General features: G+C 30.6%; 1 protein-coding gene across 1 annotated transcript; it reads right to left on the bottom strand.

Moving 5' to 3' along the window:
- Positions 1-24,100: 24,100 nt before the first annotated feature.
- On the bottom strand, positions 24,101-60,459 carry LOC142324661 (protein Smaug homolog 1-like). Its single transcript, XM_075365532.1, has 10 exons — positions 60,244-60,459; positions 44,735-44,998; positions 43,205-43,425; positions 39,696-39,763; positions 36,077-36,191; positions 32,060-32,225; positions 29,853-30,070; positions 28,792-28,972; positions 27,475-27,634; positions 24,101-24,494 (listed from the first exon to the last, which is right to left on the bottom strand). The coding sequence occupies exons 2-10, from the start codon at positions 44,925-44,927 to the stop codon at positions 24,101-24,103; spliced, it is 1,716 nt and encodes a 571-aa protein (XP_075221647.1). The 5' UTR covers positions 44,928-44,998; positions 60,244-60,459.
- Between the last annotated feature and the right edge of the window lie 7,650 nt (positions 60,460-68,109).

A 68,109-nucleotide genomic window follows, 5' to 3' on the forward strand; every position in this document is an offset into this window, starting at 1 on the left:
CAGAAACGGCTAGCGCAGCAGCACGTCTTGCTGATGAACGTCGTGGAGACCGCGGTTAACAGCTAACCTTAAGGCGTTAATGTTTTCAGGCGTTCTCACTGCCCGTTTTCGTCCTGTCGGTTTCATTTTTAAAGCAGACGATGTGTTCCTAAAATTCTTCATCCGCAACAATATCGTATTCCTACTAGGAACAGACGCGTGTGGATTTAAATTGAAATGTCTGCGAAATAAACGCTGTTACAATAACCGAGTCGTTATTTTAAAAATAGGCTTCGATCACAAACACTCGTCGTTCACCCGACCACGACATACCGGCTACTGAAGTAGCACGAATAGACCTGTCGATGTACAACACTCCCGCCTTCTCGTTGACAGTGGTGCCAACATAACAATTACTACAAAATCGTCAGATTTATATGCCGGACCCATAAGGTTTCAAAAAATAAATTGAAAAATATTTAAACCGAAGGGAGATAGAGCAAAAGAACAAATATTTTAATTTTAAGAGGTGGGATTTTGAAAAAAATTGTTTGGGTTATTTATATATGTATTTTATAAATGAAATAGTTTTAATAAATTTTTTTCTAAAATGCCTCTGAAGAAAACTGAAATTTTTCCCTCTTACAGAATTATGAAAAAACTAATTATTACGATTATTGTCCCGTATATAGAAGAAATATTTGAGCCTAAGTTGAAGAAAATCGGTTCATTCAATCCTGAGATATAAGGACAAAAACAGTGTGAAACACATATATATGTTTTTTGGTCAAGATGAACTAGTTTAACCCTAAACTGTAAAGATTTGAAAAAGCCCGATACCCCATTTTTGACATGAATATCATTATTTCGCTTTTAATATATCTTTTCTTGATATATTCTCCAGGAAAGTAATGCATAAATATTTTTTTGAAAAGTTAAACACAATCTTCTCTTTTTGTTATACCAAGAGAAGGTGACAACAGTTTGTTTCTGATTTTTCATTTTTTGGGTTTTTTTTATTTTAAATTTTTTAGTCAAATAACCGGAGGCATATGTAGCAGGTTATATATACATTAACGATGACAGTGGCTGTGATGGTTGAGCCACAGCGCCGTACACCGTCGCACATTTAGAGATACTTTTCTCTACAACCGCAACAGATAACGAAAAAGACAAAGAAAGATTTTTTTGTAGAGAATTTAATTTCAAACGGTGCAACGCTTCTCCGAATTCGATTTGAACAACATTTTCAGTATAATAAAGTTGAATATCGGCAAAGAACATAATCGAGAGTTACCACAAGCTATTAAAACGACCACCATGATGGTAAAATATTTTGTAATGATAAATAGTCCTATGTTCTTTCCAGATATAAAACTGTGTTAATGCAGAATTTCAGCTGAATCGGTTGAGTAGTCTTTGCTTGAAAAACACACACACACATATATATATATATATATATATATATATATAACGGGTGTCCCGTATAAAACGCAACCCATCAATCACTCATCCATGAAATTTCAAAAGTATACTCCACTACTCCACTACTCGTTACTGAAATGGACTCGTACAACATCTGTACATCGCGGCGACGCAGTAGAACACTACCGATAGTAACAACAATGCAATCATAACGTTCAGTGTATTGCTAGAGACAAGATGGTGTTTTCGCTAGATGAACTTGTTTTCATTGTCGAGTCGTACTTCAGTACGAAATCAGCGGTTGCAGTACAAGATTTGTTTCGCCATAAGTACCCAGATAAACCGGCTCCTAACAAAACATCAGTATTAAGGTCAGTCGCAAAATTTAGAGAGACCGGTTCTGTTAATAACAAGGAACACAAAAGATCTGCGTCGGTGTTGAATACAGATACAGTCGCTGAAATCAAAGACCGATTACTCGCCTCGCCAAATAAATCGATCAGACGTTTGTCTGCTGAAATTAATTTGTCTTATCGACTTGTTTGTCTTATCGATTTGTTAATCGACCGTTCATCGGGCGACCAAACTATTACAATTACGACCTTATCGCATTCAAACGGTTCATCGACTTCTTGAGCCCGACAAAGAAAAACGGCTACAATATTGTCGACGGTTCCGTCGATTTCTGCGCGAGGGAATTAACGTTATGGATTCGTTATTTTTCACAGATGAAGCACGGTTTCATTCGGATGGCTACGTAAACCGCCAAAACAATAGAATTTGGAGCACTGAAAATCCCCACGTTTATCACGAAAAACAATTACACCCGCAGAAGTCGGGCGTGCGGTGCGCGATATCGCGGAAGAAAATAATCGGTCCTATTTTTTTCGAGTACACCATTAATGCAGAACGATATCAGGATATTTTATTTCAGTTTATCGCACTTTTGGAAGAGGAAGACAGACGCTGCTGGTTACAACATGACGGTGCGACATCGCACTACGCAGGTTCAACTTCTGATTTCGTCGAGGAATTCTTTGGTAATCGTGTTATCGGTCAAAGCTTGTGGCCACCAAGATCTCCAGATTTGACTGCGGCGGATTTTTTTCTACGGGGTTACCTCAAAGAAAAATCCTACAGCAACAAACCACGAACACTTGAACGATTGAAAGTCGATATTGAACAAGCTGTATTAAATATCCGGCCACAAACTTTGAAAAAAGTTACAAGAAAAGCTGTAAAAAGAATTGAAGCTTGTATTGAAGAAGGTGGCGGCCACTTCCAACATTTACTCTAAATGTAAGGTAATAATAAAAATTACATTTACATTTACACATGCCTTTTTATTATTTCAATACCTACCAACATAAGGTTGGGTTGCGTTTTATATGGGACACCCTTTATATGATTTTATACGTTTTGAACGAATTTTTTTAAAAATTCAAAGATGAAATTAATTGAAGGGAAATAAATTTTACAAAAGCTTTTCGTAAGTTTTTTGGGGAATTTCAACAAAATGTTCGTTTCAGATAAAAATAATACCCGTAAGATCATGACATAAGTTTCGTTTTTTACATTGTATATTTATTAAAATAAATATGTTTGTATATTCCGTACACTTCACCTCTGCTGATATCATTATTACTTTTATGTTATTTATAAAATTTTGATCTTGCGGTTGTTAATATCTTTGCATGCATATCCCGTTACTATGTAAAGCGGTTTTGCAAAGGTCATTTCTGTTATAATGTGGATTACTCAGTACATCCTTTATATCTGTGGTTGGATCAACGTTTGGTTTACTTTTTTTAGTCCTAAGTTAGAATGTTTATCTATGTATGCTTTGTTATCATATTGTGTGCGACCTTATTTATTTTATTTGTGGTTCTAAGTAAAAACAAAAGCATTGTTATTTAACAGTATTAACAATTTTCTATCCATCTTTATTAATATTATATCGTATTCATCAATTTGCATCTTCTTACGCTAAACTCGTTATACAGAAAAATTCTAAATCGCATGGAAATCTCTCAGGAAACGATTTACAACCAAAAATAAGAAAAACGTTCACGTTAACATAGATCAGAATACAGTTCGTTAACGAGTTTCAGAACGCGAAATATTTAGCCTTTCTGCTGCCTCTGTGAAATTCATGAGATACAAATCGAGAGGTAAATTTTGTGGTTAACTTAAGAAATGGAATAATTCCAGACTTCTATATCACCTAGATTTTAAGAATAACGGGGTAAAACGCAAAAATGTTTTGTCGAAAAATACACTTTTTACTTCCTCGAACGAAGTAAAAGAAGAGTTGTGATTGCGAAAAATTTCGTTTTTTACAGAATTCAATGGAAATATTAATTTTGACCATCCCTGAATCCATTTTGACTAGTTTCGGCATTACATCTGTTCGTACATAGTGAAGATCGTTGGATAGATTTATACAGGATCTAGAGGGGCCTCTCCTTCGTTTTTAAGGGCAACGGGAGCCCCGAGTATTCGGACCGTGTGGGAGTTCCTTGATGCGGTTGCTTCGTTCAACCGGCATCAGTAGTTTACATAAGAGAAAAGACTTCTACCGTGCTGCTGTAGGGGGAAGCTGAGAGGAATGGCTGGCTACCAGCCAAATTAAGACTCCAAGCGCTTTAATGGTGGACAGGTACTTGCTGGCATTCAGCGGTCTAGGCGTGGCAGTGAATTGCTGTCATCGACTGGATAAATTTAATTATTGATAGTCATATATGTTTTAATAGTCGATGGGGTGCGCCTGCCTGTTTTAGTGATATATAAAAAGTGGGCGGTGGGACACGCAATTGAATGGTGTATGGTATCGCGCTTATTCCGCTCACGCTTTTAGGTTAGCTCTAGAACACTGCTTATGTTAACTCTAGGACACTAGCTCTAGGCTAGTTATGACACTGGTTCGAGGCTCAGTAGCCATTTGTGGTACAGACATTCAGTCTTATTCTTTAGAGCGACGGAATGGGGTACTGGCGGGAGAAATGCCAAGCAAAGCAAAAATACGTTCGTACGTATGTATCTCGTATAACTCAAAAACAATTAGGCGTAGGATGTTGAAATTTTGGATTTAGGACTGCTGTAACATCTAGTTGCGCACCTCCCGTTTTGATTGCAATCAACTGAGCCAGAAGTATCCAAAAAAGCCCAAAATCCAAACTTTTTGAATTTTGGACTTTTTCTTAACTGTAATAATAAGCCCACATTGAGAGCTTTTCAACGATATATCATAAGTGGTACTTATTTTCATTGGTTCCAGAGTTATAGCCAAGTAAAATTTTAATTAGTGAAATATTTGGAGAAGGCACATCGGTTCGAATCAGAGATCATCTCCTTTTTTTAAACTTTTTATTTTTTTTTTAATATAAATATATTAATTTATTAATAATTATTAATTTCCGACTGTAAATAAAGTTTTACGATAAATAATTCAATAATAACAACAACAAAAAATATCACAAATTTTAAATGAAATAAAATGTTATGTACTTTTCATTTTAAAAAAAAAGTGAAACGTTAATAGGCGTACAAATAAGTCATGTGTTGTCCTCATGAGATATTTTTGGTTATATGATCTTCTCAATCATATGAATCAAAGAATTTGGATTATTTTAACATAATGTAATTTTATTTAAGAATTTCGTTCTAAACATTATCTTTTTTTATATTAAGACGTAGATAGAACATTAGTTATATATGACTGTATTTATGATACGTAAGATAAATTGCGAAAAAAATTGTTGGTTTTATTACTTTATTTACATAAAACATTATCTTCAGTTTTATGCTTGTTTTTCTTATCACATGTGCATTTATTACATTTTTTATGATAATTTTTTTTAAAGTAATAAATTTATGACAATTTTTTAATTAAATTTTTTTCATGAAATATAAATCGCATAACCGGTTTTATGTAAATTACATTCTACACTAAAATATATATATATATATGTATACACAAGGCAAATTGATACCTTACCAAAATAACCTGTTTCAAATAAATTAAAAAAAATATCTAAAATTATTAAAGATTTCCAAAGAAATAATTTTTTCAGACAATCTTTACAAAATTAATAAATGAAACTAGATTTTTAGGGAAACAGAGAGGCAAGGGAAAAAATAGAACGAAGCAAGGATATAAAAGGTAAAGTAAACGATGATGAAATCTTGGAAAAAAGGCAGGACAATGTATGCGTGTTCGTTACATAGGAGGTCCGATCGTTAAAAATTAACTGTAACAAACTACTGAAGTACCGATCATCGAAAGGTGAATGTAAAAGGTTACGAGGCTCGGCTGATAAATTTTGCACACTAGCGTGGCTACACGGAGACAATAGGTACTATCGAGTCGGGCGTGGCAGCTCATGACAGCTAAAATCCCCCTCTACAAACCTGCAATAATGCGTTGAAATCCGTTTACCGGTTTGTTTTCAGAATCGGTTAAAATGGAGTCGAGTACGGCCAATATGTCAACAAGGTTAAAACAGCGCGCAGTTATCGAACTTTTAACAGCAGAAAATGTGAATCCCATGAATATTTTTCATCGTTTAAAAGTGATTTGCGGTAGTGAAACTGTTGACAGAAGTACTGTGGGCGAATTACTATATCATCGGCAAATCGTAGCATCTTTATCTTTTCACCTTGTACTGTTACTCCGAATCTAAATTGTTCTTTAACATTATTAACTGCTAGTTCCATGTAAAGATTAAAAAGTAACGAACATCCTTGTCGGACTCCCTTTCTTATTACGGCTTCTTTCTTATGTTCTTCAATTATTACTGTTGCTGTTTGGTTCCTGTACATGTTAGCAATTGTTCTTCTATCTCTGTATTTGAACCCTAATTTTTTTAAAATGCTGAACATTTTATTCCAGTCTACGTAATCGAATGCCTTTTCTAGGTCTATAGACGCCAAGTATGTCGGTTTTGTTTTTCTTTAATCTTCCTTCTACTATTAATCTGAGGCCTAAAATTGCTTCTCTTGTTTCTATACTTTTCCTGAAACCAAATTGGTCTTCTCCTAACACTTCTTCCACTCTCCTCATTAATATCATTATGAAAAAATATCAGAAATTATTAATGAAATAAAATTTTATGTTTTTTTTTAATTTAAAAAAAAAATGTGTGTATATAATTTAATAGGCGTACAAGGAAGTCATGTGGTGTCCACATCAGATTTTTTTATGGCCTTTATTAAAAAAGGTGTTAGATTTAGAGGAAACTTTACAAGAAAATTTGTTAAGCTTAACTTATAAATATATTCCCCCACCTCTACATTTTTATTTTTTGGCTCTAACTCTTTCAATTTTCATTATTAACAATTTCTTTTTATCGCTTAAACGGTTATTACATTTTAAGTAGTTTTGACCCCTAATATTATATTCAAAACACAAAATAAGAAGCAATATTTTCATTACTATCATAAAAGTTATAAATTTTATAAGTTATAGAATGCCGGACTGGGTGAGAACGAAGGAGAAATTGTCATTTCTCCTAAGTATATTTTTTGTTTAGTTTTACAAATAGAATCTGAAAAAGTATAGCCAGCCCACCATTTTAGAAACATTCTGTATAATTAGGATTCGTTAATAAAATTCTGGAAATTTAACAATGTTTTTTCTTTTGACATTTAATTTTAAAATTTTTGTAAACAAATTAATTATTTATATTACACACATATATAAATTAAAATTAATCTGTTTTTACGTCTTATTTATATAACATTTATATATATTATTATTATTATTTAAAATACTTTATATACATAAAACACGTGATTGTTTTGTTGCATATTTTAATAAATATTTGTATTAAAAAAATGTATAATTTTTTATATTATCTATCACATAACTTGTCCAGTAGGCCTTCATTATATCAGGTTCAGTACAGTCTTGTTGAAATTAAACTGATTCTTAATGTCTTAAGGTCGTTTACGTATATATATTTAATAAATAAATATTAATTTTTAATATTGATTGTAGTAAATAAAACTTGATTATTATAAATACAAGGAAAAAACTTTGTCAAACGTTTTTTAGCTACTGAGAACTTTGGCCTCAAAAGACAATTATTAAAGAAGAAAAAAAAGTGGAACTCTAATACAAGTAAAAAGAATTATCTAAAAAATAAAATTATTAAACTTTAATTCAAAATTAAACTTTTGAGGTATGAAACCCGCATGTTATCCAACCCTTGACCAGTTGTATCCTAAATTTAACGTATTAAGTCACCGTTCCAAACTTTATAAAAATCCAATCAAAAGATATAAACCAAAACGATAAAATTTAGTTTTATTCTCTAACCCTGAACCCGTATGCTCGATATACCAAAGTAATGGTATCAACTAATTGATACAAAAATGTGACACGAGTCCGGAAATTATGAAAAAACCGGTTTTGTTTTGCTCTCAACCTTTTATAAGAGTTTTTAAGTGAAAACATCAAGAAAAAATATCTTAGATACTTAAATGCAATTAAATTATACGAAAATCTACCACTTGTGTAAAATTTTGAGACGGAATCGTAAATATTCCCTATAATCATGACATACTTCATCTTAATCAATCCATCCAATTTGTAAATATTAAGTAAAAAAACAAGTCTATATATACTTATATACATTCTTCAAGAGTTTTTTAATGCTAAAATTATGTTTTTTAAGTTACAGAGGGGTCATTGAAAATGAAAATGTGCCAAAATCCCGATGTATTAAATTTGTCCCAATTAGCTTCATAATTTTCTTTATATAGAATACTGTATATATATATAATTCTAATTGAAAAAAATTCAACTTAACAATTTAACGAAGTTTTCTTACGTTAAACGCAAAAACGTGATGTTTTGTTTTGTTAGAAATCTTCAAAACTAATGAATATACAGTTCTGGGACCCATTTTTTAAAATATTTTTGTTCAGAAACCATAAGAAACAATTAAATTTGCTTCTTAATTTACTTTCCCAGAATTTCAAGAAGTCTTCATTTCACTGGGGAAACTGAAATCTTTCGTTAACGAAGCGTTTTTCCTATGTTTATATGAAACTTTTTTCCCATTTTTACTACACAATCAGCTCCGAAGAGATTGCCGTATAGTTTTAAATATATATATATATATATATATATATATATATATATATATATGAATATTAATTTAAATGTAATTTATTTAGATTTATTTTCCTCTTAATTGGATAGAATTAAACATAATAACAAGACATATTATCTTTATTAATTTCTTGGGTAAACCAATCAACTATTCGAAGTTATAAATTAAATTCATTACATTTCACTTAGAATTTTCTAAGCTTCTCCCCGGCATACACCCAGGGGCCGGGAATGTAAGACTTCACCTGCGCCATAAGATGCGACATCTGCTTAGCGCTGTTGGGTGTCTGTGGAGCCAGACCCGACCAGGAGGGGTGGGAGGCTCCCACCATCAATGATTGGCCTCCTTCACAGGGCCTTCGGAGAGAGAATATAAGACCGTAGTCCCGGTGGGGGATCCCTTTTGGGATTCCTTATTAGAGGCAGGGCGTAAAGACCGGAGTCTCCAATGGGGTCCCTTCATTTAGAGGCATGGCCCCAAATAAATACGGCTTCCCGGCTACCTGGATGGAACTTTGTTTCTACCGAGGTAGCTTGAGGCGATTGCAACCCCCTTGGAGCTGAGTTTATGCTTGGTTGCGAGTCTGTTTCCGGTGGCGGTGAAAATACAGTTGTAAAAAAATAAAAATAAAAAAAGAGATGAAGTTATAAGAGATGGGGACAGTGGTGCCCCATCACAAACATCAGAGGAGAATGTTCAGCGTCACATGGCTTGCTCTGCCAAGACCGACTGTCCTCAATGTGCTACACAAGCGCCTTAAGTTTATGCATACAAACTGTAATCTTTACACCAAGTAACACACTTATATAAGGTTTTTTTTTATTTTTATTAATTCACCATTTACGAAAAAAGGGAAGTTACATCAGACTTCAAAAAGAGTGTTATAGTCACGATACCAAAGAAAGCAGGAGCAGATAAATGTGAAGAATACAGAACAATTAGCTTAACTAGCCACGCATCAAAAATCTTAACTAGAATTCTGTACAGTAGAATTGAGAGGAGAGTGGAAGAAGTGTTAGGAGAAGACTAATTTGGTTTCAGGAAAAGTATAGGGACAAGGGAAGCAATTTTAGGCCTCAGATTAATAGTAGAAGGAAGATTAAAGAAAAACAAACCAACATACTTGGCGTTTATAGACCTGGAAAAGGCATTCGATAACGTAGACTGGAATAAAGTGTTCAAGTACAAAGATAGAAGAACAACTACTAACATTTACAGGAACCAAACAGCAACAGTAATAATTGAAGTACATAAGAAAGAAGCCGTAATAAGAAAGGGAGTCCGACAAGGATGTTCCCTATCCCCGTTACTTTTTAATCTTTATATAGAACTAGCAGTTAATGATGTTAAAGAACAATTTAGATCCGGAGTAACAGTGCAAGGTGAAAAGATAAAGATGCTACGATTTTCTGATAATATAGTAATTCTAGCCGAGAGTAAATAAGATTTAGAAGAAACAATGAACGGCATGGATGAAGTCCTACGCAAGAATTACCGCGTGAAAATAAACAAGAACAAAACGAAAGTAATGAAATGTAGTAGAAATAATGTAAATGAACCACTGAATATAAAAATAGGAATAGAAAAGATTATGTAGGTAGAAAACTTTTATTTTTAGGAATTAGAATTACTAAAGATGGACAAAGCGATATATAATGCCGAATATTACAGGCGAAACGAGCCTTCAGTCAGAAATATAATTTGCTTACATCAAAAATTAATTTAAACGTAAGCAAAACATTTTTGAAAGTATATGTTTGGAGCTTCATATAGAAGTGAAACTTGGACGATCGGAGTACCTGAAAAGAAAAGATTAAACGTTTTTGAAATGCGGTGCTATAGGAGAATGTTAAAAATCAGACGGGTGGATAAAGTGACAAATGATGAGGTGTTGCGGTAAATAGATGAAGAAAGAAGCGTTTGGAAAAATATAGCTAAAAGAAGAGACAGACTTATAGGCCACATATTAAGGCATCCTGGAATAGTCGCTTTAATGTTGGAAGGACAGGTAGAAGGGAAAAATTGTGCAGGCAGGCAACGTTTGGAATATGTAAAACAAATTGTTAGAGATGTAGGATGTATAGGAGGAGGTATACTGAAATGAAATGACTAGCACTAGATAGGGAATCTTGGAGAACTGCATCAAACCAGTCAAATGAGTGAAGACTAAAAAAAAAAAAATTCATCTTATAAGCTCTAAGCTTATACATGGGAATATAAAATGTATATATTATAGCGAATGAAAAATGTCAAGCTTGATCGGGATTCGAACCCGGATGAAAGGCCGAGATGCTACCACTCCACCACGGAGATTAGCAATATTACAAAAAAAGAAAAAAACCCGCCAACTTAAAGGTTTTTGTTCAAAATATTGAAATTTGAGCGATCGTTACAGGTTTATTGGTTATTGTTACGAAAAGTGTTGAAATTAATATTTTTTAAAAGTCTTTTTAGGTTATTTATTAAAAAAAAAAAGGAATGGTCAACATAGTTAACTTATTGATAGTTGAAGTAAGACTACGTAGTCTAGTAGTTTTTGTAGGCTACCGTTTATTTTAAATATATATATATATATATATATATAGTAAGCCCCTTACACTATGAGTATTTGTAGGACATACACATTTGATAACGGACTTTTGTTTGGTGAGCTACATTACAAACCAGTTTTGACGATAAGTTGTTAGTCGTAGAAGAAATCCTCCTTTTTGTATTATTGAGGCCCAGTAAGCGGCAGCTTGATTAAAGAAAAAATTGTACGCGCATGTGTGTGTGTGTGTTTGTTTGTGTATATATATATATATATATATAATAATAATTTATATATATATATATATATATATATATATATATATAAATTAAATTTTTTCTTTATTATTTCAAAGTAAATATTTTACATTCCATACAGGTCTTTATATATTTATATACACATCTTTCTGAATCACTCCTTCCCTCGTTTCTGTGGATTACTTTTCAGTTATATTAAGAACTCTTCCGGTTTCCTTTTTTAGATTTTATATTATTCCACCGCTTTTATCCCTGATGTTTTATTAATAAATAATGTATTACTTAAATTAAAAAAAGACGACCACCTGAATTTTTCATTTCTTTTTAATATTTATTTTTGATATCCTATTTTTCTTTGAATTAAAAAATTGTGTATTTATACTTCTATAAACAGTTTGTCATATATATGATGAATTTTAGCAGAGTGTAAAAAATGTAAACCGTAATTGAGATTCGAACCCAGTATCTTCCAGATAAAATACAGCACTTTGAGTACATTTTAATAATAATAATAATAATAAAAAGATACAATGGTAAGAAAAAATAATATAAAAAAAATTGCATAACGGAAAAGTTATAAAAAAAATATCTGATGTGGACAACACATGACTTCCTTGTACGCCTATTAAATACACATTTTTTTAAAAATAAAAAGTACATAAAATTAGATTTCCTTAAAAACTTCTGATATTTTTTCTTTTTCTTTTTTTGTTATTGAACTATTATTCGTCGTAATTTTTTTTTACAACCGTAGGTTAGTAATTATTAATAAATCAATATATTTAAATTAAATTAAAAAAAAAAAAAGGAGATGAAGTCTGATTCGAACTTATGTGCTCTCCCCTTGTAAGAGTAAATATTTCATTAATTAAAATTTTATTTGGCTATAACTCTGGAACCGATGAAAATAAATACCACTTATGATATATCGTTGAAAAGCTCTCGATGAGAGCTTATTACGTCAGTTAACAAAGAGTCAAAATTGAAAATTTTTTTTTTAATTTGGGTTTTTTTGGACACTTTTGATCCAGTTAATTGCAATCAAAAGGGGAGGTACATAAATCGATGTTATAACAGTCCTAAATCCAAAATTTCATCATCCTTCCGGTTAATCGTTTTTGAGTTACGAGAGATACGTACCAACGTACAGCCGTCACGCTGAAACTAGTCAAAATAGATTCAGGGTTGGTAAAAATGGATATTTCCGTTGAAATTTGGAAATCGTACTTTTTCGCGATCGCAATACTTCCTTTACTGCGTACAAGGAAATAAAAATAAAATGGAACATTAAAATATACAAATGTGCAACTAAAGAATTATATAGAGAATTAAAGTATTATAAGAGTGGTATCGTCTCGGCCTTTCATCCGGAGGTAACGGGTTCGAATCCCGGTCAGGCATGACTTTTCCTCACACGCGAAATTTGTCATTTATCTCATCCTCTAAAGCAATAACTAACGGTGGTCCTGGATGTAAAAAAAAAATGAATTATATAAAAAATGTATTCTACTCTTTGAATAAAATTTTAAGATACAGGACCCATGCGATGTTTTATAGTCTTGGATATATAAGTGGTGATTTAAGTTTAATTCGCTTTTACTATTTGGTTTTTTTATTTATTTTAACTGTATTTTTTTTAATTTTAATACCTCACACCTCTTTGACCTGTTATATTAGAAATTAAATAGCATCAATGATGAATATTCAGAAATCAACGGACAAAATTTAAAAAAAAAAAAGCGTTTGATCAAAAAAAAGAAACGATTACTGACAAAAAAAACTGACCCGGCCTAGCCAAGAATTGTAATACACTCGTATATAATTATTTTTACGTATAATTATTAATTTCTTTTCTTTTCGTTCCGATTATTACTGACCATGTTTGCATAGTTTTGATTTCTTTTTCTTTTCCCAAAAGATTTTCATTCTTTTACTCGGTTGTTGTCGCCTTTCTTCCGTTCATTTATTCAGGTTTATACCCGTCGTTTTCTTCTCTCTGGAATTCTCGAATCACTTTTTTAAATTTATCTCTTTCTTTTCACAGATCCTTAGAAATGTTTAACGTTTTTAGATCTATTTCTACAGAGTGATTCAGAAGGATAGGGCAATACTTTGATAACTCATTGTAGAGGCTAAAAATAAGAAAAAAAGTTCATATAAACATAGGTCCGAAAACGCTTCGTTAGCGAGTTATACAGGGTGAAAGATTTCGCCCGAGTTTCAGTTCCTCCGGGTAAATAAAGGCTTTCTGAAATTCTGGGAAGGTCAATTAAGGGGAAAATTCAATTGTTTCTTATGGTTTTTGAGCTGGGAAATCGAAAAAAATAGGTCCCAGAACTGTATCTCTTTTAATTTCTTCATTAAAACGCCAAAAATATGGTCAAAAAACACATTTTTTTACGTTTGACGTACAATAACGTTGTTAAATTGGCAATAAATCATTCAATTTTTAAACATAAATTGTAAAGAATTTAACTATAAGAAGATAATGTAAATAATGTCAACAGAAAACAAATAAAATTTTAAACACGTCGACTTTTATTAACAACAAAACCCACGAAAACTTAGAAGAAAATGTTACAAAAAAAAACGGATTTGTCTAGGAGGTACAATAATTTTAGACCTACGGAAAACAAGTTGGCAGCACTGATTTTTTTTATCACAATTTGTTTAAATACTACTCACTGTTGTCAGTTAATTGCGGTAATGTGTTAAATAACCTTTCACTGATCAATCGTGTTTGCAGTATTACGTCGAATTCTTATCGTACAAATTTTTAAGTAATGAATTTATTATATTGCTGGAAAATATCCCCTTAGCAAAACGAATCGAAATGTATTACCAACTTAATGGAGCTCCTACATATTTCACTAATGAAGTAAGGCAATGACTTGATGAAAAGTTTGCTGGTAAATGGATAGAACGTGGAGGGCCGGTTAATCGGCCACCGAGATCTCCAGACCTCACTCCGTTGGATTATTGTTTGTGGGGACGGTTGAAAAATGAGGTTTACAAGCAAAAAGTAGACACACGCGATGAAGTGATCGCTCGCATTCTCAACGCAGCAGCTATAATCAAGGAACGCAAAGATACCGTTAAACTGGCCACACAAATCTAGTACAACGCGTTGAAAAGTACATTGAACACAACGGTGGCATTTTTGAAAGTTATTAAACCGCATGAAATACTACTTGTAAGCAGCATTTTATCATTATCATAAAAAACAGTAAGTATTCTTTCTTCCTCCAGTTATTTTCTACTGTACATTACGAAAACGTTTTTTCAATCTGTTAAAAATTAATCTGTTTTGTTGTTAATAAGAGTCGACGTGTTTAAAATTATATTTCTTTTCTGTTGACATTATTTACATCAATCTTCTTATAATTAAATTCTCTACAATTTACGTTTAAAAAATGTATGATTTATTGCCAATTTAACAACGCTATTGTACATCAAATGTAAAAAAATGTGTTTTTTACCCTATTTTTGTAGTTTTACATGAAATATCTTAGAAACTAAGCAAGATACAGTTCTGGGATCTATTTTTTTCGATTTCCTAGCTCAAAAACCATAAGAAACAATTGAATTTTCCCCCAATTTGAATTTTCATAAAACTGTAATCTTCTATTCCGGATTAAATCCCCTATACTTTCCCATTTACTTGTATAGCATTGTAATCGGTCCAATTTGGTCATCATATGTAGTTTTCACCGGATATCTAAGGAATCCAAAAAATCCAGATGGAAATTTTCCGGATGTTCACACTCTAAATCATTTTATATCTCCAGAAATACTGGACCGATTAAGACCAAATTTGATGGGGAATTGATGCCATTAAATTTTCAACTTGAAAAATCAAGGAGGTGAGGCTGTAAAGCAAGGTCACCCTCCGTATCACGATATTTCACCTAATTAAGGTCTTAGTTTTCTTAGGCACATTTGTCAACTATTAAAAAACAATATTTGCAAAATCGCACCTCTACCTCAAAAAAAAAACTAGTGGCTAAGTGGGTATACGACGTCAATAGTACCTTCTATCACCACAAGGAGGGCTAGTGTAGCATTGACGTGCTAAATTAAGTTGTATGTATATACGTGTTTAAGCCTCATGACGGGAACGACATACAGCCGTTTGTCAGCTTTTTTCTTTTATTAAGTATTCGTACATAGCTGAGAAAGTAAACGATTATGTAAATTTATTATTTTTTTAATTAATAATTAAATAATATATTTGATTAAATCATCAACACTTTTGAAAAAAATAAATGATTTAAAAAAATAAAAACGGCTTAAAAAATAATTCCTTAAAAGGTAAGATCTTCTGATTCTATTAAAATTTAAATAAAAGGAACAAATAATTAAGTAATGTAATTTAAGTATAGGGAATTTTTATTATAAAAAAAATAAGAAAACCGTATCAAAATAAATTTAAAAAAGTAAAGAAAAAACTTAGAATGTATATTTATATAAATTTATTTATAGATATATTAACCCGATTATAGATCGATCGACCTTCCATCATTCGTGTATATATATGTACAAGATATATAAGGAGAGATATTTCCATTTTATAATCGGTAAAACAAAGCGAATGAAATAAAATCTATAAATGGTACTAGTTCTATTTATATTTATATATATTCTCAGTATGAAATATAAAAAAATAAATAAATATTTAAACCGTTTTAAAATCCAATATAGTTAAAAATTTAGTTTTTATTAACAATTTGTATTTTCCTTAATTAAAATGAATTACCTTGCATTTTTTTATATTTATTTATTGATTTTTATTAATTTTATAATTAATTTTCTTACCAAAAAAAAAGTAATATTATATTTACTTTTATTATTATCAAAAAATACTCCCACAAGCAGAGAGGAATGGCCCTTACCTGGATTAGTTAAGGGAAACCACCTTTAATCCTTCATCAGAGCAAATTCGCGGAATACATAATTAATTATAAAATAAAAAAATACTGCCAAAAAAATTGTTATACTTTCCTGGCATTGATTATTTATTATTATACAGAAAAATAATGATACGTGAAAAAGTTACCAAATATTTCCTTTTTGGCGATGGGAAGGCTGAATTATAATGAAGTTTTACGGTAAAATTATCATTGCGTATTTAAATAAACCAAAAAATAATTTTTTAATTAAAAAAATACATTTGTATAAGGCGTACAAGGAAGTCATGACTTCCTTGTAGGACTATTTTTCTGTCACTCTGTAGTTAACTTTAATGTAGATAAAATGCCGACCTCGGTGGCACAAGTGGTAGCGTCTCGACCTTTCATCCGGAGGTCCCGGGTTCGAATCCGGGTCAGGCATGGCGCATTTTCACACACGCTACAGATCATTTATCTTATGCTCTGAAGCATGCCTAACGATGGACCCAGAGGTTAAATAAAACAACAAAAAAATGAAATTCCAGAATAATTAAATAAAGTTAAACAGAAATTAAATTAGAAAATCCAAAAATAATACGATTCTAAATTTATATTAAATAATCAGGTGTTTCACCTGATCTATTACATATACACATATGTAATAATATATGATCGGTTTAACATTGACAAATACAAAATCTAAAGTGAAGTTTCGTGGCGAATTTTCCGAACCTTTTTACATAAAATCCGGACTGAGACAAGGCGACGGACATTCGCCTTTATTATTTAATCGTGCTTTAGAATTTTTGATGCGCGACCGGTTTAAAATTAATCCAAAAAATATACACACAGGATACAAAAGAGATAACTTAAATTTAAATCGCCTAGGATTTGCCGACGACTTTGCTTTATTAGCTGATAGTATCGCAGAAGCCAGAATACAAACAACAAGTATAGAAGAACTTGCGAATAAAATTGGACTTAAAATTTCTTACGAAAAGACTAAAATGATGGCTATAGATCCTTTAGTTATTAATTCTGTGAATATTAATGGAAACAAAGTAGAACTTGTAGAAAGATTTCAATATCTTGGAGAGATCATTACTTGTAATCGTAACGAAAAACCAAACCGGACCGAAAGACTTAATAAATTATTTAAAGTGCTACAAGTAACCGAGATTACTTACAACAAAAAATCGCTCTCGATTAACACTAAAATAAGACATTAGAAAACTGTGGTTAAACCGGTAATTACTTACGCGAACGAAACTTTATTTAGATTAAATCAGAAAATACGACTGAACCTTTGCTTAAAGTTGAACGCAGGATTCTTAGAACCCGAATAAACGAAAAATATAAACACGAAAATCGGTAGAGATTATCGCCTAATAAATTTCTGTACGAAAACTTGGAATCCTTAATCGATACGATGAAAAAGAAGCGAATTTCTTTATGCGCACACTCGTTAAGATTACCGCAGGATAGGATTACTAAGAGAATTGTCGATCGATTTTGGTCTTTAAAAAATCCGCCGCTATGGATAAAAGACATGCGAGAATTAAATTTGACTTACGAAGATTTACTTAATAAATCCGAAAAATTAAAATTTGTTATTAAAGATCCGAATACCGACTTTAAAGTAAGAACTTTTAATTATACAAAAAGGGTTTATTCAGAAGAGGATCGTAAAGCAAGATCGTTAAGAATGACTAAATATTAGGAGAAAGTAAAAGCTAAGAACTTAAAGGCCAAAAGATCGGCAAAAAAGACGATTTATTCTGACTAAAGTGGTCCTTTGCGGCCTTAAAAGTAAAAAAAATTAATAAATACAGACCAAAATCCAAGGGTAATAATTATTAATAAATCAATATATTTATTTATTTTTTTAAATATAAAAAAATTCAGTTAAAAAAAAATAAGATAGTCAGATTTGAACCGATAATATGCCTTCCCCTGTAAGACCAAACATTTTATTAATTACAATTTTATTTGGCTATACTCCGGAACCGATGAAAATAAGTACCTCTTGTGATACATCTTTGAAAGGCTCACAATGAGGACTTATTACCACAGTTAACAAAAAGTTCAAAATCCATTTTTGTTTTGGATTTTGGGTGTTTTTTGGGCACTTTTGGTTCAGTTGAGTGCAACCAAAAGGGGAGATACATATCTAGATGTTACAACAGTCCTAAATCCAAACATCCTATGGCAAATCGTTTTTGAGTTATGCGAGATACGTAAATAAGTACGTACAGAAGTCACGCAGAAACTTGTCAAAATGGATCCAGGGATATTCAAAATGAATATTTCTGTTAAAATCTGAAAACTGAAATTTTTCACGATCAGAATACTTCCTTTACTTCGTACAAGGAAGGAAGAAATATGAAAAAATATCTGAAATTTTTAATGAAATAAAATTTTATGTACTTTTCATTTAAAAAAAAAATGTGTATATGTAATTTAATAGGCGTACAAGGAAGCCATGCGTTGTCCACATCAGATTTTTTTCTTTTTGTTTTAAAGAGGTCTATCTACATATATAATTAAAATTTTATCTGTAGTGTTAAAAAAATACCACTTATATTTACATTATCTTTGTATTCCATACCAGATAAAACCAAAACGACTTTATTTTAATTTCTACAATTATCTCAAAATTTATGTCTGTTTTTGCAAATATTATGAAATTATTCATAAACTACACATAACATGTTTTTTTTGTTTTTTGAGCTTTGCTAATTATAATTATTTCATACTCAAAAATTATGCTACAACTTTTTTAACTTTTAAATTAATTTTCTATTTAATTATATATTATTTATAATTATAGTTTATTTATAATTATTATTATTTATATATACATAAAAATGTTAAGTTCGTTTGTGTACGTCTTCAAAAACTCAAAATGTTCTGAACCGATTGAGCTCAAATTTTAGCACGATATATAACCTGCATCAAAGATTGTTTTTATCTATTTTTAATAAATCTATCTATCTATTTTTAATTTGGAAATGTAATCAAAGGAAAACCAATCAGATCAATGCAAGATGGCCGCTGTCAAACACAACGACCAAATTTCTTTAAATTATATTTAACAGCTAAAACATCTGTATTTTATTTTTTAAAAACACGATAAAAAAAAATTTTAGCACGATATATAACCCGCATCAAAGATTGTTTTCATCTATTTTTAATAAATCTATCTATCTATTTTTAATATGTACAGTTTTTTAATAAATAAGAGGCTAATAAATCAGATCAATGTAAGATGGCCGCTGTCAAACACAACGACCAATCACAAAGAGCCCGTATGGCCGTTGCCAATGTAAACAAAATCACAACTGATTAAGTAACAAATTTCGTTGAATAATATTTAACAGCTAAAACATCTCTATTTTATATAAAATAAAAAAAAACAAAAAGAAAAGCCACCAAGAAGGATGACTTATAGCCCAAATAGACTTAAGACTATGCAAACAAAAAAAGTCGAAATAACCAAATACACAGAAAATAATATCCCTACATAATGACCAAAAAATACTTTGTTAGGTTAAATATTCACTTTTGTCTGAATTAAATATTTACTTTAATCGAGGTACTTTTGTGTGATCGTGTCGTGATTGAGCTGCGCCTTTCACCAAGCTCTGAATTTATTAGAAAACTACCAACAGTGGGATAAATGTATTAATGACGCGTGCAACACTGCACATCTAAACCAAATTCGCGCATCTAAACCAAATTCGCGCATTATTCGCAATTATATTGACCGCTTGCTTCCCTTCATCTCCCAAAGAGTTTCGGGAAAGATATCGATCGCATATTACTGAGGATATTTTGCATAGAGTACGCCTAGAAAATGCCAATATGACCGTGGAATTTACAGAAGGCATTTACAACGAAGCATCGATAAATATTGAAGACAAGCGCTTAGCTAATTCAAATAAAGTTCTTAGTCGATCGGGAATGCCAGCACTCACCGGAGCTGAGATTGCTTCATTTGATGTGGATTTACGCCGTGAACAGAGTTACAACATCGGTGATCTTCAGTCATATGTCCGATCAAACATTCCCAAATTAACGCGTGGGCATTTATGATCGGATAGTGCAAATGATAAATGACGGAGTTGGGGAGGACCTTCTTCTTGGATGCGCCAGGAGGAACTGGGAAAACATTCCTCATTAGATCGATTCTAGCAACGGTTTGGCCATAGTGAAATGGAGTATCTGAAAAAACATAATCCGGTTGTTATCCAAGACTGCAAGCCATTAAAACGGTCAACATCTTGAAACGATGAAATATTTCGTAACGACAATATCACTATGTTCTTTCAAGGTATAAAAATTATACCTTGAAATAGTTGAATAGTTTATGCGTGAAAGAGTAATACTCTCGGAACAGAACGGAACGCAAGGATGTCGGAAGGTGTAATACCCTCCTACTTTTCGCAGTATACGGACTTGCGTCCTTTGCTACTGAGTGATTCTACTATACTGGCGGGTTATATAAATAGGAGATGGCATCGATTTGTTTTTTGTGAAATATGGACTGCGTTTCCGATCCAATGGAGGATTTAAACGGTAGGGGCCCGGCGGAACGATGTACTAATGAGCATATCTTCCGTGACGCCCTCCCTTTCAACCGAGAATGAACTAAAATCCTTTGTTTAAGGGATCGTCCCCTTAAGGAAAGGGAGCCGGAGGAGATTTTGTGGGCCTGTACTTGTTATAATTTAATTTTAATTAAAGAAAATGAGTTTGGGCGGGTAAGTTCTGGAACGTTGTGTCCCAGAGCTATCCCGGTCAGTGGGAAAGTAGGGTTGGGATGGTCGGTAAGGAATTTGGTGTTTGGTTGTCGTGTCTGTCACTCATACCTTCTTGATAACCTTATAAAAGATCTGTTAGTTCTGGAAAGAACTAGACGGGCGTGAGGCAGACTGTTTTCTTGTGATCTTTCTTCTTTTTTTTTCTTTCTTCCTTTCTTGTAAGGATGGAAGGGTGGCGAGGAGGTGTCTTGGGTTCATGGCACCAGCGGTTTTTTTGGCAAGGGTGTTATTATTGATATCGTAGTTATATGGTATAAGTGAGAACGTGTCGGATCTGCAACCGTGGACACTCTCGGAAACCACACGTTTATATATATATACAGAATGAATCGTGAAGTTCCTCCGGGACTTTAATAATCTATTATACTCGTGAAAATAAACGAAAAAGTTTATAAAAAGATATGTCTTAAAATGCTTCGTTTGTGAGTTAACGACTAGTAACTCCCAAGTGCCGTAGCAATGTCCTGCATATATCATAAAAGGAGAAGAATTCAATCAAATAAATACTAGAAGTATCTGTATAATATACAAAAAATAAAGAACGGACAAAACTAAAAATTATACAGAAGTTAAAGGGAAATGGGAAATATAAAAAATTTTAGTTTGGAAATAGAAATGAATGGAGGAGACATACGTGCTTCAAGGAACTTAACACATGGTGGATAACCTTATAGGATAATGTTAATATCAAAATTAATAGGTGATTTTCCAATAAAATTTAGCAAAAAATTAATATAATATAATTAACAATGTATGAAATTAGAAACGCTATACACTCATCTCACGCACTGCATAATAATCATTGACCGCTCACACACCGGAAGTCAATCTATTGAATTTTAAGCGGAGATAATCTTTAAGTACTACTAATTGAAAAAAGTAATTAAAGCGAATTTAAAAAAGGTAATAAAGTATAAATTATAATAATCTTATTATATCTTTACCGATTAGTTTTAATATTAATGAGGCGGTTTTTTATTGATTTTAAACCGTGAAAATTCTTTTATTTAAAATGAATGAGACGACCATGTAACTGGTTTAAAACTTTATTTACTTTCCCGGATTTAGCGTTATATGTTACTATGCAACTAAAGCTTTAAGGGATAAGTAATGTAGCTGTCAAAAAAAAAATTTTAAGTTTTGTACTTTAAAAATACATTTTTTTTAAAACGTTTTTGTAAATAATTTGCGAAAAAAATGTTCTTTCCAAGTTTATTTTTTTCAGACGGACGTTAGTACGAATTTAGGAATGTATGTTGTCCTGTACTTTAACTCTGAACCAGTGACCGATTTTCTTCAAACTTGGTAAACATATACCTTCAGGAGAAAAGAATGTATTAAATTTTTCCAAAAATTGGTGTAAATTTGTTTTGGTTTGGTTATTGGTGTTAAATTTGTTATAAGTTGAGGTGTTTTGACCAAAATAAAATTTCAAATCTTCACTAGGACACTGCAAAAAATATTTTTCTTTTACAAAAGTTGAAGTTTTTTTATCTAGAAATTAACAAAAGCTTTTATTTTAAAGTTCACCTGGTTCAAAAAAATTATTATATATTTTTATTTTACTTTCCCGTCAAGTGACTTTTCTTTTCTTTTCTCTAAGCGAATGAAATTATGTGCGCGCGCTTTAGTCAGAATCATTGAATTAAATAAACAAAAAATATTATGTATATAAATAAAAATGTAAATGTTCGTTTCTTCAAAATCTTAAATCTCCGAAAGTTCTTCACCGATTGCTTTGAAATTTTGACACAACGTTGCATTCGAATGCGCGCGTGTTTTTATATACCTCTATATATATATACCTAAGATGTCACACCTGTGACAGAAAAAACATGCTATTTTTTTTTTTTGAAAACAGCGCTATTTGTTGGACGTAAAAGCAACGCATGCTATACTAAATATTTTACGATTCCATTTCAATGTTTCCAATATGTATGTCCGCTATATATTAAAAACTACTGGACCGATTTACGCGCTGGGAAGAAGAGAAAAAGGGAAAAATCGTAAAAGGGAGAAAAGGAAAAATCGACAAATATAAAAGGGAAGAAGGGGAAAATGTAAAAAGAAAAAGGGGAAAACGGAAAAAAGAAATGGAAAGGAGAAAGAGGGAAAGGGAAATAAGGGAAATGAAGGGAAGAAAAGGGGGATAAAGGTAGAAGATTGTGGAAAAGAGAAAGAGGAAAATATGGGAAAAGGGAATGTGTTAAACTAATTGTTCTGTATTCTTCACATTTATCTGCCCCTGTTTTCTTTGGTATGATGACTATAACACTTTTTTTGAAGTTTGACGGAAATTCCCCTTTTTCATAAATATTACAAACCACTTTGTATAATCTGTCAATCGCTTCCACACCTGCACTGCGCAGTAATTCTACAGGTATTCTGTCTATTCCAGGAGCCTTTCTGCCATTCAAATCTTTTAATGTTCTCTTAAATTCAGATCTCAATATTGTTTCTCCCGTTTCATCCTCTTCAACTTCCTCTATAACACCATTCCAATCAGTATCGCTCATGTTTGTTAACGCACAACAAAAACTCATTTCAAGAAACATTTTGTTTATTATTAATACCTAATATAAATTACCAGTTCATATAACCAAATATTTACTAATAATTTTGCCATTTTAGCTTAGAAAAAAAAATAAGACTCATTACTTTATTTACAGACCTGGTACGTATAAATATTTTAATGAAATAAATCTGTTTTTAAGAACCACATTATTCCTCTCTACTGTTACATTATACATAGTTCTATTAAATAAATCACAAAGTACAAAATATTGAAATAACACATATCTATTCAGATTTATATATATATATAAAACAAGTTTATAAAACAATTATACAATTTTGTTGGCATAAACAACAACATTAACTACAAACTGACATATGCCAACTTATGCATTCACAGCTGAATACAAAAACAATCTTAGTTTGTCATGACAATTTTATTTAAATTACTTTTTTTAATTTGTAATTTTTATTAAAATTAAATTTAAATTCATTCTTTTTTAATCTAAATTAATATAAATTGTAAATAGAATCGTAATTGTATTAAAGAAAAAAATGTCTAAAATTAAAAAAATATTTGACTTACTTCAAGTAAATGGTGATCTTGAAGGCTAGGTCTCTTAGCATGAAATACAGAAGCAGCATTATTAGATGATATTCCACTACCGACAACACTACTGGAAACATTAGCCACCACAGGACCATGCTGTACATGATGTGTTGATATACCGCTAGCATTAGTTCCAGTGGAACCAGCCGTAATACTTATTCCAGAATTATTGCCGGTACTAGTGGTCAATGAGCTACTGGCATTTCTATGAAATTGTACTTGTCTTGGACAAGGACCAGTAGGTGACACGACACACTGCGGAAACCTTGAACCTGGTATCGTGGCTCTTATTGGAAGAGATGGTTGAAGAAATACATTTTGCGGAAGGTATCTTAATGGATCTGGCCTCCTAATATAAAAAGAAAATTACAGATAGTTCACTATAACGTTTTTAAAAATAACAATACGATATTAAAAAATAAACATTTAACAAACTCATTCAGGTTTAACAAGTAACAAATTTCCTTACAAAACATCAAGGTAGTTCACAAAGGAATGAAATCCAAAATACGAGTGTATATTCTACTGATGAAAATAAAAAAACGATTCATATAAAATAAATGCTTTTTTATTTACCCCAGCCAGCCAGAAGGTTTGCTCAGACTCCTGCTTCAATGACAAAATGAGGCTACAGTGAAATTCTTGGGACAAAAATTATGGATAAAATTAGGATTTACAGTAAAAAAAAAATTGAACCTAGAACTGTAACTCCATTAATATTTCCCCAAAAGAATTTTAAAAACCAAATTCTTTAAGTCAAAAAGACTACTTCAACAAAATTTTTAGAAATTTAATTTAAGAATGATTTAAGATAACGTCAAAACTGAAAATATTCAAGAAATTTGACTAATTTAAAATATAAATCTTCTCAGAAAATATTATAATTTTAAACCAAACCAAAAATCTTCCTGAAAAAAAACAGCTCAAAATTAAAAGAAAAAAAATTATTTACAACTGAAGAATGAACATTTGTAAATAACTTATAGAAGCGTACATAAATACAAAGATACTAATCACAATAAGCAGCATACTGCATAGAATTAACTGAATAATGTTTTGCTCACTAAATATTTCAACACTCCTAAATTGCAAAGAACTGACAGAACTCCTAAACTTCAACTCCAGCACCCCAATAACAACACCACTGGAAAGCACCAACCCTCCCACAGTAAATTAAGTTTACCAAGCACTGAATGAAGAATTACAAAGCAGTGGGAGAAGATCAAGCCTTTGTAGAGATCTGGAAACATGAAGGAAAACTAGAAAAAAAACACCCTTCATAAACAACTTAAGAAGAACTTCCAGAACACTGGTCGACAGCACTCATCCACCCGCTACACAAAAAAAGGGACAAAACAGATTCAACAACTAGGTATGATAGAAATCTCACACCTAGACACAACAACAAAATTCTTTCATGAATCATCCTTAAAAGGATTGGTTTACCTTTTTGAGAAAGAACTAGGAAAATACCAGGGAGGTTTCAGATCCTGGAGGAGCTTGTCCAGATCAGATCATAAGCCAACAGAAGGAAAAGCAGAGACATGGTAATAACGTTTGCGAACTTCAAGAAAGGATATGAGTGCATACTCTGAGAATTCCTATTTAAAATACCAAGATACCTCTGACTACATACCAAATTAATAAAAATTATAAAACTGACCCTCACAAATACTAAGTGTAAAGTGAAATTCAGAGGCAAACTCTTGGAACCATTTAAAATTAAAACAGGACTGCAGCAAGACGATGGACTCTTACCGCTTCTATTCAACTGCATTCTGGAAATGATGAGGAAATGGCTAAAAAAATTCCCCCAAAAATAAAAATAAATAAAGCCAAAAAATCAAAACTAACTGCTTTGGTTTCGCCGATGATTTGACACTGCTAGCAAACGACATGGATGAAGGTAAAACCCAAATATTAGAACTTCAAAATATTGCAAATAAAACTGGCCTCAAATTAAAGAAAGAGACTATGCCCCAAAAACCAACACAATTAGAAGAAGTAAACATAAACAGTAATAATGTAAAATAGTAATCCATTTTAAATACTTGAAAAAAATAATAACAACTAAATGAAAAAACCTAAGTCCAAACAAGAATAAACAAACCAAAAATAAAAATAAATTAAAGCACAAAAATTAGCCTGGTACACCTACAGTAAAAAATATTTACCCATAAATGGAAAAATAAGACACTAAAATACAGTTAAATACAGCTTCATCTATAATATTGATGAAGCTTCTTCATCTCCTCTACCACAAATCATTAACTGTGTACAGACTACAATAAAAATGAAAAAAAAATATTATTCATTATATAAATTCATCAGACAAAATTAATGTATATAATTACACTATATTTATAATAATTTTTGGTTTCTTTTAATATACTTGTTTATAAAAAAAACTAGTATAAATACAGTTATAATATGTGAAAGTTATTATATGCAGATGAAACAATTTTCCACCTGAATGAACAATCTAAGACAGACAGACTCCAGAAACTCGAAATAAGAATTGGAAGAACCTGCATCAACAAAGAGTAACAGAAAGATGGGCAGTGATGGACTCTGCCCAACAAAGTCATGAACAAAGAGTTAGAACCCATCCCTGATAGCATGCATATGAGGAGATTAGGATTCTTTGAATCCAATGAGGATACAAGATTGAAGACTTTTGAAACAACTGGTGTTGTACGAATTAAACTCGAAAAACACCAAAATAGGATGCAGATGGTTTAGAGAAATAACGGAAGATCCAAAGGAAAAATTACCTTACACTACAAACAAGATAAAATTAAACGAAAAATCAAAGACAAAAACACTTGCTCACAATCACGAAACTTAAAACACAAACATTTTCAACACCAAAAAGGGCACAGAGAAGAACATATGAGAAGTACTGGGAGGACTGAAAATCCCAAACAGTCCCTTCACAGAGACTTCGATAATAGACTGAATAAAGTGATCCTATGGAATCATAAAATATGAAAAAAGAATTATAATTTACTTCTGATAATTTTATTGTGATACATTTTTTTTATAAGAACTTCCTAATAAGAAGCAGTCCTCCTTCTAGTTATTTGTTTTTAATTTCCAATCACTGAGAACACTAAAAAATTTTTAATTCTGTCTATCTTTCTGTTTTACAGAACTCCTTAAGTTGTGATCACATAGTAACATATAAAATGTATACTGTTCAAAAATAATAAATTGCAGTTGCAATAATATTAAAATGAAGTAAACAAGATTTAATGCAGTAAGCAATAGTTTTATAAAATTTTATTAATAAATTTAACAACTAAATGGTAAACAAATTATAAGTTTACATTTGTCTTAGCTGCTGTTTGAATTGTAATCTCCATGATGATACTTTTCTTTTTTGTTGAGATGTGAAACAATCATGATGGTAAGTTTTATCAAGAATTGAAATGAAACAAGATAAAGCTTCTTGATCTGCTCTATCGCTAGCAATTAACTGCATACAGACTATAATAAAAATGAAAAAAAAATTTTGATTATATAAATCATCAAACAAAAAAAAATTTATGTAATTATACTATATTAATAATTAATTTTTTGTTTCTTTTAATCTAACATATTTTTTATAAAGTAAATAACACAAAAAGCAAAGCATAAGCTGACCATTTCCTTCATGAAATGAGTTAGGTAAATCTTAACATATTTACAGCATCAGTATATCTCTTGTTCCAAAATTGTACGCTTGCATCTTACAAAACTTTTGCACCAACTATAAAACAATATTTAAGTAATATGATAACCACACTTGCTGCCAGCATATTCTTACACCAGAGTAATTACAATAAAAGTATCTTTGGATTATTATATTTACAAATACGAATGTATTATCTACTTCAATCTGTATTCTTTGCTCCTTAAAATAACAATAATATAATAAATTTCAATATATCAATTTTTATTTGATTTATTTTGATTACATATTTTATTTACTTAATTAATTTTTATTTACTTGAGTTTTTTATTGTTTCTTTGAATACACAAAGAACCACCTTTTTCATAAAAATATATTTCATTATAATGCATGAAGAAATGGAAGTCTATCCACCCAGCCCACCCAACAAAAAAGTACACAAAAATGTTCTGCTCAAGCAAATGGAAAATGCAATAGCTTTAAATAATAATAATATGAAAAAACAATACTGCCTTGATATAAAAATAAAAATAATTTGTATTAAATAATTTTTTGATCCTTATAAAGTATACAAGTAAAAATAGCATACTACACATAAAAAACCAATCTTGCTTTTTCAAAATAAATTTTGAAAACACAGATATAAATAAACCAATACATTCCCATTTTTGCTTTGATTTAATTATAAAATACTAGTCATGGATTTTTCTGAATGTTACATTGTAAAAACACATTCATAATTTGCTGCACCTCACCCTGTACAGCGAACTGAGTGAGAATAGCTGAAACATTATCAAGCATAGAAATTTGGAAACAGATCCGTATAGCCCACAGAATCTAGAAATATCAATGACATGTTAATTAGATGTTTTATCAACAGCACTGTAAAACTAAAGCATATATTATTAATTATATTAACATATCATGACAATTGAAATTGTGAAGTAATATTATTCAATGAAAAATAATTTACAGGTATCTTTTCCTAATACTTTAGTAAATTGAGCTGGTATATCATCAAGAGCTGTCTGCTGTCTATTACCACCACTAGAGCTACTGGTATCATCATCACTGGTTGCTGGCTTAATTGGAGTGACCAACACTGCTTTCAGCATATCCATGGCATTCAAAAGATTTCCACCATTTGTTACATCCTAATATAAATAAGAGATAATGTACTAATCATAAATATTATGAACAACAATAATAAATTCATCAATTGTGTTTTATTTGCAATAGGAAAAAAATTAATTACTAGTTAATCAAAGCTTCAAAAGTTCTTTCTTTCTAAATTTAAAATAAATACTACCAGTATTACCTAATTAGAAAATAATTAGTTATTATTTGGAAGTTGAGCTGGCAGCAGACCTACTCTCCCTTAATAACAACAGCAAAATATGTTAAGTACATAAGGTTCCAAAGAGCAGTTCATTTTTTTTTTAAATCATTTAGGTTTGGCATTACAAAAAGGGCTATCAGCTATCACTAGACTGAACAAGCATTTCTGATTAATTTACTTATTTACTGTACTCATAACAAAAATAAATTTTTAATAAAATTAATGTTCACATAATAATTTTCATTTTTTTTTTTTTTTTTTTTTGCCTGACAAATCAGTTTACTCCAGATGCTTGCAAAAGAATGCTTGTGAACAGGAATATGAAAATGGAAATGTACAGCATATGTAAAACGCCAAGCCTGACTCAAACCTAGGACCTCTGGATGAAAGGGCAAGGAGGTACCACTCTGCTATAGAGATTGGAAAAATTTCATAAAACATTTTTTAAACAACTTGGGTCTAAGACCAACATTAAAAAATCCATCAGAGATGGATTCAAACAAAGTCTGAAATTAATTAATTCCTGTAATTTTTAACAATTTTTTTTTTTTATTATTTATTTAATATTTGTCAAGTTGTAATATAAGTGACTACACAATTTGTGATTGAATAAATCAAAGAATGAACTATTAATCAAATACTTTTTTTTTTTAATTTACAAATTTCATGAAAAAGAAAAACTAAGACATACTGACCTGTTCTAATTGACATAGATTACTGTGTCTTTCATGTAGTTTGGCAATAGAGCGTATCACTTTACGTCGAGCACCTTGCGTTACTGGACCAGCATCAATTTGTTGTAATACAGAATCAAATGTTTCTTCACTCAAAGATAACATCTGTTCATATGTTAATTGTGAAAACAGTTTTGAATATTTGTGCAACCTCAGCGATTTCAGCCATGCCTGAACATCTATTAAATATAATAAAAATGTAGTATATATAGATTTGTTTCCAAACAGTATGTACAGAGTAAAATCACAGTAGTGCTGATAAATCTATACAGCAAACAATAAGTTCGGATTATATTAATTCAAATCAGACAAAAAATAATTGATAATTGCTATTTCAACAAATCTTATTCTTAAAGACAATACGTCAAAATAAGACTTTTTATTTTATGTTTTCAAGAGAGATGACAGAAGAGTTTGCTTTGAAAAAAATTAGCTTTTTTTAAAAAAGAAAAATTAGAACAAAATACAGAGCTTTTATAAAAAAAAATAAAATTAATTTCCACACTAGTAAAAAGTGTTAGCAATTGGGAGGTGTAGTGAGTAATCTTGGTATATAATCATAATGTATTTTACCTATGCAAGGGAATAAATGTAACCTTTGCATTATTTTAACAAACTGCAACATTTTTAAGAAAATTAAATTTGCCTACTGTACAAACGGCACTTTTAGCTGTAAATATGCAGCAAACACCACACCACATGTAAGTTTATGATCGTTTCACAATTTGTTTTAATGGATATTGTTATATTGCAGTAATTAATTATTTAATCAAGCTATCATCATAGCAATTGATATCCATAAGGATACTTGACTTGGCTAATCTGTAGTATTAAGTAATTACATTGGTAATTTTTACAAGCTCATTTTATTATTATAAATCTATTTAAAAATTTTAAAACCTTAATTACTTAGTATTGTAAAAATTCTTCTTTTTTTGGCTTTTACCAGTTCAATAAATGTATACAAAAAATACAAATACATATTATGTATTTGTATTTACCTGAAGCCAAGTAGTTACCAAACATGCACCTGTTCATTGGTCTGGGTTTAGTGAACACTAAAATAAAGTATTTAATTATAGTCTTATATGGAGGTTTTATATACAAATATGGATTGGAATATAATCACATATTTATTTCATCCTGTCTTCTATTATACGAGGTGTGGCTATTAAATAACGAGTATAATTTATAATATAATAGTGCATTGGTTAATACACTTTTACCATACTTTTTTAATTATAAACTAATGAACTTCGGCCAGTTTTACACCTTCAGAAAATAAAAATCTTATCCAAGAATTTGTTTTTCCATAGTCAAATTCCTGATTTTTCTGTGGGAGTACAGACTTGAATATCAGACACTTTCAGTTTATTCTATTAGTTTGTTTTTATTTTTATAAAAATCAAAAATGACTACTGAAATTTCATTGTAACTATTTTGATTTTATGCACTGTGCACAAGTGAATTGCAAGAAAAATAATTAATAGTAAATCATTCTATTAGTAAAATTCTTAATTTAAAAGTGAATAATTTTTATAATCAGGTAGATACTTGTTAAATTTATATTTTATGGTTTTTATGAAAATAATTATGAACTTAAAATATAACAAAATAATAGAACAACAAACTGAAGATGACCCATTAATTAAAAAATATCTCTCTATTGGGAGGGTTTTATTCACATATTACTGTTTTTTTCTGTTTTACTGCAAATATATTTATGAAACTTATAATATTTACTAATATTAAATATATTACTTATATACAAAAGATGAATTATTGATGTTTTTTTCAGTTCAATGTTCATTCCTAAAGAAAATGCTTTACAGATCCTCTGCAATACTAAATTAATAATTTATTATATATAATATTTACCTGATGCAATGAAAATGCTAATTAATATTTGAGAGAAATGGAAACTGACATTATCAGTAATTGTACTGAAAACTTCAATTTATAAACTTCCAAATTATAATATTATTTTAAAAATCTGAAGATTGTAAGAAACTAACTGTATACCTTTCACATCTACAATAAAATAAAGAAGTACTCAGTAAAGCGTTGAAAAAGTATGATTTCTTCCATTAGATTATACAAGATTCTGTAATATATAATTGATCTGTATTTTATACATATATTACAGTAAATGTAAAAAACTTTTATACCTTTCATTCCAGGTGAATTATAACCATGGGGTAATTTAAGATCATCAAGCTGTGCTTCAGAATTACTACCAGTAGTTATCTGTGACTGTGGTGATAACTGAGGACTACCACTTTGGTTAGATAAGGAAAACCTGCAACTTTTGTCTCTAACAACTGACATGTCATTCTGAAATACAATAAATAAATAACTATAACAATAAACTAATAACTATAAAAGTCACATTCATAATAGTGAACGTGTTATAAATTTAACATAAAGCAAACATTCTATGATGAACATAAATTAAGAAAGGCAAGTACAAATAGCAAACGGGAGTGAGTTGTCGTAAATTTGTTTTACAATTTGTAAAAAAACAAAGGAATTGAAAGATACATTTAAACAGACATTAATAATCCAATGTTATAAACTAAAAATGAGTAAGAAATATAAAATGACAAACTCTTACTGAGAAGTACTTATTGAAGAAATTAACTTTTATATAATTAATAAAAATAAAACAAAGAAATTTTTTCAAAGAAGAAGGTACGTAAATCATATAGATAAAACATAATTATGTACAAGAAAAAATTAAAAAATTAGATATTCTGATAGTAAAATTAACAATGGAATAGATATAAGCAAAATCCTAAAAAGAAGGAAAGCGCTATCATAAAAAAAAACACCTGTTTGTAATTAATTTTTTTTAATGTTTCTAATACTAATAGAAGCTATAAAACTTTGCAGCTCTTAATCATGAAAAGCCAGAAAGGGAAAAATAAACTTTTTGTCCTTGATACAACTACATAAAGCATCCTATATATAACCTGATGTTTTCACAATATCTGAAATGTGTAAGGCAAAGCAACTTTGTAATTGAAGAGTGTGAAATAGAGATAAAATACCTAACAGCAGAACTGAGGCCACAGACTATTTTTCTAGTAGGTCTCTAAAGGTGACTAGTTCCAAGATAAGCTGTGAGCAGCTTATAGCAGAATATTTTCACAGAGGATGCACTATAGGCTATGCTGCTAATATTAATATTAATTATTCGCCTTCCAAAGATACATGAATTTCACTACAGCTCCATACTCAGGCATTCAAAAAGCAAATTATAGATTGCTTTTTAAAAGTATATTTTTTTAATACAACAAATTATATATGGAATGTTCAGTATTTTTTAACTGGTCTGCAGCAAGTCAATGCTAAACACATATTTTGTTTTTTAAATGGTATAAATGAGATCTCACTGGCAGTATATGTAGATTTTTTTATCAATCCAGTTAACACTTTGTTGGTTGTTACAAATTAACAAGCATTTGTTACTCAATAATAGAAAAAAATATCACTAACTTTTAGGAGAGATAAATATTTCTTTGTTGTTGTATAGTGTCAAAACACATACATAAAAAAAGATTTCATAAAATAGATTTCCTTTAAAGTGAATTTATTTTTAATGCAACTTTCCAAATAAAAATTCTGAAAATTTTACTGACTTATTTCTGATCAGATAAATTAAGATCAAATTATTAAGAGACTGGTTTCTATGTGTGGCTTCTTATTGTAAGTAACAGACTAAAAGCAATATGGATGATCCTTAAACCATTACTTCCCCACCTGTTACAACATTAATTTAGCAGTATCACAATTTGTAAATCTAACATAGAATAAATGATATACCATTTAATACTTCATAAAAACAAGATACTTTATACAATCTGCAAAATTACTTAAAAAGGTATTAATCAAAACTATACAATAAAACTAGGTTCATAAAAAAATATGATCATATATATATATTTATAAAACCAGTCTTTATTTTGTGATAAGTAATGATGTCCACTCAAAAAAATGCTAATTGCTTACAACTGAGTGATGTCCTACTGTAACAACAGTCAACAATAACAATATTCTACTACGTAAATCACAGTAACAGTAAACAATTCTATACTAAATAAATCAAAGTCAAGAATGAAAACAGTTCCATCTATAGATAAAACCATGGCTACAGTATTTTAGCTTTCTTTAGTGTGGTGCTTATAGACTACCTCCAAAAAGACAGGATCATGTAAAGTATTACACTTCTCTACTGGATCAATTAAAAGGTGATATTCAGGCTAAACATTCACATGTGACCAAAAAGAAAGTGCTCTTTCACCACGATGATGCGCCAGCACATACGTGTCTGGTTGTTGTTGCAAAGCTCTATGACCTATGCTTTGAAGTGCATTCACATGAGCCGTATTCACTAGATTTGGCTCTCAGCAATTACTTTCTCTTCCCAATAAATTGCTTGCTAGACAAAAATTCATTTCAGAGGAAGATCACAGCTAATGTTATCAGTTTTTTTTACAGAGTTGGAAAAGTTGCATTATACTGAGGATATTAAAAATCTGAACCTAGAATGAATATCTTCATATGTGATTAAGTAGCTAATCATGTGTTTTCATGTTATTCATCAAATTTAAATAAGCATGATTCTACAAATTAATAGAAGTTATTTCATTTACAAACAAAATAAACACAAGTAATTATCACACTTAAATTAAAAGGCTTCTTAGTCATACATACAAGTATGCAAGCACACATTTGTGTTAAACTGTAGACATACTATTAAGCATACAAAAATTTTAAACATCAAAAAAAGACTATAGAAAAAAAATGTATTAAAATTTTAAAAGAAAGGTATAAAGTAAATCTACAGCAGAGTACTGCTAAAAATGAATTAACTTCTACCTTAACTTCTACCTAAAATGAATTTATTTTAGTCAATCAAACTTTAATAAGATAAAATGTACCAATTAACAGTGTGATATTCTATAATAATTTTTCTACCAATGCTGATTATTTTATATTAATATTAAGGTTCTATATATCAAGAAAGGTTTACAATCAACAAACTTAAAGATATAAGAAGATGAGAGCTCATAAACAAAAGCAGCTGTTTTAATAACAGTATTAAAAAAGCTGAATATACAGTAGCAGGACTTTCCCATCATGCAGTTAAAATCCTATAACTGTGGGTTGTTTCTGATGCGTGACTTACACGCACAATTTAATTAAAAATATTTATAATTTTATTTAAATATATATTTTTTCATTTATTTTTAATTCAATGATTCTAATCAATGTTGGTCAGCACTAAGTAAACTAATGTAATTTCAAAACTTACGTAGAACAAATTTCACTTGTACAGTGGCAGACTGGTGTAGCTGCAAGACTTAACACACCAGGTACAGAATCTGGGGATCAAGTTCGAGAGCCAGCTCGATGGAGTCAATTTTTTATACTTTAAATGTTATTCATTTATTTAATTCTACTTTTCTTTTTCATGTTTAGCCTCTGGTAATTACCTTTCAGATAATACTTTCAGAGGATGACATGTACAAATGTAAATGAAATGTAGTCTTGTACAGTCTCAGTTTCACCATTCCTGAGATGTGTGGTTAATTGAAACCCAACCACCAAAGAACACCAGTATCGTATCCACAATATAGTATTCAAATCCATGTAAAAATAACTGACTTTAGTAGGATGTGAACGCTGTAACTCTCGACTTCCAAATCAGCTGATTTGAGAAGACGTGTTCACCGCTAGATCAACCTGGTGGTATTTAATGCTACTGTTTAAAAAAAAAATATTCATTTAGAAACAAAACTAATAAGTTTAAAAAAAATCAATCTTACATTTCATAAGATAAATCAAATTTACAAAATATACTTTTATTTCATTTGAGATCCTAAGATTAAAGAAATATGTTCTTAATTCATGCCCCTACAAATTGTATTTTACTCACCGAGAAAGTGTTATTTGTACATAAATTTGTTCAATAACAAATCACAATCCAACATTATTTGCCGTGGAGTTGAAAGGAACTGGTCACCTAATCGATAACAACTTAAAACAACATTATCATCAATACTACTTAAGCTTAAGGTAATAAACATTAATATTTTCATTTTATATAAATAAAGGTTTTCATTAGTTTATTACACAATTAATTAAAGAAAACCATAAAAAATTTTTTAAATTTAACTAACCTGAGAAGTACACAATTCATTTGAAGGTGTCACACCAAATGGAGTAGTTAGAAAATTATTACAATGTTGCCTATTTTTTTCTTGTGAATTTAGGTGGGATTGCAATTTGCATGAACTATTGCCCAAATTACAAATACCAGGTGAACCTCCACCAGGTGTACCAAGATTACAATTTCCACCACCAGTAGCACTACTACCAATATTACTGCTACTACCCATTGCACCACAATCTGAAAAATTACAAAAAAAAGTTTGATTTAGTTTTCAGTTTTCAACACGATCTTAATTTTTGTTACAAAGAAACATATTCATGTGTAGAATATATGTAAATAAACATATAATCCAATTAAGATTATGTGCTACAACAGAAATAAAAACTTTTCATACTATTGGGTGCCATAATAACAGCATGGCTGTCAGCATTCTAACATTTCAATGCTTGTTAATCACATGCATTAAAAAAGTGCTTATGTTATGTATTTATATCAAGTATATTTATTACTTGATAACAAATATACTTGTTTGTATATTTGTTTAGAATTTTTATTTGTAGATTACATAAAATAGATTCAAAAAGTTCCTAATATGGTTTAAAATCCATAATATAAAAAAATTTTGGTTTTTATGTGTGTAATACTCCTAATGTCACAAAATAAGAGCCAAATCAAATTTTCTTGTTTCATAAACAATACTAAAACTGTTAATTTCACATTTATGCTGTAAAGAGCAATTAATGCCGTAGCAATTAAACAGCATACAATACAAAATTTTAGTTTTAATTTAAAATTTACAGAGACTGATTTCTAAATAGTTACAAGTTGCTTGAACAAGTATATGGAGAATCCACAATTTAAAAAACAGCAGTTTACAGGGCAACATTCATAACATTTTGAGGACAACATTCATAATGGGCAGTCATCTCAATAAATGAAGAAAATATAGTGTTAAAAATATTGTTTGGAGTGACAGAAGGAAAACTGTCACTAATATTGTCAATATTAGCATATCAGTTGGAAATTATCGCAATATTCTCCATAATAAACTGAACATGCATAGTGTTTGTCAATACATAGTTCCAAAAATATTGTCTACTGTTCACTATGAATTAATTTCTGATGGGCAGAGAGTGAACAAAAAAAATTTCTATATCTTTCATCGTTTACGAAATTCAATGCAAAGAAAACATCCTGAAAAACAGGAACCAAAAAATTGGATTGTTTTGCAAGACAATGAACTAGAACATCAATCCATGCTTTGTCAAAGAGTACCTTTCTTTTTCCTGTTTAGCCTCTGGTAATTACCGTTCAGATAATACTTCAGAGGATGAATGAGGATGATATGTATGAGTGTAAATGAAGTGTAGTCTTGTATAGTCTCAGTTCGACCATTCCTGAGATATGTGTTTAATTGAAACCCAACCAAGATCGGTATCCAAGATCTAGTATTCAAATCTGTGTAAAAATAACTGACTTTAATAGGACTTGAACGCTGGAACTCTCAACTTCCAAATCAGCTGATTTGGGAAGACGCGTTCACCACTAGACCAATCTGGTGGGTTATGTCAAAGAGTACCTGACACAACATAATTTAACAATTCTGGAGCATTGACCACACTGATTTGGTAGCTGAGTATTACTCAATGAAAAAAGCTGAAATGGGAAAAGATACAAGAACAGTGATGATATGACAGCCAACCTGACAATATCTCAACATGGGTTCCACAAACGTTTTCAAAATATTATGTACATTTACAAAAGAATATAGCTGCCAAAGGAAACTACTTTGAAAGTATACTCTAAAAATAAGCAGTTTTTGAAAAATAAACAATTCTGGGAACTTTGTGGCCTACCTTGTTTATTAAAACATAACATTAAAATAAAAGCATAATAAAGGTTAACTACAATACATAGATTTTAGTTCATTTTTAATTTAATTTAAATTTTGTGATACATTTAAGTTAACTTAATTTAAATTATTAATTTACTTTTTTGTTATTGTTCAGAAAATCTTTGAAAACATAAATAAACATATCGATTTCATATTAAAGTAGTCAAACAAAGTATTTACTTTGTGAATGAAGTTGTACAATTTCTTCAACCTTTAGTAAGATAGAAAATTTTTTTGAGATTTTCTATGCTAATACAAAAATTACTGTTTCACTAGCTTTACTGATAAAAATTATTTGCTTGAACAATCATGCATTTATAATGCATGTCTCTCATAACTGTTTCCTGGCAAAGAAATAAAAAAGTTTTTGTATCACTATTAATAAAAGACCACTTTTTTTTTGGTTATCAAAGTTACATGCAAGGGTGTAATACATACATGGTTGCCTATGTTTTTACTTTCTTGAAAATTCATAAAAATATTACTGAATTTTACAAAGGTTGATTGAACATCTAAATTCTAATCTTAAAAAACCTTTCATTTAACATACTACAGTATGTTAGTGTTTAATCTTCAGACAAAGATTTTTTTGTTTTTTTTCTGATCTTCAAAGCTATACACCTGATCATTAAATAAATAGTTTTCAAGACATTCAAATTCACAGACCTATTCTTTTCTTTACAGGATATTTTCTAAACAATTTTTAAGTAAATGAGATTCCTAGGTAAATACTAAAAAGGAAGATAAGCTAATCTTTTCTCATTACAAAACGCACAAACTGAACAAATTTCATACCAAAATTCTAGAATTTCACCTCTGTCTTTTAACCAGAAAATTCTGTAAGTAAATCCTAAGTTTACATAAACATTTTTCCGGTAATGGGATTTATTTCTTATTAAAAAAAATTAATTTGCATCAGCCTATTCTTCCTTAGTAGTTAAATAGTCTTTCTTAGCAATTAAATAAACAATTTAACAAAGAATTGGATTAATTTTAAAATGAATGATAAAAATACAAAACTAGTGGGTTTAAACAATGACCAAGTGTCTTGGTAATGAATGTTGTTTTAATAAAAATTGCAGTAAAGCGAGTTCATTAATATTAATTATACAGAGATATGACAGAGAATAATAAACAATGTAATAAAGAGAATGGTCATATTGGTTAAGTAACCTTAACGGAATTATAGCTAAACATTATTTACAATATTATAATAAACATTTTGTTATAATCCCTATATTAAATGCTAAAGAAGAAGAATTTATCCAATGTATAATTATAAAATGATAATATAAAGTACATAAAACAAAGATCAAAAGAAGCCATTAACCCTTGTTCTTTTAATTACATCGTAAATGTATTAAGATATTATACAAAATTACATCACAATATTTATTATAATAAACCACCAGATGGGTCTCTTTTTAGTTAATGGTTTAATTGTTGTAATAGATATTGCTGCATTCAGTGAAAAATGATATAAAGGTTGATAAATTAATATTTGGTATAAAAATTAACATATATAATTCATGGAAGTAAGTAATAATAACGTAAACTACATTTCCGATTATATTACGGTTTGAGAGGCAGGAGTAACTTTTCTTTATTCTTCCTCTGCTTAAATTACTGAATAAAAAAAGTCTCATTTAAACAACACTAACAATTTATGTAAATGTAGTGCTAGTCATTTTTTCTGTGAATTTATTTTTACAAATAAATTAATAAAAAAAACTCACTTGTATGTTTTGAACCATTCATTATTTTTTCACCTACAGAATTATACCATGGCTCAAAAGTTCTGAAACAACAAAAATATAAATTAGAATAGAAAATTAATTTACCAAGCATTAATAAAAAAACAAGTTAATAAATAAAGCAGAAAAAGTAAAATTAAGAGAAATAGCAAAAAAGTACACTACAAAACATAAAAAAAACCGTGCAAAATTACTTACTTAATATAAACAAATTTCTGCAAGTTTGTTCTCTATATTGTTTTTCTACTACTTTTTGAACTATCAATAAAGATTTGATAAACCAACCAATATTACTACAGAGCGATTTTTTAGTCCTGTTACCCAATTTTAAATATAATTTAAGAAAGGGAAATTTAGGTGGAATAAAAAATGTATTTGTTACTTACATAATTATTAAAGAATATGCTCAAAATGCCCACCCCTTGCGGTTAAACACGCACGGACTCTTTTCAGCATATTAGCAGAAACCTTTTTAAGAGTTGCAATGGAAATATTCGTGAAGTCTGTAATATTGACTTAAAATTCACCAATAGTGTGAGGATTGTTTTTGAAGGCCTCAGACTAATATAGCCCCACAAAAAGTAGTCAGGAGATGTGAGGTCTGGGGACCTTGGAGGCCATAAGCCCTTGCTTATTATTCGATCATCAAAGAACTCTTGCAGAAAATCCACGTGGTTTCTTGAGACGTGTCATGTAGCTCCGTCTTGCTGCAATACCGTTCTTGAGGTTCCATCAGGACACAAATTGGTGCACAATATTCCCGTACACTTCACCATTTACTGTCTGTTCAAAGAATATGGATCCGACTATACGATGATGTGATATCACACACCACACACCAATTTTTTCAGGATGCAAAGATTTGTCTTGTAAAGCGTTAGGATTTTCAACCGCTCAAATTCGACAGTTTTGACTGTTCACATAACCATCGAGATGGATCCAAGCTTCATCGCTAAAGAACACTGTGTTTAAAAATTTGATTTCGTTATCATTTATGAGAGACCTAAACCTACGGCAATATTGTAATCGCTTGTTTAAACCTGGAGGCTGAAGCTCTTGGACTAATCGTACGCGATATGGATACAATTTCAATTTTTTAGCGGCTTTCTGAACACTAGAATATGATAAACCGACTTGTGTGGAAAGTTTTCGTAAACTTTTCCAAGGAGAATTGAGCAATCTTGTTTTCACATTCTGTAAAACGTCATCTGTCAAGCGAGTTGGTCGACCGCTAAGTTTTCTGTCGTAAACACTACCTGTCTCTCGAAATCTGTTTGCTGGCCTAGAAATTGACATTTTTTCTGGAGGAGGAACACTGACAAATTCAATTTGAAATGATTCTTTTACACTCTCATACGATTTCGTAGCAAAATATTATTCAAGAATGAAAACTCATTGTTCTATGGTAAAAGACATTCTGTTCGTAACACGACCAGAAATGGCATAAAGGTTTACACAGCTCAAGGAGAATCAACTCACACTGCCATATCTATACCGGTTGAGTAGTGCTACCAACTTTGTGTCTCAAAACAAAATTTCCCTTTCTTAGAAAAAAATTACCAGACATTAACAATTGGGTAACAGGACTAAAAAAATACCCTGTACTTATATTGCCTATTACTTATATTATATAGGGTGATCAAGAAGTGTTATTTTAATTAAATTAGAAACAAAAAGAGTTTAAAAATTTTTATTTAAAATCTATAGTAAAGGTATGCAACTTTTATATGAATTTGAATACTAGAGTGTGGGTGCAGATGTACTGTGGTGGTTGTGGTTCAATTAGCCTAACCAAATATCTTCAGAATTGTTGACCTGAGTCTTTACAAGACCTTATTTACCTTATGTACCTTATTTACATGTCATCATCTCATTGGGCCATAGGGTTACTTATTGTTCACAAGTTTAACAGACTGCAACTTACACATTAGTAATAGAAAAAATAAATTTAAAAAAATATAAAAAAGATGTTCATTTTGATTGCTATAAATTGTCATCAATGGGCAATAGGGAAATGGCATACATATAAGTAAAAATATTAAATTACATGAAATGAAGTAATAAGGAATAGTACATAAGAATATATAGCTTTAACTTATTTTCAATTTGTTTTAATAATTATTTCTTTATCTTTTCATTTATTTATCTATTTGTATAAATATTACTTCAAGTAGTCTGCTGACTTGATACTTACGACCATTTAGTTTGAGATTTTAAGTAAAATTTTTTTTCAGTTTATCTCAACTATTTAACATTTCTTTACTTGTATTTAAAAGTTATTTATTATATGAAAATATGAAGCATTGTGCTCACACAGCACATTGCTATATTTCAAATTAATTAAAATCAATAACATAATTCTGAAATAAATGACAGTGGTGATATAAAAAACAAATTTGAATGCGGCAGTACATGTAGAAAATTAAAATACAGTAAAATGTTATAAAGAGATTCCCTACAAAATGAATAATTTATAAAAACAGAGGCTTCTAGCAAAAAAATTGGTCATCAAGAAAAAATAAAATAAAAAAATGTGAAAAGGGCTACCACCAAAAGAAAAGGAAAAAATCGATAACCATTTTCCAAGTACAAATTAGTCTGCCAATACTAATAAAAAGGATTTAGCTAATGAATCAGACTTCAAACTTTAGTACAAAATTAGATCCAATTTTGAAGAAATATAAATTGCGGCTTTGATATAGTGAATGAAAGCTTAAAATCCCATCCCACTTTCCATGTCCTTCAACAATTTTTTACATTCACAATTTATCATTAATCTTTATTAAACAAAAATGCATCTGTTAGCAAACGCTCAACATTTTGTTATGCAGATTAGTTTGATTTTAAAGAATCTATTTTCATAATGACAGTTTTTTGTGAGCTTTCCTCAAACAGAAATGTCTTAATTTTTTTTATTATGAATGAATTAAGGTAAGTGTGTCAAATTTTAGCAGTCTAGAGAGCCAATAACAGTTACTTTGAATGTTGAAGGAATTTTCAATAGCAAAAAAACATTGTTTGTTAAATGGCAATTAGATAGTAACACTTTGTTAATATCATAAAACAATACACTTATATAATGTAATAAGAGAAGAATATCTAAACCACCACATATACAGAATCAAAAATAATTTTTTGTATTTCTTTATTAACATTTGCCAGACATCAGACAAGTATTATTAATAAAATTAAGACTACATAAAAGTCAGATGTTAAACTACAGGCATTACATCTCTGTGAAAGGCATGACCACAATTTCTAAACATTTTTATTAAAAATCAGTTTTTAACATCTATAAAATAATATATATATATATATATATATATATATATATATATATATATATCAATAAACATGTAGATAAAAACATTTTTCCGAAATGTTTTTTTAATCAGCCTATCTGAAATCAGTTCTGCAATAATCATAGTAACAATACAAAGTAAACATACAAAAACAATACCTATAAAATATTTTTTTATTGTTATCTCCTATTATCCTTTAAAGCAGGATGTATCAGTACATAGACTAATAGCTGTCGAGCCTCTTCAACAAAACATCCAGTTTCCATTGAATAGTTTAGCATAATCGGTACAACAGCCAAATAACGATGTTTTGCTTCTCGGTTGCCAGGTCGCAAAAGCGGCAGATGAAGTAACAACTGTGTCATTGCCACTTCTTTACTCTCAGACAACAATCCACTCACAAAACCTATTAAATTAATATTATAAATGATTTTATAATATATGGTTAACATATAATGCATATAACAATGCAGTTTATTGTTAACATTTAATATTATTAACACAGCAACTTACAAAAATATAGAGATATTCAATCAGATTTTTATAAAGCTATAATCTAAAAAAAGCAAATGTAAATTAGGACCGTACAATAAAATTAAATTCTATAATATTATGCAAAATCTTGCCCTTTTGTAGCACGAATAGATAAAACATTTCAATTAAAAAATTAAAAAATGTGACACAGCTTACAGTAGCATTCTGTTCCTAAGTACAGAATGCAGTTAACAGTATTCACATTTAACCTATTCTTAAACTTATCCACATTTAACCATTCTCAGCAGCTCTTCCAGTTAATTTTAAAAACCAAAAGAAATACCATAGCTCTATCAGTGAATAACAGCTAGTGATGTAAAGCATGAGAACCACTCGTGAACACTGCAGAGTGCTGATTTTGATTACACTACCACTACATAAAATATAACAAACTGAATGAATAGAAGTTGTACAATATGGCAAACAATCGTACCAAAAGGAAGTTTTAACATAAGGTTGCCAACCTTATGAACTTACCGTAGAGATGTTAATCTCTACATTACAATACTACACTCAATTACTACACTCTAATATTACACTCAATTACTTTAGAAACATTTAACAGGATTTGAAAACAAAATGTTTCAAGAATAGAAAAGCACAACAACTTAATTCCTCATGATAAGATTATAAAACCTTGCAAAATATTAAAAATATCCAAGAACATCACATTTTATGGTCAGTCGTTTGTTGGGGGAAAATGGATTAAGATAAAGAAATGTTTATAAACAGCTATAAAGCTCCCAAAATAATTTTTACATGAAAGATTTTTTATGACTAAAAATATCTTTCTAGCGAAGCCAAGTATCATATTCTTTTATGAATTGGTTCCAATAAGGTACATTATTCCAAATTTGAAACTTAACTGTTTCAAATCATAGCTCATCAAATTACAATTAATCAGCTTAGAAAAATAATTTTTTGGAGATTTAAACTCTCTATAATATAATTACTCATTTTATAGTTACATATAATTACACATTTTATAGCGAACTTTATATTTAGTTCTCTAAATACTTACAACCGTACAGATTTTCAGATTTAACTTATCACATTTTCAAACTTGTATACAAGTTTTAGAGAAGCTACAGAAAACCCATGACACAAAATAATAACAAATATTGTAAAAACAGAATAAAAATTAAAAATTTTTTAAAGAAAATATGTGACGAAATAATTACCTGGATTATTAGCTTCTTGTTCTTGTAAAGCTAATTCCGTACTATCAGTGAGACTGTAATCAATAGCGATAGAGGCAAACCTAGCTTGTATTGGGGCAAGCTTAGTCAACAATTTAAACAGTGCAACAGTCTGACCGCTCTTATTCCACTGGTCTAACCGTGTGACCGTAGTGTTTAGCTGTGCCTGAAACATAGTGCCTTCAGCGTAGTTCAGTACTGCGTCAGTAGGACACAAGTACTGTGTGTTGGTCTCTTTTATGGACACTGAAGAAAAAAAAATCAAGTAAGATAAAGAAAGTTGACACACATTATGAAAATTATATTTTAAAATAGCAAGTTTGCATAAAATGTTAAATATACAGAATATGAATTGATTTTGATACAGATCGATTTTGCTTGTCGATCAACAGCCACAGAAAACAAAATATGTAGTCTTTTCTCGCTTGCAGGACCCCTTTTTTCCTCAAGTCTTTCTTGGTAGAGAGCTATCTCTTCTGATGTCACATTTTTAGGTTTATTTTTTGATAGCCACCTTATGTGGGTCAAACACATCAAAGAATTAAGAATGAGATGTTTCAGACTTTTAGATATGCTGCGAGTCCTTAGTAATACCAATTTGGGTGCCAATCTGTCATGTATGTTGCATTTTTACTGATATTATTGATTTTTACTGATTTTATGCTATAAATAAAGCTTTGAATATCATTACCATAAGTACGGTCATATCCTTATTTGTAGCAACTCATGTAGTCCTCTCCAAGCCTTACAAAATTTTTACTCCAGATATCCGCCACCGAAATTTACAATGCAATTGACAAGTTGAAACATCGCAATGCAAAAGCGAGTTTCTACTGGATCCCTAGCCGTGTAGGGATTTCGGGTAATGAACATGCAGATTCCGCTACTAAAGACGCATGTAGTCAACCGTTCTTCACTACCCATGTTACTGCATCAGACTTTATTAGTTATGTAAAACTCGCTCTTTGTGCAAAGTGGCAGGATGACTGAACAGCTACAATAGATAAAATCGGACACATTAAAGGTTCTGTGTTGCCATGGGATTCCACGCACAGGAAAATTTGTCATGAGGAACTGGTCCTCTGCCGATTGCGGATAGGTCATAAAAGAGCTACACACAGGTAACTGTTGTCAGCAGTAAATGCACCAATATGCGTACGATGCAACTGCCACTTGACTGTGTGCCACATCCTTGTGGATTGTGTGTGTTACGCGGCCTTACATGCAAATTTAAATTGCCCAGGACATTCATCAAATCCTGGGCAATGACAAAGAAATTTTGGGCTGGGTGTTTTTATTTCTTCGAAGTGTTTGTATTTTAGGTACGTTTTAGTAGTGTTGTTTTATTTTATTTTTATACCGTTATCAATTTCATTTAAAATTTTTATTTTTTCTGTTATCTGTATTTAATGTTTTAGTTTAAGTTTTTTATTTTGTTTTTGTATTTCATATTTTAATTTAAGTTTTAATTTTGTTTTTAAATTTTTAGTGTATGTTTTGTATTTTGTTTATTTTATTTTTTTTCGGGGAATGATAACGAAGAAACGTTTTTCGCCCCTGCCCCCCCCCCAAAAAAAAACAGAATATAGTTCCAAATTAATCCTCCACTTGATTAACCAACAAAGTTCATTTGTTGTTCACTGAAATTAGATGTTTTATTTAAAATACTACTTACTGTACCTTATTAAATTTATATGTATATGTAAAAACAGAATTTAACAGAACCAGATATTTTATAATTAACATAACCTAACAACCATATTAACAAGACTGATTTAATTTATATTATTGCTTGGCATGTCAAAAAAAAATTAATAAAAATTATGCAAGAAAAGTAAGTCCTTGATTTTTCCTGAATAGTCTGTTTATATAGTTATGCTCCGATACGTCAGAGATAAATTAATTAAATTTCTACAAACAATTAAGTTTTTCAATTTTCTAGTATTTATATACTGTACAACCCAAACCAGTGTTAAATTTCTATTAAATTTAACAATATTCTGTTCACTGAAAATTGCCGAGAAAAGCATTTCTTTAAAAAAAAATTCTCCGAAGTTTCAACATTACGACTAACTGCTCTTCATAACAAAAAGTTTAATTTGTAGGATAAGTTAAAACTAGAAATAAAAGAATAAATAATACAATAGCGCAAACTTTTTTTAATGTAATATTCTTTCGGGGCTTAATTTATATTTTTAAATTCAATAAAAATATCTGAAAAAAATAACTTTTCCATTTAATCAACAAGAAATTTTCTAAATTTAAAACTGTAATGCTTTTAACAAGCTCCCCCAACCACAAAGTAAAATCATGAAAAAGTAAAGCACACCTACATGCAGAATATAAAAAAAATAATAACTTACTGGTAACAGAAAGAAGTATCAAATACAGTTATGATTAACACGAAACGGTCAGCAAAAAATCTCTTAAAACTACGCGAATCAGAAAATGCAACTGTCACCCGATCCGTAAAGAATTATGCTCGGCAATATCGTAAACTAATTTTTTCTCTTAAATTCTCCCCACTCCATCAAATCGCACATACTGCCACTAGTAAAATGAGGGAAGGGATGAATGTAAAATAATTTTCCCGGTATTCTAAATCACACCGAAATATCCACCACCAACCACGTATCATCATTCAGAACAATTACAAATGACAATCAAAACAAGTTTTTTTTTTCACGAACCATTTGATAAAAAAATTGACCGCCTTCAAATGAATTTTAGGGAAAATTAAATTAAGAAATAATAAAAATTAGATAATAATATTTTTCAGATTTTTTAAATTTTGAAGTCTACATCAAATTAGAAACGAGTATCAATATCAATTTGTTAACTTTAAACTTGGGGCTAACTCTGAAATTTAAATTTAACAAGGTTTGACTATTATTTTTTAATAAATATTATTTTTTTATAGCGGTTTTTCATTTTTTAAGTTGATTTATACACGTTTTAAATTTTTAACATAATCCTTTTTTTATTTTTATAAAAACATTAACTTTGACCTGCAAAAAATACTGCCTGTATGAAAAAAAAAAACAATAAACAAAACGCTAATTAAAAATCATCAACATCTATTTACTTGTAGAAGAATCCGAGACCTTGCTTTTGTACTGAATTTAACAAATTATGTTCCACAATTAAATCGAATCGATACAATTAAAATAAAATAAAAAAACTGAATTATCAATTTTAATCGATAGCGAAAGGTTGCACAAGAGGCAAATATAATCTAGTTATTTTAATATCTTAATACAGTTTCGGTGGTCATCCAAGACCACACTATTGACTGTGGAGGAATTATTTCTGCTACATCCTCATATGTTAACTTATACGGTGTCCAAAGGCAAACGATAAAAAGTTTACCGAAAACCAACGTAGATTAGCATTAGCCAGAATTTTTTTCAGTATAATTATTTCTTTCCATAGAGGTGTTTGTAAAGTTTAGTTTTCAGAAGTTGAAACACTGAATCTGGCTAGAAATTAGTTGAATTCCTTTAGAAACGCTGTCAAGTGATGATTAAGTAATGAAATAAACTTGCACACAGAAAACGGTCACCCGAATGATATTATTTTTAAGAAATTGGATGGTTATAACATAATTTAAATGCTTTTGGGTAAAGATCTGTTTGTATATTAAAGAATAAAATGAATGCTTGAATAAACCGGTCATCATTTTTTTTAAATGATCCGTTTCACCGACACAAAAGTACTACTACAACTAATGATGTTCTCCTCTCTCTTTCTTTCTTTTTCCTGTTTAGCCTCCGGGAATTACCGTCAGGTATTACTTCAGATGAAGAATGAAGATGATATGTACGAGTGTAAATGAAGTGAAGTCTTGTACAGTCTCAGTTCGACCGTTCCTGAGATTGAAATGTGTGATTAATTGAAAACCCAACCGCCAAAGAACACCAGTTTTTTTTAGGTAAATAGTTTTAAATACAAATTAAAAATATCAAACGAAGCAGTCAATTTTTTATACAGTTCCAAAAGAAAAAACAATTTCCAGAATGGGAACCCTCCACACACCCCACTCATACTGTTATGGTTCTACCATTTCTGTTTTCTCTTACTAGCTTATTAGATTATCTTCAATTATTTTACAAATACTTCTTGATATTACACTTCTTAAGAGTTCTTTCTCATTTTTTACTTAAGGGTAGTTTCCTCTGGACGTTATTTAAAGTTATTTTTTCCTGTTCCGGGTGTTATTCAACAACTTTTTTCTTATACAACTCTTTTTTAGATACTGTTCCTTTATGTACGCTTAAAGCTTTTCACAATTATTTTCTACTTAGGTGTCTACCTTAATCGGTAAAGTAGATTTATCAACTTTAAGCTTTTCAGCCTGAACCTCAACAAATTTAGGTATGGAGAAATGTAAATGAAGTAATCCTACAGGAAGTTCCGATAGAACTAATTTTAGTATTATCAGACTAGTGTTATGTTCCTGGATTAACTATTTAAAACAATTTGTTTCTTAAACAAATTGTTTTCCTTAAAACAAAGAAAAGCTTCCTTTGTTAATAAATTTCACGCATTTATTAGTCATTTAACAAAATTATTGTATTGCAAATCTAAAAAAAATGGTTTTCAGACAACATTTTTTTCATTTTTACTTCAGATATCATGAATACTACTAGAAATACAGTTCTGGAACGTATTTTATTCAATTTTTCGGGTTAAAACCATTAATTTCACCCTTCGATTAACATCCTAAAAATTTCAATACAACCTCATTTCACCAGAGAAGATGAATTTCGGGCGAAATATTTCGTTAACCGTAACTCGCTAATGAAACGTTTCCGTACCTATGTTTGTGTGAACTTTTTTCTTGTGGAGCTTCTTTTTGGCTTCTGTTACATTATGTACACTTAAAGCTTTTTACAATTTTCTTTTTATGCGTTTTCCTTAATCGGTAAAGTCGATTTATCTACTTTAAGTTTTTCTAATCGAACCTCGATAAGTTTAGGTATGGAGAAATGTAAATGAAGTAATCCTACAGGAAGTTTCAATAGAACTGATTTTAATATTATCAGACTAGCGTCATGATACTGATTAACTATTTAAAAACAAACAATTTCTTTCTTAATGTAGTACGGTTTCTTGTATAAATATATATATACAAACACACTTCTTTATAAAATATTATGCGGGGGATTTATTTTTTTAAAATAAATATATATATATTTTAGCATCCCGTCGCGGCTATGCCCGCACTATATGATTACTTGCCTTTCCCGTCACGGTCAGGACTATTTTTTTGTAATTAATTACATAAACTCATTGTTACAGAGAAACTCAAAAAACAGTAATTTCATTGTAACTCCATTTTATTCCCTCAGACTCGGAATTTCAAAAAATCCTTTCTTAAGGTGTACGCTTACACCGTAAAAGGAACGTGAATCAAAATTTTCAATTTATCTTTAGTAGTTTTATCTGGGCGTTGATTACGAATCACTCACGACATGTTCTTTTATATATATATACATACATACAGATTTACGTATTAAATTAGTAATCAAAGTTTAGAAAGCTCACTTGAAACGCAGGATGAGGACAGATTGTTAGATCAAACCTACCGGGTTGGTCTAGTGATGAACGCGTCTTCGTAAATCAGCTGATTTCGAAGTCGATAGTTTCAACTTTCAAATCCTAGTAAAAGCAGTCACTTTTATATGGATTTGAATACTAGATCGTGGATACCGGTGTTCTTTGGTGGTCGGGTTTCAATTAACCACACATCTCAGAAACGGTCAACCAGATACTGTACAAGACTACACTTCACTTACACACATACGTATCATCCTCATTCATCCTCTGTAGTAATACATGACGGTGATTCCCGGAGGCTAAACAGGAGAAAAAATTATTGTTGGATCAGCGACTGGTTTACTGTTACCTACGATGTCTTGCCGCGGTACTAAAAATAGTCCAAACATCAAAATTAGAGTACAGCATCTCAGTGTTATAGTACAATGAAATTCCACCGGTGACAGTCATTAAAAAATATCGTTATCTTGTTTTGTTATCGACATGTTCAAATTGGCCCGTGACAAAATCGTACACAGCTATTTAGACGTAAAAATAAAATTAGTTGGCAACGATATCTTTCGGTTTTCAATTCCGTAATGCAGACCTGGTAGCATAATTATTTTTTTAAAACATTCGTTTCCAGAGGGTATGTTCTTTTTTTCAAACGTTTCTATTTTAATTAAAAATAAATTTAATGTATGTGGCGTTTTAAGTATTCGTAAAATTTATCTTCGTTAACAGTAAGTTCTTTATAAGTCGTAGCATACTCTTCTTTGGTTTTTCTTTTAAACCGTACATCATGTACCCTTTTTTCTTTTCTTACTGCTTTTATCCTCTTCTTCATCAAGAATTACAGTTACGATTGTATTTCATCAGAAAATTGGGCAGTCTCAGAACAATCTGATTTAATACTTCATCGCAAATATATTGATAAATACGAATAGTCGACTAAATTATCAATGTCACGGTACGGGCACTGCGAGTGGCGAGAGCATTGTTTTGATTGAATAAACAGAGATAAATAGATTGCGGCAAATATGTGATAGTGCTCTGTAAAATTTGACGAATTCCATACACGATTAAACATTTAAGATCGTTATAATTTGCATCGATTCGAGTAACTAAATGAACAAAATTAAATTTAAAAAAAAATACCAAAACTAAGAAACTCAATTTCATACGAAAATATTGAGATGAAAATGTTAAAATAAAAATATTGAAGGCGATAAAATCTGCACCAAATATCTTTACAAAATATTTACGGAATATCTATTACCGTTGGTGAGGGGTATCCTTAATGTAAAAAAAAGTTGAAACACTCTTTTGATTAATTAGAACTTAACACCTTACAATTCTACGCGTTGTAATTTTACAGTAAAAACTACACAAATTTAATTAAAAATAATTTTGATCGTCAAGATCAAACGAAACGGTTATTAAACATATAATATTAACGCAAAAATACTTAACAAAATAACATAACGGGGTTGTAGTGTCTTGTGTTTTTCTTCAGGAATTCTACATTCGAATTCCGTTGCAGGATTGGTATTTTTCATTTATGAAAAACAATGAGTTTATGTGAATAATTACAAAAATTTTAAACGAGTTAATAAAAAGTTAATGAAATTGTTGATGTAATAGCGTACTGACGACATTATCAGCAACACCTCGAGTAAAAAAAAAATGATTTGGACACCGCATGACTTCCTTGTATGCCTATTAAATTACATATACGCATTTTTAAAAGTAGAAAAAATGTTATTTTATTAATAACTTCTGATTTTTTTTCATATTTTTTTAATTTTCATTGTTATTGAATTATCATTTATTTAAAAAAAATCTTTTTACAATCACAGGTTAATAATTATAAAAAAAAATTGGTAATTAAATCGATTTATTTAAATTAAAAAAAAAGAAATGAAGTCGAATTCGAACAATGGGCCTTCCCCTTGTAAGATCCAAATATTATTTAATTAAAATTTTATTTGGCTAAAACTCTGGACCCGATGAAAATAAGTACCGCTTATGATGTATCGTTAAAAAGGCCTTAATGAGAGCTTATTACTGCAGTTAAGAATAACTCAAAAATCCAATTTTTTGGATTTTGGTCTTTTCGGGATACTTTTGGTCCAGTCGATTGTAATCAAAAGGGGAGGTGTACAACTAGATGTTACAACAGTCCTAAATCCAAAATTACAGCATTCTACGGCTAATAGTTTTTTAAGTTATCCGAGATTCATACTGTACAGACGTCACGCCGAAACTAGTTAAAATGGATTCAGGGATGGTCAAAATGGATATTTCAGTTGAAATCTAAAAAACCGATTTTTTTCGCGATTACAATGTAAAAGGAAGTAAAAATGAATAATCAGTATAAATACGGAATTATAATAAATTACCACACGTTTTTTTATTATTTTACAACGGCATTATTAATAGTCATCGACTCTGATAATATTATATTTAACTAAACAAAAAAAATATACGCCTACATCCAATCGCTTGCTTTCATAAGAAAGTAACAGATAGTAAAGGGGCGGACGCACGTAGACGGACGAGTGAGTTTAAGCTACTTTTACTGATCTTAGAAAAAATTTAATAACTAGTTTCATAAAATCTAATTTAACATCCGGTTCGCTTTTTGTTTAACTTACATAATTTCATTTCATTACTGAAATTTATCTTCAAAAAAATACTAAAGAAAGAGGTACTTTTATCGAATGCCGGCGCCAACGCTTGTTCGCTTCATATCAGTGGCTTTTTCTAACTAATTTCTTTATTCGTTGTTAATTTACAAGCTACTGAATTATTTCAACTTAAAAGTCACGGAAATTTTACTTGCCGAAAGCTACGATCGCCATAAGAATTCGGCGAAGTACAGTTCAACGTGACGCCTTTTTATTCCGCCATTTCAGAGATCCCCACATACGTTCAACGGTTTGAATATCATCGGTAGTATTAACGAAATAGTACCGATGATTCAGTGTAATGGCGGAACCGTTCCGTTTCCAGTACGTCAGTTTGGTACGCACGCCAGGAATCCGAGTAAAATATGCTCCCGATGTTAACTTTAATACCATTCAACAGGGTTTGAAGCGATTTATAAGCAACTTTCACGAGAAACACACGCAGTTTTCATGACAAATGCCGCTGAAAACCCACTGTTGCGGGTAGACGCGACCGGTATGATTTTTGCGCCTAATGGATTCTGAGGAACATACAATTTCCTCCGATTTCAGGTCGTCTGTGTTATTCAATATCGTTTGACTGTATTGAAATAACTTCTGTAATGAAATTATTCCGATCGACTACTGTATTCGGGCCGACAGCCGATCCAAGATGACATCAAGCATCGCTTGATAATTGAAACGCCCAGTTATATAGAAAACCTATGTCGATCACGAAGATGAGGTTCAAATTTTTCAGTCGAGCACCGACATGCACATTTACTTTCGACCGGCAAATACGTTTGTCGCTAAGCCGTACAATACCATCGGTTTCGTAAAATCGCGCTGCGTGTCCATCGCGACATGTCCTGGTTCCAGTTAGAATGCCACGCGGTTGGAGGAACCGATCGGTTTCGTGTTCGTTAGTAGGCAAATTCCAAATATTCATGTTAAACCTCGATACCGAAATTAAACTGCTCTCAATATAAACGCACAGAACCGATCCAAATAACCTGCTACAATACATTTGAAACGGATATCGAGCTGAATCTACTTTACTGAGATAAGGAAATTTATTCTTATCTAATCTTTTTCGTCGGAGACATTTAATCAAATAGTATTCTTATATCGTTAAAAAGAGATAAATCGGATATTTAAGCGAATAATCAGCGGTGCCGGTATTCGATAAAAGAATTCCCCGATGGTACTTTTAAAATGAAAATACCATATTTATTTTATTTGTAAAAGGTAGCCGTTCTTGACGAAACAACAATTTTTTTTAAATGTAATACAACTGGAAAAACCGTAGGTTCAAATCCCCCCCGATTTTGGTATAAATAAATTTTTAGAATTCTTCTTACCCGCATTCAACAAGGGCGTAAGACGTTAAGTCAAAAAGTAACCGTAAAAAGCAAGTAAGTTTTTTTTATAATTAATTCATTTTAAGATTTCTTAAAATTTGAAGAAGGTACTGCGTATCGAAACAGCTTTCATTTTTAAATACGTTTTTTGAAAATCAAAAAGATATCTGTTTTTACTTTCTAATTGTTATTATGAATTTCCAACAAGCAAAGGCTTCAACCATCGATTATTTAATTTTCTTTACTTTTTCTTCATAATTTCGAAGGCAAATTTCAGTAATGAAATAAAACTGCATTTGTTAATAAAAAAATAACCGAGAAGTAAAACAGGGCCAATAGATTTTTAATGTAGCTATATACAGAGTTATTTATTATCTTTAAATTAATAGACTAGTATGTAGCTCGCCATCTGTGTACGTATAAACAGTTATTCTCATATATATATATATATATATATATATATATATATATATATATATATATGTTAAGGAAAGTAGACAACAAACACAATGATTTTACCCTGGCAGGTCAAAAACTATAAGAAAGAATGTGACCACACCGACTTATCTAGGGACGATATTTTAGATTTAAAAAAAATATAATTTCACATAATATAGCAAAAAAAAGTATCTTTTTAAAACTGTCTGGACGGTTTAAACCTTATTTTTATCAGAATAACATTTTCGTTAACAAAAGTTAAGTATGAAAAAAAAGTTAATTCAACAACATTATCGATAAATGAATATTAGTTAAATTTAAAATTATAGAAAATCGCAATTTTTCAATTAAAGGGAAAATAATATTTTTCCAACAATCGACCAAAAAATAAGAAATGAAACAATGCCGCTCACTGGTTAACTAAAACTTTTAAATAATTTTGTTACAAATTCAGGAAAATGAAATACTTTATTGTGAAAAGTCATCTGTAAACGGATAAACCAATCATTTAGGGAAAGATAACAAAAATTCTGATAACAAATCATCCTCCGTGGATATAAATACCAGTGAATACGATTTAAACGCTTAAAAAAATCTGATGTAGACACCGCATAACTTCCTTGTACGCCTTTTAAATGACATATACCCATTTTTAAAAAAATGAAAAGTTCGTTAATAACTTCTGATATTTTTTTATTATTTTTTTTATTTATTCATCGTAAATGTTTTTTTACAATGAGAGGTTAATAAATTAATAAATCAATATATTTAACTTAAAAGAAAAAAAAGTTAAGAAAAAAAGGAGATGAAGTCCGATTCGAACCGATGTAAGATCCAAATAATTCATTAATTAAAATTTTATTTGGCTATAACTCTGGTACCGATGAAAATTTTTACCGCTTACGATATATCATTGAAAAGCTCTCGATGAAGGCTTATTACTGCGGTTAAGAAAAAGTTCAAAATTCAAATCGTTTTGGATTTTGGGCTTTTTCGGTTTAGTCGATCGCAATCAAAAGGGGAGGTGCACAAGTAGATGTTACAACAGTCCTAAATCCAAAATTTCAACGTTCTACGGCTAATCGTTTTTCAGTTACGCGAGTATGTATGTATACATACACACATACATACGTACGTACAGACTTCAGGCCGAGACTAGTTAAAATCTGGAAACCGAAATTTTTCGCGACCACACAAAACATTTTCCTTCACTTCGTACAAGGAAGTAAAACACAAAATGCGGACCGAAGGTAAATAAAGCGAAATAAGTAATATTTAACTACGTAATTTTTTTTTATTTTTGTGCCGTAAATCAGTCCCTAATTATGACAAACACGCCCGGGCCCTGTTTACTTATTTTTTCTTTAGGTATTCAAAGTATTTCCACTGAAAACTCGAATAAATTAATAAGGAATTTTTAGATAATGTTAGATTAAATGATATTTAAAAAAAACTCATTGTTTAACATATTCTCATCGTCCAAAAATCCTTCTTTAAATTCGATTTGTAATTCTGCACCAAAATAAATGTCAGCAAGTTGTCAACAGTTTTTTATTTTATTTTTAATTTGACAGACTTCAAACGATCGAAATTTTCAATTGAAAAATGAATTTTTGGTCAGATTCACCGGACCGATTTTGAGGATTCCTTTTATATACCGGTATAATTAATTTTTTCTGATAATTTTCTTTCAAATATAACTCGAAGAATTTTTTTTAAATAAATACTATACGATCTACCTAGAAGATCTGAAGATTCTTTTCTTTTTTTTTTCTTTATCGACGTTATTAAATAGATTATTGTTACAAGGAATTATAAGGATCTTAAGGATGTTATTCTAATATTTAATTAACTTTCAGTCAAAACCGATAAAACCGGTAGGAAATTTTACATCAACAAGCCCTAAACATAAAAACAGATTAAAAACTCTAACGTAAAATGTAATACTCATTCTTGCGATTCACGCGTTTATCTGAACATTTTAAAATTTAATTCGACCGTTTTCATAATGGAACGGAACGCAAGGATGTCGGAGAGTTCAATACCCTCCTACTTTTCGCAGTATACGGACTACACTGACGGATTATTAATAGGAGATGGGCGTTGATTTGTTTGGTGGAGTTTGGATTGCGTTCCTATCCGATGGAAAGTGTTAGCTGCAGGGACCCGGCGGAACGATGAGCTAATAAGCCTATCTTCCGTAACGCGCTCCCTTTCAGCCTAGAGTGGGCTGAAATCTTTTGTTTAAGGGATCGTCCTCTCTTAAGGAAAGGGCGCCGGAATCGATTTCAAGGCCTGTATTTGTTACATTTAATTTAATTTTGATTTTTTTTAAAAATTAAAGATAATGAGTTTGGCTGGATTGTTCTAGGACGTTGTGTCCCAGAGCTATCCCGGTCAGTAGGAAAGTGGGGTTGGGATGGTTACTAAGGAACGTTCTCATAAAAATAGTTTTCAGTTCAATATTTAATCGAGTACAGGAAAAAACGTTGTCTTTCTTTCAAAACTTGGAGAAGATTTATTTAATATATAGGTAGTATAAAGATATATGCAATTTTACGGTACGAGGAAGCAGCTCAATACTTCTACGAAGCTAGGAACTTTCAACAAAACACTTATTATTCTAAGAAATGAACAATTTGAAATTGAATATTGTTCCATTATAACGAAAACAGGGGAGTCCGATGCCGACAAAAGTTTTAAATAATATTCAGTTAAACTATACAGATAGGTTATGAAAATAACAAAATACCCGTTATGGATAAATCAGTTGTCTGTCAACATTTTATTTCTATTATTATAATTTTAACGTTTTGCTGTAATCTCAATAACTAACAATACGAAAGGACATACCTTTGTACGACTAACATTCATAAATACCCCTTGCCGGTCATCAATAGTGTAGGAGACTAGATAAGCACCAACAAGAAAAATCCCTTCTATCGTAACATCCAGTTACCGATCCACTTTCTATAAATATTTTTCAACTTTATTAAATACCGTGGGAACATGAGAAAAAATAATTCCCCAGTTCGACCCGATATAGGACTCGGGTATATGTCATAAAAACAGGTACTTTTAGCCGAAAACTAAAAACCATTACTTGACAATAAATAAAACCTTTCTTAAAAAAAAAAAAAAGATAAAATAAATATAATGTTTGAGAAAATATTGAATGTTTTAAAACGAGTATACGACCACAATGTTAAAGGAAAAGAATAATAGAAAAAAAGGAAAACTACGAGAAAAAACTGACTTTGAAAAAGACTTAGCATTTACGTTGAAGTTAATCCAAGACAAAGAAGCTCAAAATAAAACTAAAAATACGGGCTTTAATATAAATGGTAATACAAAATGTTAATTTTACAATATTTATTTATAAATATTATTTATAATATTTATTTATACTAAGGATGGATGAAGCAGGAGCGATATAAAATGCCGAATAACACAAGCGAACCGAGCCTTCAGTAAGAAATATAATTTGTTTACATCGGAAATTAATTTAAATGTCAGGAAAAGATTTTTGAAAGTGTATGTTTGGAGCGTCGCTTTATATGGAAGTGAAAATTGGACGATCGGAGTATCTGAGAAGAAAAGATTAGAAGCTTTTGAAATGCGGTGCTATAGGAGAATGTTAAAAATCAGATGGGTGGATAAAGTGACAAATGAAGAGGTATTGCGGCAAATAGATGAAGAAAGAAGCGTTTGGAAAAATATAGTTAAAAGAAGAGACAGACTTATAGGCCACATACTAAGGCATCCTGGAATAGTAGCTTTAATATTGGAAGGACAGGTAGAAGGGAAAAATTGTGTAGGCAGGCTATGTTTGGAATATGTAAAACAAATTGTTAGGGATGTAGGATGTAGAGGGTATACTGAAATGAAACGACTAGCACTAGATAGGGAATCTTGTAGAGCTGCATCAAACCAGTCAAATGACTGAAGACAAAAAAAAAATTTATAAAATTTGTAATTAAAAAATCTGATGTGAACACTACATGACTTCCTTGTATACCTTCCTTGTAATTACATATACACATTTTTTTTAAAATGAAAAGTACATAAAAAATTTTATTTCATTAATAACTTCCGATATTTTTTTAATTGTTATTACTGAATTATTGTTTATCGTAATTTTTTTTTTACAATCACACGTTATAATTATTAATAAATCAATAAATTTAAATTTAAAAAAAACAAAGATTCGAACCGATGTGCCTTCCCCTTGTAAGATCCAAATATTTTATTAATTAAAATTTAATTTGGCTATAACTCTGGAACCGATGAAAATAAGTACCACTTATGATATACCGTTGATGTCTCTCAATGAGGGCTTATTATTACAGTTAAAAAAAAGTCCAAAATCCAAACTGTTTTGGATTTTGGGCTTTTTCGAACGCTTTTGGTTCAATCGATTCCAATCAAAAGGGGAGGTCCACAACCAGATGTTACAACAGTCCTAAATCCAAAATTTCAACATCCTACGGCTAATCGTTTTTTTAATTATGCGAACACATATGTACAGACGTCACACATCGAAACTAGTCAAAATGGATTCATGGATGGTCAAAATGGATATTTCCGTTGAAATCTGATAAGCGACATTTTTTTGCGATCATAATACTTCCTTTACTTCGTACAAGAAAGTAATAAAAAAGTACTCGAGATTTTTTTATACATTCTTATTGACTGACATCTTAATATTTACGCACAAATCAAACCTATCAAATATGAATGAATTACTGAATGAAATTGTCACGTTTTTCAACTAAACGTAATGAATGGTACGTATAAAAAAAAAAACACGAGGAAGTTAACTTATTTATTTACAACAGCTTTTTTCGAAATAAAATCCATGATTTAGGAATTACGAAGCAAAAATATATCCAAAATTTTTTCTTCTACAAATTAGGGTTTTTTTTAAGTCCATTTTAATGCGAATATTCTAACTGATCGGTAAAAGTTCTAGCAGATCAGTTACGTTATGAATGACATAACTGATAAGTTTTTTTAGTTTAATCAAAATTTTAATCTTAATTCCCGACAATAAGACAATGTATTATGTATGAATAATACAATAAGTATTTCTGTAAGAATGAAAAAGAGACTATGAAGACCATGTACTAACTATGAGCTTGTAATTTGGCTTGTATTATGTACGAGCTTGTACACAAAGCGAAATTCGCTTTTTAATCATGTTAGTGATCCGATGTTATTACTGAATATACTTTTTTTTTCTGGGCGAAAAACATTACATATTATCATCGCCCGGAAAACAAAGATAAAATTTAAAAACAAAATATAAAAACAAAATTAAAAACAAAAAAAAATTCAGCTAAAAATTTAAAACAAACTAACATACTAAGAATAAAGTGAAAATCTAAACTAAAATATTAAAAATAAAATTAAAACTTTGTAAAATATTAAAAAACAAACAAATAAAATTGCAGATTTCGAACAAGAAGTTGTGTTTTGGACGTACCTTTGGCATTGAAAACATCGTCGTGGGTTGGGGATGTATGGACGCATCCGAACAGACACGTAACCAACCCGTTTAAATCTTCACTGGTGGTACCGGAAGATTGAAAGAAGTTAATGTAGGTTCTTCCACTCCGTTCTGCCGTTTCTTTATTCTTTTCACCTCCACAACTTCCTGGTTACGAAGTTCATCAGCAATTTCATTTGTATCCATCTCCAGAAGGTGGCGGCAAAAAATTATTCCCCGACTGGTACAGAAACGCTGTAAAAAGAACTGAAGCTTGTATTCAAGAAGATGAATTCCAACATTTACTCTAAATGTAAGATAATGGATGGTAATAATAAAAATTACATTTACATTTGCATATGCCTTTTTATTATTTCAATACCTACCGATATAAGGTTGGGTTGCGTTTTATATGGGACACCCTGTATTTAGGATCTTGCGGCATGTCGCACTTACGACTTATGTGAGAAAAGTAATGAGATTGGTAACACTGCGAACGATCTGGCAAAGCTGTGTCTACCGGTCTGTACCAGACCGGTTTGTTCATCCCTTCCACATACTCAATACGAGTTTCAACTCCGTTCAGCCAAAATATTATTTTTGACAGCGCAGTTGTGTGTTACGAAAATTGAACATCCCTGAGTCCATTTCGACTAGTTTCGGCGTGACGTCTGTACGTATGTATCGCGCATAACTCAAAAACCATTAGCCGTAGAATGTTGAAATTTTGGATTTAGGACTGTTGTAATATCTAGTTGTGCACCTCCCCTTTCGATTGCAATCGATTGAACTAAGTGCCCAAAATCCAATTCTTTTGGATTTTGGACTTATTCTTAACTTCAGTAATAAGCCCTCATTGAGAGCTTTTCATATACCATTAACGGTACTTATTTTCATCGGTTCCAGAGTTACAGCCTAATAAAATTTTAATTAATGAAATATTTGGTTTTACAAGGGGAAGGCACATCGGTTTGAATCAGACTTCATTTCCTTTTAGGTTGATTTTATAAGAAAGCTACCTATTGTAATGGGTACCGTGATTCGACTTCCAGAAAATTTCAACATATCTTCGCGTTTCACATCCTCCAGACCTCTAAACTACCGTGAGTTCAAACGTTTTTATATATACGAGGTGCGACAATAAAGTAATGAGACTGGTTTTTCTTTGCAAGATGTGGTAACCCTGCAGCTTGCGTAGGCACACCTTCTTTTACCTAGGTCTATAAGCTACTTCTAGTCCAAGCGGCACATTGATGCAACTGCTCGGTCGTAAGTTGTGCTGTAATAAGTGAACACGTGTTTGTGTCTCTCGTCACAAAAATGAAACCGCAAAATATTGCGCGACGGTATGCCATTTCTTTTTGCGTTAAATCGGGTGAAAACGCGACGGCAACTTACGGTAAGCTTCAGAAGGCTTTCGGCGAGGAGGTTATGTCAAGAGCTCAAGTTTTTCGGTGGCATAAAATTTTTAGTGAAGGCAGAACGTGTTCACTTATTACAGCACAACTCACGACTGAGCAGTTACTACTAGTTAATAAACTGAAAATAAAACGCATCTCGCCGAGTCTTAAGCAAGACTGAAAATACCTAACGAACAAAGAAATTGAACTACCTACCCGTAGAAGGTAAAAGTGAGTTCAACACGCAACACGAAACATTAAAATATTACACGGAACAATAACAACACAGTAACATAACATTCCAGCCGCAAAGTATTTAGTCGTGTGGCTGGACAAGCACCAATCCTTTACTATACATGTTGAGGAGGCGGTGAGAAAGTATAAAACATGACGATCCAAAATCTCGGTCGAGTTTTGTTAATGGATAAAATTGGACCGTGGGAAGGCTTTTTCGAAAAAAATATCATTATAACTTTCTTATTAAGTAAAACATAGAATTCGTTTAAAGTTCTACTATTCTCTGGATAAGGACCTAAAACGTATCTAAGTATAGTCTTTTGATATCACCAACCATCGGCCGAGGAGTTGGAAAAAATGGGGTTTCGACGACAAAAAAAAAGCTTAAAATCCTGGAACCATCACACTTTTTCATGATTAATTCATCAGGCTGGAAGTACGTTAAGTTTTTATTCATTAAATGCCAGATAAACATACAAGTTTTGTGTGATTTTTTATTTATGTATAACAATTTCTTTTTCTTAAACAGATTATTAACCCACAACTAACAGAATACCAATTGACATACATTTTTCGGTTTGGGCGACATCCTGATCCTGGTAAATTTTGTTCGCTTTTAGATTTTCTTCACAGAAGCCTACTTCAGATTGAAGGAAGGAGGCGCATCAAGAATTTTTCCTGTTTCAGGAAGATAATGACAACACGCTACACATAAATAAAGCTTTTTATTTTAATCGGTTTCTAATAATACATTACAAGATCATGACATCATATTATAAATTATAAGATAAAAAAAGGAAGCGATTAAAGTCTGTATTAGTTATTTAAAATATAAACACGTGAAATAATGTTCAAGAAAATACAATGAACACAAACCATAAAATGAAACAAATACATAAAACAATTAAACCAAAATTCAGAAGCGGTAAGGAAAATCATTTTAAGCAAATATTTAAGGTACATTTAGTTGCTTCTAGGGTATAATGGTAGGATTACTTTATCTCTAAATTAACTGAATCTGCCGAACAATTTTTTTACTAAATTTTATACTTTAGACTTCGCTAGGGATCTAAAGCAAGGTATTTTTGCTTTATCTTCTCTTTAGTTAATATAAACAACTTACCGGTAAAATAAAGCTCAAAGAATGTTCTGTTGAATGGAAAATTTTATTTAAAGAACAAGAGTAAAAAATTAGTCTATTAAAAACAACAAAATCACTTATAACAATGAACAGACGTGATGAATGAGCGGTACACCTCCAGTACAATTGTTCACCAGCTCAAGATGTGGTAGGAAGAAAAGTTGCATAGGCTACAGCAATGCTAGCACTGTTACTTGGTTTACAACTTGAGTATACTAAATTTTGTCACTACTTGTTTGAGTGGAACAGAGATCATCATGTTAAAGAGTGGCCAAAAAGAGAAACACTGACTGTAGAAGAGAACTTGTTAGCCCAGCACTAGTAAAACCTGAAAAAGTTTACCTTCTGTCGTTATACATTACGCTAGGTTTAATGAAAACTTTCCTTAAAACAGTGGACCATGATGAGAATGGATCATACTTTCCAAAAAAACAAGTTTCCTAATATAAGCAAATGCCAAGATAAATGAAAGTATATTTGTTTAACCGTAAAAAGGAAAAGTAATGAATGATGTTGAATCTGAAAATAGTTTGAGTGACTGTGAGGCTGTTTCATGGAAATGTTTTAAAAAGATTGTAAAAAGCTTACTTGGAAATCATAAGGCAAATAACTACAAACAACTTATAACTGAGCGTCTTAAAAACAATGAAGGATGTAATCCGTCACTCAAAATCCAATTCTTGGATTCTCATATGAATTTTTCCCCACCAATCTTGGAGGTGACAAACATGGAGAATGCTTTCACCACCATGGATATTTTCTACCAGGGAAAATGGAACCCAAGAATGCTGGCTGAATAATACTGAAATATCTAGACTGATGTACCTACATCAAACTACAAAGAAAATCCAAAAGAAACACCTTTCAGGCATGTAGAAATTGCATGAATAATACTTTTATATTACAATCACAACGTTTTTTTTTCTTACAACAAAAACTGGTAATTAGAAAAAACCATACCTGATAGACAACAGCCAGTTTCACAATTTTATAACAAACAAAAAACAAAATTTGTTGTCCGATGTAATTTAGTCCAACAGTGCTTAAAAACAGTACATTAAAAAGCAACTACTAGCTGTCATATGTGCAAAGTATGAGCGATAAAAAAAAAGATTTGTACTTGAAACAAAATCAAAGTTTCATTTCAATTTGGTTAAATTACAGCTTTAATTGAATGAGTGTACTTCTCGATGAAAGTCCATCTCACTCGATGATCCATTATGGATGTTGGCCATATAAATATCTGGGTGCCACCTCAATATTTTCAATATCAAAATAAATAAGTAGATAGACTTTGTAATCTTTGAAACCGATACAAAAACACCTTTAATAAAAATTAATCAAATAATATATTAACAAAAGTAACAGATAAAACAAAAAGAGGGCTTGCATTATGTACCTTAATATACTTATTTTCATCTGTCATTGTTCACTACCCGCAATTTGTCTGCCGCATATTAAAACAATCATTTCAAACAGGAAACATCCATTGGCAAAAAATTACAATTACAATTCAAATGGCATCATTTGACAAAAAATTACAGAATCCATTTGCCTGTAGTCTAGAACCGACCAAAATATCTGCAGATTGTTTTTTTGGTGTTATTTTAGATCAATTGTTTGACAAACAAAAATTATTAGCTTACTGTAAATTTCAAAACGAAAAAACTTTTCAAGATCAGGATGTCTGCCTGTGATCCCACCAAAATGCCTGCCAATCATTTCTTTGTGTTTTAATGTTACTATCAACACAAGCAACTGCACAACAGCATTCCACTTACTAGACTAAAAATTTAACAATTTTCCAGCCTGGTGTAAATTAGACATGAAAAAGTACATTAGCTCCAGCCAAGTACCCTACGCACATTAACATACAAAAATACACAGTCCAGTGAGCCTTAGATCACACTAGGTATATTTCTCTTGCCAGCCTCTGTAGTGTGAGTGGTAGCATCTCGCCTTTCATCCAGAGGTCCTGGGTTGAAATCCCGGGTCAGGCATGACATTTTCACACGCTAAAAATCATTCATCTCATCTTCTGAAGCAATACCTAATGGTGGTTCAGGAGGTTAAACAAAAAAAAAAGTATTGTTCTCTTTAAATTGTTCCTCTTCGTGCTTTTTATTATTTTTATCAACTCAGGTTTCTTTCCTTTAGGTTTCTGGTAAGTTACTTTTGCCATATGAATTTTTTTACAACAACTCATATTCTAAATAAATATAAAACTAAATAAGAAATGTAAATAAACTTTTTACAGTAAAAAATACAACTTTAAAAAACTCAATACTAAAACCACACTTATATTACTTACTTTGACTTTTCAAATCAGCGCCACATTAAAAGTACAAAACTTAAACAATTATTGAAGCTGTATTTTTTTACATTTTAATGCAGTATTTTTCAGTCTGTCTTTTTAAAATTATTTTTTAGTTTTTTAAAAACACCATTCCTGACTGGAATAATTATTACTTAGAAAATAAAACAGCCACTATCAGAACACAGTTTGTCGAAAAATAATAAAATCTTTGAGAAAAAATGAAAAAGTATTAATAATCAGGTAGTTTAGAGAACATGTATATTATCACAATTGGAAAGTATTAAAAATTGTTCTGTAATTTTCTTTCAGTTTTTGAAGACGAAGTTGTATAAATTAACTGAAAATTTAATGGGACATACAAAAAATCACTTATTACAGTAGACAAATATATTTTTTAATATTTTAAAGTGCTTGAAATACTTCAAACCGAGGTTTAATAGGTAAGAAGGAAATCAAACAAGATACTAATGTGCCAGTCAATAATCAACTTTTCTACAGTCTCTTACATATAGTTATGAGTCAAGATCTTGTCTGAGAAGCACAAAAACAGGATTCAGGCAAAAGAGATGAAATTTTTAAGAAGGATCCTGGAAAATACAAGAAGGGACCACAGAATAACTTTATAAGGAATATGCTGAAGATGATGCCTGCTGTTGAGAATCTGGAATCGCAACTTAGGTGGCTAGGGTATTCAATAACGGATTTGAATACTAGATCGTGGATACCGGTGTTCTTTGGTGGTTGGGTTTCAATTAACCACACAACTCAGGAATGGTCGAACTGAGAATGTACAAGACTACACTTCATTTACACTCATACATATCATCCTCATTCATCCTCTGAAGAATTATCTGAAAGGTAGTTACCGGAAGCTAAACAGGAAAAAGAAAAAAGAAAGGGTATTCAATAAGAATGAATGAAGATAATTCACCTCAGCAGGTGTGAGAGGCAACAACTGATGGATGGAGGCCCAGAGAAGGACCAAAAAATTCAAAATGGGATGTGGTGTGTACATTGGTTCAGCCAAAAGGTGGCGATTTTAATAAGATAAAACAGCTGGTAAATGATAGACTGAAGTGGAGAGCTCTTTGTTCCTCGACAACCATTGTGTAAAACAGGAGTCGACCAAGTTAAATACTTTAAACTAATTGACAAGATATTGTACGTCAGATGTTTATAGTATGATTAAGTTTAATAAGTTGTCAATGATCTAAATAAAAATCAACATTCTGTCAATATTTTCCTTAGACATATAAACAAGATATTTTCAACTTGTAAAATACGGTTATACGTTTTGTCAAAATAAGGGTCTCATAATAAAAGTTAATATCATGCCTAAAAATGAATAATTGGGGAATGACAAGGGACCCTGTGTAAATGAAAAGGGACCAGTGGAAATAGAACAAATATTTTTCTTAATACTATTTTGCATATTTTCATATAGTCTTAGATATTTGGAATGACAAATTTTAACTTTCCAGAATATATAGAACCGCAAAAAGTTGTAAGACATAAAACATGTGTAACGTGTGGGTAACACGTTAAAAGCTATATAAAAGAAAAATCAGCAATGATGCTGCTGCACTTTCCCGATATTTACACTCAGCTTAAAATTTAACATTTCTTCCAAACATAAAATTAAATACATCCTTATGGCCTCATTTTTTTATAAAAGCTTTCAATATAATTCAAAATCTAAAAAAAGCTTGAAAAAGCATAAATTAAATATTGACATAAATAAAGAGGCCGCAGATCAAACAAAAACAAAATTAAACAGTTTCTTTTTCTCTTCAGTTGCTGTTCATTATTCTTTTTTCTTTTGTGCTAATCTGTAACTTTAACATATTTACGACATCCTACGGCCTCAACTATCTACTTTATACACTCCAATCTTTGCCTTGTTTTTCAGCTTTAACAGTCTTCATATCTCCTAGAATGTAACTCCTTTGCATTTCAATATATGGCTCACCAACCTAGATTATATTTTTATAATTTTCTGCAATAAATTACTCCCCTGGTTTGCTTAACACTTTAATTTATCTTATCAACCCACCTAATAATCTCTACATATGTGGATAACTACAGATTGTCTGAACACTGAAGATAACTTTGGCATGATTTGAAACCTTAAAAAACTTAAACCCATGCCGTAAGACATACAAAGATGATATTTTCCCAACCACTAACAACAAACAAGTCATTGTATTTTAATCAATTTGTTTTTACAGTTTTCTTAACTTCCACATCTATATGAAAAAAATGTTTACGTAACACACTTTTTACTTTTATAAAAACATTTACAATTATACGGCATACACAAAATGAAAATAAAAATATTGTAGAAGGAAACTTTAATATTACGTTTTAATTTTAAAATGTCAATTTCAAAAAAGTTTATAACATTCCCTCTTTGGAAAAACTATTGCTTACCTTAAAATGTAGACTGCAAAGTTCATGTATAATTAGAGACAGTCTGTGCATTGTGTGAATTCAGATCTAATGTGTAACAAAACTGCTTGTAGGAACAACCACAGGGTTGGGGGAGGAAAAATCTCTGCCAGGCCTGCTCTGACAGCAAGTGTGGGGCTCTCACCCACTAAAAACCTCCCCCTCTAGTCACGCAGGGGACAGACATAATCCACATGGTATATACACAACCCCTGTGCAAATCATCTGGGCGCTCTTGTCATCGAATTAGAATAGCCACAGTGACATCCCCAGAGTCATCATTGGTGAATGATGACTCTAAGGAGCCCTCGCCGCCCACA

Source organism: Lycorma delicatula, chromosome 5 (assembly GCF_047948215.1).
Source record: "Lycorma delicatula isolate Av1 chromosome 5, ASM4794821v1, whole genome shotgun sequence".
Lineage (NCBI taxonomy): Eukaryota > Metazoa > Arthropoda > Insecta > Hemiptera > Fulgoridae > Lycorma > Lycorma delicatula.

Bases quoted from the DNA above. Each gene is read 5' to 3' on its own strand.
- LOC142324661 (XM_075365532.1), bottom strand. From the start codon at position 44,927: ATGTTTCAGGCACAGCTAAACACTACGGTCACACGGTTAGACCAGTGG. The intron at 32,226-36,076 runs GTTAGTTAAATT...ATTGTATTTCAG, and splicing joins ATGAATTGTGTACTTCTCAG to AATGACATGTCAGTTGTTAG. The intron at 28,973-29,852 runs GTCAGTATGTCT...TATTTATATTAG, and splicing joins ATCTATGTCAATTAGAACAG to GATGTAACAAATGGTGGAAA.